Here is a 60,948-nt window from a genome sequence, read left to right as displayed (position 1 = left end):
AATCATATCTAGTGCTTCTGCGTAAGAATATCTTTGCATTTAGAAAACTAGTGCCATATCTTGAATGAATACACACACATCATGGAATGGGAGGATAAATAGTGTGTGTGTGTGTGTGTGTGTGTTTGTGTGTGTGTGTGTATTTTCGTAGATTTTCACAGGTGTAGGTATGCTGGTCTTGTTGTATTCAGGTCTTTTCCCGTGTAAGATTGAGATTGTCTTGGCAACATTTCAGTGAGGTCTCACTCGCCATCTTCAGGCTGGGTTTTGGGCTTGAAGTGTAATCGGAGCCTATTTATCCTCCCATTCCATGATTCATGTTCATATAATATGTGTAGAATAATTTGGTAGAGAGGATCATGATAGAATAAAAAAATGGGAATTTAGTCTCTAAAGCAGTGGGTCTCAACCTTCCAAATGCTGCGACCCTTTAATAAAGTTCCTCATGTTGTGGTGACCCCGAACCATAAAATTATTTTATGTTTTCCATATTTTTTCACAAATATGTGTTTTCCAATGGTTTTAGGCAACCCCTGTGAAAGGGCCGTTCGACCCACAAAGTGGTCCCGACCCACAGGTTGAGAACCACTGATCTAGAGGATCATGGAGATGAATGAACAGCTGTAAAGTTGTTCTTGAATTTGAAAGCCCAAAGGAGCCCCACCCTGGTTTTTTCCCTGAATTTTCACAGATACTCCACATTAATTTCCGAGATTTTTGGCAACCAGAGAGAGAACAACTCCCAACTAACAGCAATAATTAAAACTAATGTAGTAAGAACAGCAACTGTGTGGCTGTCTGACATATTGGGTTCTTGTCAAGGAAACAAATAGAACAGAATATAATTCCAAGTTGTATGAAATGCCTTAAAAAGTTATTCAAAAAGCAAAAAGAACCAAAAAAAAATTCAATTCTCTTTCGATCTGGTGCCTGAATTGGATTTTGTTTGTATCCGACCCACATTTGATATTGCAATCACTTTGCAATCCCATATTTCTCCAGCATTACAACTGTAGCTTGAGGAAAAAGAAGTGCTTTGATTTCTGCTAATTGTGCAGTCACGGAAACCCTCAGGAAAGCCTTATACAGTCCTTGACAATGAACCTCTCTATAAATATGTTCCAAGTTTATTTATAACTCAATTGGTTTTTGTTTTTTCTCATTCACATCATTTTCTGACACTGAAGTGGGACATTTCGATTTATCCCCAAATGATTATATTGTACTACACGGTTTAGGACTTATTCCATTGTAGTGAACAACACATGTTTGTTTCTGTTGAACTGCTTTTCCAACATTTATTGTGATTGAAAAAATACCTCCCTCAGCCCTCCATCCCTTACCAGTTCTCCAGGTAAGTAAACTGTACATGTTCACTTTTGAAACAAAAAGAAATAAGTAACAGACAGAAGCACAGACTTAGAAAAGACAAACACAAAACATTATTCAAACTGGCAGTGGAATTTTCCTTTTATTGTTAACACCCCAAGGGTGCCATCCTCAAGCAAGGCAACAAACTAAGAGACGGGCAAAACGCACCGTTCACAAACAACAAACAATATACAATATGGCTCCCATATCCCGCCCTCCCGCTCCCTATCCCACTACCAGCGCACCCACACAATCTGCTTTGGGACCCAAAACTTGGAAACCAAAAACTATCATTCCTGACAAAAATCTTTCATCAGGTTGCTTATGCGCTACAATGCAATTTTAAAAAAAAAATCTGGAGAGTTGAAAAAAGAAACCAATCCGCCCAAAACAATACAAAAGAAAAAAGCGAATTGACTCCCTTCCATTGGGAGACGCTGGTGGCAGGAAAACGATCTTGCCAACCCTCTCCCTTATCTTGGAGATTAAGTTGCATATGAAGGAATGCCATGGTTATAGAGGAAATTTGGTACAAGGGAAAGGTGGTATTAAGAAACCTTGAAAGGGAAAATTTGTTATACTTGTCTATTAAGACAAGATATATGAAACTGCAGATCCAGCTGAGAAATGCTCTATTCATTTATTCACTGCAAAGGGGATTTCAATTTTATGATTGACGCTTCAGAATTTTTGATAGCCCTTTTGACTATTACTATGGTGAAGATTTAAGAATTTAATGTTAGAAGAGAACTAGGAAAAGAGCAAGCAGGATATTGTTTTAACTTCTATATCAGACTGTCCAAAAAGAGAAGATTGTGATACTTTGATTTTTCCAAAGAAATCAAGCCTATGAGCGTGTTTCCATCTTCTTGGAAAGGGAATACCAATAAAAATGAGAACTTTGGGAGGTCCTGAATATTTACACGCTGCAGTCATTACCCACATGGATACTCTTATGGTCAACTCCACAAAGAGGCTCATTTCTTTTATGCTGTCATCTGGACCCACTTCACTGGTTGAGATCTTTATAGTGCCTCAAGACTAATGGAAATGAAAGCAGTGAGGAGTGAAGGATATGTAAATCAAATAAACGTAGGGGTACAATATAGATCTATTGATAATTGTATTCATATCCTGCCTGCTCCAATCACCAGACTCATGGTTTTAATCCTGGCCTAGCCCTTTCAAAATGGGGGTGGTGGTGGTCTTATTTTAATACCATGGCAATCAATAGCAATGGTAATGGCAGTTCTTAGCCTCCAGGTCTAACTTTTAAGTACCATTGTGTTACACATTCTACCCTCAAAGTCGCTTTCTCATTCATTACAAATACATACATACATACACCCACACACAATATATGTGACAAATCCCCCAAACATGAGGTAAATAAATTCAAATTGGTATCAGGGGACTCCCCCGTACAGAAAGTTCAAAGAACCCACCATGAACTGTGGGGACAAAGACAGGAAGTGTCTTTCCCTCACCGCCCCCCTGATCTCTGTTGAGTATAACCCCCAACAGAAACAGATCAGACGTAGAACAACCTCCCCAATGATGCAATTCACAAACAAAACTGGGACACACAGCTCAGCATTGATCTGGGAAGTCAGTTGATGCGATCTGACCCAGAGGGCTAGTTGGCACGTTCAACCGAAGCCCAGCTTGATCCAGCACACCCAGCTACAAGAGCAAAAACCGGGCTTGGCTTTGGGAGACAGGCATGGCCCAGGAGATTTATTGCCCCTATTTCACATTCAGTTCAAATACTAGCTGCAATTAATTCATTCTGCTCTCATCCACTCTGAAGTGGGCCGCAGAGATTTGGCATGCATTGACCCAGTTTGGAATGCATTCAAGAGAACAAATTTCCAATCTACTTTGCGAAGGAGCAATAAGCAGGCCTCCTGCTCAACTACCTTCGGTGGGAACTATAGATGCAGCCTCTCAACAAAGGAAGCTGGCAGGGAGTGAAGTACCAGACCGGCAGACAGCGTATATCATGACTCACACAGAGCCCATGACACAAAAGCAGCAGGGACATGACAACATGGAACCAGGCACCTAGCTGGGTAAGAAAGAAGGAAAAAACAACAACGAGAGGGCTGGTTTCAATGTTCTACACCTCTGAAACAAAGCCATATTTTTGACTTGCACATGATTCTGCCATTCCAAGCTGCCTGTTGCCCACAGCCATCGTTTATGGTTCATGGACAGAAGATGTGACTGCATCCAAGAGAGGGCCGAACCCTGTTTTTTGAGATACAAAGCTAAAGTAGCTATGGGTACTGAGGTTAATATAACCTCAGGCTTCAACAAGAAACTCCTCCTCATGCTGAAGAGGAACACACAAACCTTCTCAGGTTTGTTTGCTTTTTATACGTCAGGTGCTGTGGGCCACATATGAGAGCTGGCTGTGAGTTCTTCATTTAAGCAAGCCCACTGCTGCATAGCCACAGCTGAGCCTTTTAAGAGGCCTACGGTAGGAGGATGAAGGACAGAGCAGGCACAATGGAAGAGGGAGGAGCTTGATCCATGCACACGCTGCTATACTTGTCACTCCTCCCTTGGACAAAGTCCTTCCCCTTTCCTCTCACACTTTCAGTCCTTCTCCTGCATCACACTCTCCTCTGTAATTCCCTGAGCTGTTAGCTCAGTAAGTACATTGTCTAGATAGTTAGGATCAGGGTAGCCGTGGCCCGTCAGATTGGACCCAAATTCCGTCTTGTGGTGAATCTCATTCCAGATGACCGTATCAGATTCTCCAGTGGTGCTTGAAGTGCCGATGGCAAAGATCAGCCTTCGATCCCAGGCCACCAACAGTAATTTCAGCACCTGCCAGAGGAAATGGATGAATATCAGAAGAGTTGGGTATTTAAATGAGAAAGGGGCTTACATCACCCAAGCAAAATCACTCACAAATTTTTGTTCTACTGATGTTCTTGCAAACATTTGGATTCTGGTGCAAATTTACCCAATGGATATGGATAAATTCTACAAGCACATCTGTACAACTGAAATAACATTATAAGCATTAATAGAGGCTCCAAAGCTACCGTTGTGTAAGTTGCTCAGAAGAAACTCTCTAATGTCAATCAATGAGACACTTCTGCCCTAGACCATTGTTTTTGGTAACTAGACTTGTCACAAAGACACATTTTTTAAAATTATTTATTATAGTATTAAGATGCCTCCTACCTTTCTGCCTCTTTCACTGTCTGGGAGGTAGCAGTGTCGAGGGAAACCCCGGGCAGTGAAACTCTTCCCAGGACTTGGATGCTCTGGTCCCTAAAAAGAACAGGAAATAATTATTTTTTCTAGGTAAACGACTGTCAACATCCAACAGAGACAACCATCATACAAATTAACTAAAGTCTCTTTTTTGATGTGTCTAAAGAAAATTCAGATTCAGCAAAATGGCATTATCTCATTGAGACTGTAAGGGCTGAGAATTAAGTTGGCTTTGGCCTACATGGACTGGAGACTTCTAGGCAATGCTTTGGCCAGCCTGGGAAGCCAAAATGATCTTGAAAGAAGCTGGTGGCTAAAGATTTCTATATTGTTTCCCAGAAAACTAAAAGATATGAGCATGAGGTCACCAGGAGTAGTTTGAAAGAGGCTTCACATTTTACAGAAGGTTTACAGGAGCAGATTTTTAAAAAAAAAAACAGTTAAAATCTAAATTCCAGATTGCCCACTATGGTCTTAGTTGCAACTGCAATCCTCTTAAGACCCTTGCCTAGGAATCTCACCTGTATTCCTGGTGGAATGTTGTAGATTATTCGGATAGTTTTATAGTCAAGGTGTCCTGGCAGTGAATGGGGGATGAGGTGATATTCCATTTTTCCAGGCGGCTGGGTGCCAGTCTTCACCCCATAAATGGTTTTGCAGGTCGGACACTGCAAGCTCCCATCCTAATAGCAAAGAACATAAATAATGACACCAGCACAAAATTTAAAAAAAAACCCATTAAGATGATATTATGTAATTATACCAACACTATAAAATAACTTAAGTGGTAAAAGAGTAATAGAAAGATAAGATCTCACTGTCCAGAATGCTTCGTAACTTCACATATCCTCAAATTTAACTTAAAAAAAACCCTAGAAGTAGATTAAGGAAGATTGAAGACAAGGCCTCTTCCATCTCTATTTGCACATTTAGCCCCTCCAGGCATTTTATTCAAACTACTGTATTTTTCAGAGTATAAGACGCACCAAAGTTTTGAAGAGGCAAATTTTTAAAAAAGTTTTTGTACTCTGCAAACCTCCCAAAAACGGCCTGTTTTTCATGAAAATGGGCTCGTTTTTTTTCTTCCAAAAAGGGCATGAATAGCCCTTAGGAAGTTTGTAGAGAGCTCCGGGGGGGGGGAGGGTCAAAAACGAGCAAAAAATGGCCCATTTTTCGCAAAAACAGGCCCGTTTTTTGTCAACAAAAGGGGTATGGATAGCCTTTAGGCTTATAGAGTGCTCCTGGAGGCTGGGGGGACAAAATTGAGCAAAAAATGGCCCATTATTTGCTCATTTCTGCCCTTCCCAGCTCTCTGGAGCTCTCTGAAGCCTCCTAAAAACTATGCACAGCCATTTTGGTGAAGGGGGCGGGGTTTCAGGAGTCAAAAAATGCTGTATTCAGTGTATAAGATGCACCCAGATTTTCAACTTCTTTTTTGAGGGGAAAAAGATGCGTTTTATACTCCGAAAAATGTTAGATTCTTCCAACCATAGTTTGCAGTTTTAAGCATAGAGCGAAGTTATTTTTTAAAATGTAACTTGAGAACATATAGTTACTCATTATTTTAATAAGCAGTACGAGAACTGAATTTTAAAAAGGAGAGAAAAGATGTTCCTTCACTAGTTAAGTCCATCATCACAGGTCCAGCAATGTTTTGAACTCAGCTGACAATTATCAGCATTTGCCTTTGATTTGAGTAAAAATCTATTCACTACAATAGATCTCAGCAGCAAACAAGCAAAAGCCATAATTGGATGGTTTTGATGGTTTTTTTTTTTTACTTTGTTCCTCTTAAAATAAGATCACCTTTGTCACTTTTTTATGTGAACACACTGGCGCACATTAAAACATGAAATTCTGATGGCCGCTCTCAAAATACACACACACATGGAGGCCGGGCCCGGCATCGCCCACATGGATGCGCATGGCACACGCATGCGTCGTAGCCGCCACCAACGCTTCTGCAAGCCTCCGTGATACTCCAGCTGCTCAGCGGAACGTCGTGCAGGTACTGTATGCGCCATACGCTTGCGCGGAAGTGCCGAAGGCTTTAAAGAACAGGTAAGGCACTCCGCCGGGCGGGTGGGCCCTCCAGAGCACTGTACCAGAACAGTACTCGATGGTCTGGGCAGGCTCCGGCACGCCCGTACCAGGGAGTATCGCTTGCAACTCACCACTGATATAAATATAAAAATCAAAAATAACATGTATTTTTAATTTTGATCTTTTAACCAAGAATAAAATAAGCCCAACCCTATGGTTTGCAGGATACATTAAACTATAGCCAAAATAAATAAAGTTTAGTGTCATCTGTCATCTGACCTCCATGTAAATGTGCTCGAAAATGGTGGTCTGACTGAAAGCACATCTGTTAAGGTGTTTTTATTTCCTTAGTTAAGAGGTGATTTTTTTCTGTCTAAAATCATATTCCTGTACAAGCATTAGAAATGTAATTATATTTTTTAAAAATCAAGAAAGATTTGGCAATGTAGTTTAATGGGTATGTCACACACACACACACACACACACACACACACACACACACGCAGGAAACAAGCAAAAGCCAGATAACAGGGCATAAAAATGTAAGGCCTTGTAAATGGAACAATCTTTTAGTACTTTATTGTGGAGATGGAATGTAGATCAAGGGTGAAAGCAAAACTAAGGCACCAGCCCTAAGATCTAGATTGATGTGATTATTTTATTCTTACTATAGAGTTGGAAGCGGGTCCTCTCTAAAAAATATAATTAATTATTTGTGTCTGATAATGTATATTTTCTGTACAATTCATTGCAAATTTGTATTTGGTGTTTTGGTCTGGTTGGCTGGGAGCAGAGTGATCAATGTTTTGGAATATATTTTTTTTAAAAAAAACATTCAATTTCTACTGCTTTGGTTCATCTTTCCATGGATCACTTTTTTCCATGCGTGAATACAGTTAAAATGGAGGCTTTTTCATCAAATGATTGTAAGTTAAGTTAAGCTAAGAGACATCCTGCCTAAATAATGTCATATAACCAGAGCCTGAGAATCTTGTTCTCTCAAACAATGCATTAATAATTAGATTTTCAGACTGATGGGCCATCACAGAATCATAACTCAATGAGGGGAAAATCAAAATACTATTTATTAAATGGTGATCATTAGAAATCATCCATGGGATTTCTAAGCACGGGGAAATACTGCCACATGTGCTCTCAATTCAGAGAACCAATTCTTATTATACCTCTGTTGTTTTCCACGATTAAAATACAGTAAAAATCAACAATACAATTAAATATGAGCAGCACAAAGACTTTTCTTACAGCATGTGCAACATGTCCTAGAGGAAGTTAAATAAACTATGGTATGTATTTCCCCTACAGCTTATGAATATAACAAATTGGATTTGTTGAAGCTCCAACTTGTCCCTTGTGACTTCCTCCACTTCAAATGCAGAACAAAACACCACGATTGGCATGAAGTCACAGTAACCTCCAGAGGTCTTTATTTTTAAATATGAGGACTGCCAGCTATTCTTCCTTGAATAAGGTTTGTGAATTACCCACTCTTTCCCCAAAGAACAACAATACACCGCAACTCTGCCTTCCTATCCCAGGAACACACCTTATTTCCATTGTTGTACATGGCCACAAGGCAGTGAAGGTGATACATGTGACCACATTTGGACAGTTTGCCCACCAATTCTGGCTTAACGACCGGTTGCGGCCCTTTGTAGCCGGAGGGAGCAGAGAGGCGTTCCATGCAGATGGTACAGTCCTAAAGAGAAGCAGGAAATTGTTAGGAGAGAAAGCATCAGAATCCTCGGTCCTCTGCAGCAGTATTTCTCATCCTTAATAACTTGAAGATGTGTGGACTTCAACTCCCAGAGTTCTCCAGTCATAGTGCAGGCTGGAGAATTCTGGGAATTGAAGTCCTCTCATCTTCAAGCTGCCAAGGTTGAGAAACAGTGGTCTATAGGAAGATTAAGTTACACTGGGGTGAGTTTTTGCTATCTTACTGATCTCCTTGGTAATAGATACATCTAAAAGAAGTTCATCTGCCTCTGCCATCCCCAACATTAAAATGAGAGGAAGCTACATGTGGAAGTGAGGATGTTGAATTGACCATCTAAGTCAGGCTTATCTGCAGTTATTCTCCTCCTCTCAGTCTCAGCAAAATTCCTCAGGACACTTTTGCCTTCACTATAAACCAAGGGCAAAACGGGAGGGTGGGGCGGTTGTATTTTGTTAGCCAAACTTAATGGCAGTGTTGTGTGTGAACAGTTGATGGTGGGTTCATATCACATTCTAAACAAAGACTAAATTCATTGCACTTAAGTTTAGTGCTATATAAATTTAGCCACTTTGGTATTCGGGGGAAACATCCCCCAAAGAGATAAGCTACACAGCAATATATAGTTAATCAGCATAATGTACCACTAATTGTTACAGTTCAATTTTTGCCCTGAAATCTGCAACCTAAGCACATCGTTCTGCATCAACAATATTTCACTACACTTGCAGAAATAGATGCCCTATATAGAGAGAACCAGACGTACCTCATCTGGAGGATGGCGTACCTTCTGCAGGTATTTTTTCAAGACTTCCTCTGTGGTTTTACCTAAAAAAAAAATGAGAGAAGCAAACTGAGTATCTCTTTCCTGATAGCCATCAAGAAAACAGAAGATAAGGCAGGAAATGGAAAGCAGGGAGGAAGGGAGCAAAGCTTCCTAGTGCTTTGTTACAAGTTTTGAGAGAATTACAAAAGAGAGAGATAGAAAGAGAGAGAGAAGGAGGGAGGGAGGGAGCAAATGCCATTCAGCAGCATTGTGGAACTTGGTTTCCCCTCCAAGCCTTTGGTTCTATATACAGGTAGGCCTTGACTTATGATCACAATTGATCCAAAATTTCTGCTGTTAAACGTGATACTTCTTAAGTGAATTTTCACCCATTTTACGTCCTTTCTTGCCACAATTGTTTACTGGATCACTGCAGTTAAGTTAATAACATGGCCATTAAGCGGTTCTGGCTCCCACATTGACTTTATTGTCAGAAAGTGGCAAAAGGTGATAACATGACCCTGGGAAATTGCAGCAATCGCAAATATGAGCCAGTTCCCAAGCATCTGAATTTTGATCACATGACCATGGGGATGCTGCAACAGTCATAAGCATGAAAAATTATCATAAGTCACTTTTTTCAGTGCCATTGTAACTTCAAACGGTCACTAAATGAATGATTGTAAGTTGAAGACTACCTATACTGGATCAATTCAGATGTTAGTAAGTCAGTTAGTTTGTGAAACATAACCACAATCTGCCCAGACATTCAAACTATCAACTAGTATTTCTGAGTGATAAACCAGAATCAGAAGCTATGGCTAGAAGTATGTTGCACACCACTTTACTCTAACTATGATACCAGGCAATCTTCTTCTTATTTTTCCAGGTCAAAAGCACTTTGGTGTACTACACCCAGTTGGAGCTCCTTTCGTGTCCCATGTAGTTGCTCACTGAAATGGTACACCCTTTTATCTACTAGCAGTCACCTACTTTCAAACTGCTGGATTGGCAGGAGCTGGAGCATGCAATGGGAGCTCATTCCACTCTGCAGCAACAATGGATCTTGAATGCAAGCCTGCTGATTGTCAGTCCAGATCCTAACCTTGTGAGCCTCCACCTCCTATACTATGCAATGCCTTCATTAATAAGAGTTAACTGAAGCTGCATCCCTCTGTAAGCCTTAAAAACAGTGATAATTTTTTTTTGTTTTTTAATCAAGCTTCCCAATATTCTAACCCTATGATGGTGAACCTATGGCACGCGTGCCACAGGTGGCACACAGAGTCATATTAACTGGCAGGTCAGCTCTGGCGCGCATGTGCGCGCTGGCCAACTAATTTTCAGCCTTCTGGAGGGCTGGGGTAGGCCATTTCCCCCCTCTCCAGCCTCTGGAGACTTTCCTGAAGCCTGGGGAGGGTCAAAACGGCCTCCCCCGGTCCTCCAGAGGACCTCTGGAAGCCAGAAACGGATCGTTTCTGAACTTCCGGTTGGCCTGTTGGGGCTATTTTTTGCCCTCCCCAGTTCCTGGAGCCTGGGGAGGGGGAAAAACAGCCCCAGCGGGCCAACAGGAAGTTCGGAAACAATCCATTTCCGACTTCTAGAGGGCCTCCAGGCGGGCAGGGGGACGGACCGTTTTTGCCCTCCCCAGGCTTCAGGAAAGCCTCCGGAGCCTTGGGTGGCAGGGTCATGCGCGCATGCACAGGTGGACAGGGAGGATTGAATTGGTGTGGGCACACATGTGCACGCAATAATGCGTGCACGCACAATTTTGGCACGTTATAAGAAGCAGGTTCGCCATCATCATTGTAATGTATCTACAGCTCTGCTTTTTGCTATGAAGAGCCATGGTGGCAGGGTTCAGAAAGAATGTGCTTATTTTAATCTTAAATATGCTAATAATCATATCTGCACCTCTAAAAAATTAAGAAACAACAACAAGAAGAATGGAGTTTTAAATCATCACACCCACTTGCTCAGACTCCACAGTGAGTCAAAAATTGCACCCCTCCCATGTCTGGGAGAGTCAATTTGTCTCTCCTGAAATTACAATATTCTTGAATGTGCCTCCAGATGAAAGGTGGCTGCAAACCAAAGTCAGGCTCAGCAGTTTCAAGCCTGACTCCTTTACGTGACGGCCCCCGTCCTTCTAGCCTCCCTATTGCTTTCAGGAGTATAATTCTATGAAGGACTTTATAATACCCATAACCTTTGCGTTCAGCTGCACGGATGAGGGACTGAACTCTGCACTGAGGAGATAGCAAAACTTATAGAAGAATCTCTGCTCAGTGCCCTGAGGAAAATGTGCCTTTGTCTTCAATACATAAACAAACAAAGACTACCAGAAATTAATCTGACAAAAAAAATCAAACCTTATCCTGTCATAAGAACAGGAAATAACTTGCGGCAGAGCGCAGACAATGGAATCCTGTAGAACAGGGACATGTGATGCTTTCATGGTTTTGTTTTTGCTCACTTTTTGATCTTTTTTTCTGGATATGAGGGGCATCTCACAGGTGGAACTACATCACTTCATTAGTCACGACCACAATTTCTCATTTTTTTACATTCTCCTCCAGCATCTGTGAGGAATTCTAACCTAGCCAAGGTTCTTGCAAGAGTGAACAACTTAAAAGTCACAAGAGTTGCCTCAAACCTCCCTCTGTGGCCTTCAAAGCACTCTCCAACCACAGCAGCTGAAAACTGGTCTGCTATTTGAGGCAAAAATAATGTTCAGGGAGTGAAGCAGAAGCAAAAAATAGTCTTAGCAGTTAAAAACCAAAGAAAAACCCCCAAATCTGGGAAAAGAACCAGAAAAATGTGGTTTCAACTATATGTGCCACGTCTCTCCACTTGCTTTATCTCAGTCTAACCCTTCCCCATCCTAACCTCTTCTCCTGCAAAGTATTACATGGACACCGGCTACTGAAAGTTGCCTCTCCCCCCATAGCTTTACAATATTAAAGGACAGTACTACTGTACAACATTATCCCTCTAAAAGGTCAGACATTGTATCATTGACTTCATTGTTTTGCTAACAAATGTCATATATGATCAAAGATGGAACTTGAGGCTGCCTAATATCTACACATTCCCCACCCCCAATCACCCTTATCCCTGATGTATGCAATTCTCTAGATACTTGATGAGACAACTATACTCTCTATGTGCTCCCTTTGAGAAAGGTAGAAGGAAAGCAAAGACAAAATGACCAGCAGCAAGGTGGCGAGAATCAATTACAGCAGTGATGGGTACAGTGTTGGAAGATCTGAAGGGCCAAGCTGGAGACAGATCATCCTGAAGAAGGCCTAGCTATGTGGTTGCTCAGGGCGGATAAGGAAAATGCTCCATCAACTGACAGCAGATTACAGTGCACAAATTAAGTGTTAGCTCTTCATCATGAAAGGTACATGGTGAATGTATCTGCCCTTGTGAACAAGGCTGGTGGACGAACTCATGCGCTCACTCTAATGACAGTGATTCTGTGTTCTTTATAGAGACACAAGGGACAACAGGCTTCTAACACCTCTTTTACTCCATTGTCACCTGGAAGTAAGGCTTATTATTTGCCAAGCAGATGTGATGCACTGTGGGGAAAGGTCAATTTAAAAAGGAAAAGCCGCATACCGGAGAGACTATGCAATACATCGTGCTCACTACAGCTGGCTGGGAAAGCATGAGACAGTGGCGGAGGTGTGCAAATCATCTGCTGTGTTAGTTAATGCAGAAGAGCGCTTTTGGAAGAACACTGGTTGGATATCTGCCACTGTCCAACCATCATCGGATACAGAAACGCAGGTGGATGGGATCGCAAAATGGAAGCAGGGAGGGGGAGGCGCAGGAGAACAAAACACATTGGAACAATGCCTGGGTGATAGTTACAAGAAACGAGGAGAGAAGAGAAGGACGAAAGGTTTGTAGACGGAATCCTGCAAAGACAGGAATATACTGTCATCCTCCAGAAGTAGCCAGCCAAAAATAATAGAGAATCAGAACACCTGATCTCCCTCTGCCAAAAGGCATAAGCAGCCAGGGACACAGTCAGGTAGAAAAGGAAGATGCAGGTGTTTACCCAGCAAGCTTAACCTGTTTTTTTTTTTTTTGGTTTGTTTCCAAGGTACAGCTGGCGCCTCAAACTACTGTATCTTTCAGTTTCTAACTTCAGTCAGCACAAAATCTGGTTTGTTACGATGTCTGAATAAGTTACAGTGCACATTCTTTCTCTTTATGGGTTTGTATATTTTGTCACCCACACCTTCCAGTTATGCCATTCTAATGAGGTGAAGCAATAGGAAGAAGCAGAGCAGCTCTCGTTCTTACCTTTCTTGGTCTGCTTTTTGGTAGTCTTACGGCAGGTATTGGAGATGCCGGGGATGGATTTAATGTCACTCTTGCTGACTGGAGGGGGGTGCAGAACCAGCTTTGGAGGTCGAGTCAGACAGACAGGGAGCCCTGCAGCGCTCATAAGTATCCCTGTGATTCCTGACAGGAGAAAGAGGGTCCAAGCATTTGTAAACAGCCCTTTTCTGTGCTTTATTTCTGTCTTACACGTATGGGCTAGAACAGTGTTTCTCAACCTTGGCAACTTGAAGATGTCCGGACTTCAACTCCCAGAATTCCCCAGCCAGCGAATGCTGGCTGGGGAATTCTGGGAGTTGAAGTCCAGACATCTTCAAGTTGCCAAGGTTGAGAAACACTGGGCTAGAATCTTGTTTCATCTGCAAGATTATTCTACCCATTTATAGCAGGGTGGCTCTTTGCCAGTTGCCATTTTTTATAATGCTTTGAAAGGAAACCAAAAAATGAAAAAATCTCATTACAATGTCATATCCTCTTCAAATGTTTGACTAAAATGCCATGTTGGTCTCAAGGTTTGGGAAGCCAACTGATTTGGAAGGCATTCACTTTGAGGTTTTTCAAATACAAACTTCTAAAACATGCATAACCACTATCAATATTTATTAACATTCATAGCAATAATATGTTTGAGCTTGAACACGTAGTTAGTTAAAATGAGCATTTTCCTTCTTTTAAAGTTGCACTCCCTCCCTGTGGCAGGTGTATACTAGTTTTCCCAAAACTTCTACCTTTTGTATGTGTTGCGCTGACCATCTCTATCCATGCCCAAGCAACATGGGAACTGAACATCCCATCTTATAGAACATCACCATCACCTTCCTTTTTCTTTTCCTCACAACTTGTATCTTCATTCATGCACCTGCTCCATATCCCTCTTCCACTTCTTGAAAGAATAGGAAAAATTGGCTCCCCTCCCCCACTTCCATCAGTTATCTTGGAAAAACCCTGCAGAAGTCAGAGTTTCAAAATATCTTCCCACTTAAGGATCCCTTAGTTAGGTCAATCAAGAGCTATTAATAATAACTCTGATTCCATAGGATTTTTTGGTCCCCTTACCTGCTAGGGCAGGATTAACTGGGCTTGAGCCATTGAGGTTTTTTACAGGAACCGTAGGGACACTATGAGAGAATAAAAACACAGGTTATTAGAGATGACTGGAAAATGAATCTGCATCTCTGTAAAAGCTGGAGCCTCTGAGAAGTAAGCATACATGAAAAGAGACCGTGAAGAGGTGTCAAAGCAAACCTTGGATTCTCTGAAGGATGGAGTTGGAACACTTATGAGAACAGAGAGGAATCCATTGTATCTTCTATATATACATGCTACATAGAGGCTGGAGAGAAGTTTCCCCCTATTCATTGATCCCTGGATGTTTTCTTTAATATTCTAAAGGTACCAGGCCTAGACAATCTAGCCTGGCAGGTTACAACTCTGCCTTTGGTTGCTAGCAACCTAAGGCACAAACATCCTCCCTTGTTGATCGAGGAGACCCAGCCTCAGAAAGGCAAGCAAGCAAATGGATCTTGAAAGAAGGGTGGGTAACAGTCAATAGCCTCTTAACAGGCAATGCACACACACCCAGAAATTTATACCAATTTGCCCATGAAGAGCTTTTTCGAAGATTTCATAGACTCATTCACTACTCTGATGCAACTCTCCAATGCCCAAATTCTGTCCATGCACTGATAATCAAATTGGCATTGATCAAATCTGTGAGCAGTGGAATTGGCTGTCATCAGACATGGACATGGCCACCAAATCTGATGGTTTTAAAGGGGAACTAAAGAAATGCATGAAAGACTCCGCTCTCAACTGCAATTCACTGTGATGGCAATCTGAACCAGACAGCATACTTCAAATCTCGGCTTCTAGAGAGTGAAAGGAAAGCTGTTGCTCTCCTAGTAATTCTTATGAGTTTCCTGAATCAAAACTGTGTTGGACTCAAAATCTTGAATATACTTTGAGAATGCCGGGAGTAGCAAATAACCACGTCGACATATACAAATGGATGCAGATGGAACTATGCATAGAATGGCCTTCAAATAGTGTTGGGGTTCTTTTGGAGATAGACATGAACAAGGTACCTTGTCCATTCAAGGTGGGGAAAAATTCTGCAGCATAAAATGGGACCACATTATGAAAATACAGGTGGTCCTTGACTTACAACAGTTCATTTAGTCACAGTTCAAAGTTATAACGGCATTGAAAAAGGTGACATGACCATTTTTCACACAATCTTTTTAGCAGCCCCATGTTCATCTGATCAAAATTCAGATGCTTGGCAACTGGTTCATATTTATGACTGTTGCTGTATCCCAGGGTCATGTGACCTTCTGACAAGGAAAGTCAATGGGGAAGCCAGATTCACTTAACATCCGTGTTACTAGCTTACCAACTGCAGTGATTCATTTAACAACTGTGGCAAGAAAGGTCATAAAATGGGGCAAAACTCACTTAACAAATGTCTCACTTAACAACAGAAATTTTAGGCTCAATTGAGGTCATAAGTCAAGGACTACCTGTAATATCATAGATCCACAAAACCTTTAGAAAAGCTTTCTTCGTCTTTGTGTCATGCAGATAAATTTCTACAATTTAATAAATCAATTTTTGGAAAAACTATTCTTAGAATGTGTCCGTATGTCATCTTTGGGGAACCTGTTTGCTCACTGCACCACGTAAACATTCCTGCAAAATCAAGCTTTACTCTCATGGAACATCCTCTGTGCACCAATAATCTGGACTAAGTCTGCCAGCATTACAAGGCCAGCAGAAGCCAACCCAATCCATAGAGGCCTGCATGACACTGGGCTGCTCCAAAGCGTCTCGAAAAAACTTGACATCAGCTTTGGAACACAAGAAAGTATCACATTCCAGACACAAGTCCCTGCTTTCAAAAGTGAACAGTCTTGAATTTACTCCTGAGACAGAAGTGCAGCAATTATCACGGCCCTCTGGAAGAGGCATAGATGGGAGATGTATGAGACAGAAAGGGCTGAGATATAGACAAAGTGGGGCACCTTTTAAACTGGACAATAGTTGCCGTAGTTACAGATTAAGGAACTAGCTGGAGACAGAGAATCCTCTAATCTGAAGAGAGAAGCATGTCCCGCCTTCCCCATTTGCCTGCCTTCCCTTCATTCAGCTCTTTAGAAACCTTGGTTGTGTCTCTCAGTTATTCACAGGGCCTTTTGTTCTGGGGAAGCATCGCCTTGGCCCCTTCCTCCCTTCCTCTCTTCCATGGGAAAGTCTTTGAGAAGGGTCATGGGCAGAGGGGGGGAGAAACCAGCAACAGACGGCCGATGGCAAAATCATACAAAAGAGAAGGAACACTAATTAGATGTCCAAGAAAGAGTGTTTTGGTCAAGGGAAGCCTAGCAGGAGGGGGATGCTGAGGATGGGGTACCTTCCAGATTGGGCAGCAGCCTGAAAAAAAAATTGTATGGGTCTTTTGATAGGAACCCACCCCTAAAGAAGAAGAATGTTTCATTTCCTCATTAACATTCAAAAGGGGCTTTAAGGCTTCACCATTTTATGGTTCAAAGGGTCTGTGGGATTTGATGAACAGAGGAAGGGGGAATGATGGGGTAGCGTCAGTCAATGTCAGTCCCAGCTTTTCCTTAGGAATTTTCTATCCTGCTGGAATTTGGGCCGAGATATATTTACAAACAGCTTGCTTCTGTTTAACCGACAAGAGTTTGTTGCTTCTTCAGGGCTTCCCAGTATCCCCTATTTTTCTGAGAACTTCTGTCTCACAACATAGAGTTTCTCAGTAAGAAAATATCAGAAGCTACTTTTCTTTCCATTCCCAAATCACCTGACATCACTCTTCAAAATTCTGCAATATCTCCATGGGCTCCTCCTCATAAACCTTGACAAAACTGAACCACACTTTATAATCTATGCAGTATGTTTCCTATCTTCAGATATTTAACTTGACTCAGAATCTGTCTGCATTTCTCCCTCCAAATTTATTGCACTGCATATTACCTGCATACTTCCATAGTGACTATAATCTATTAAATCAAGGGAGAATTGGATTGAGAAAGGCCCATCTGGAAATTCCAGGAACAGAGGTGACCTTCCCATGGTTTAAATATGGATAATGGAAAAACAATACTGGGCACGCACTGCATGCCTCCATGTGAGTAGGAAGAGGGACACCAAGATGTAGTATTAGGAGTGGTAAACAAGTACATAAAGGCAGTTTGGTGCAATGGTTAAGACACCAGCTAGGAGCAGGAGACTGTGAGTTCTAATCCTGCCTTAAGGTAACTGAGTGATCTTGGGCTAGTCGTTCTTTCTCAGCCCTAGGAAGCAGACAATGGCAAACCACTTGCAAAATTCTTGCCAAAGAAAACTGCAGGGACTAATCCAGGCTGTAGCCAGAAGAAAACACTAATTTGAAGGCCTAAGTAACAACAAAAATAAGTGCTTACCCTGAGGCAATGAGAACACGGGACTGTGCGATGGCTAGGCGCTGCAGATTGGTTCGGTTCAATGTATTAAGGCTGGCGCGTGTCACTTTGCCGTTGGCATTAGGAGGACTGGCAGAGGAATTGCTCATGGTGAGGGCAGGTGTGCTAACTGCCTGCCTTCGGCTCACTTGGGACGCAAGGGTCTTCAGAGAGCTACGCATGGTGGCTGTTCCATCTTGTGGCTTGTGAACTGATGCTGGTGTGGGGATTTTGGTGCTGCCAGAAAGAGAGACAGCTTTACGTGGCAGTGGAGGTTGAGGCTGCTGGCTAGCTGCAGCTCCAATTCCTCCATTGCTCCCAGCTGCCACTGTTGCCTTTATGCTCATGACAAGAAGGCATTGTGGACAAGTGCAAGCAGGAGCAGGAGCAGGAGGCACATTGGCTGCACCAGGGCTTGCTGGCCATGACTGAGATTTGGGCAAGGTGCCTGTGACCAGCGGGTAGACCATGTCAAGGCGGCGACGGACACGGCGCTTGCGTTGGGTCTGGCGGTTGATCTGGCCCATCGTGCTGAAGTCAATGATGTAGCAGAAGCCAATGGAAGTGAGATCAATCCAGGGGTGCTGCTTTTCATAGGCGTGTTGGATGGTAATGCCCACCTCCATGTCGTAGGGGGTCCAGGTGCCGTTGTCGTTCTCCCATTCCCATACCACACCCTTTCCTGGGGCTGAGGAGGGGTCATAATAGCTGCGACGCACCGGACGGATGGTCCCTGCAAAGGGAGAAATGGGAAAGTAATGTCAAAAAAAAAAGGCAACAAAGAAAATAACATTACATCAAGCATACTAGAAAATCATGCATAGGAAAGAAGCGCGTCAGAGTTTTAAACAACTAAGAAGGGAAAAAATGCAGCACAGAAACAAACATCATGTGCTTTCACAGACATTTATCCCCTAAAGAAGCAACTAAACCAAATCCAATGTTTAAGCTCTGTTTAATCTGCTTCTCACATGACAGCCCAAATGCTATTATTTCCAAGTTTACAAGTTCATCATAGATGTGGAGTTATGCCGAAGATCCATGCATAAACAGAGAAGGGAACAACAGAATTTCCTGGCAAATGAGTTTTGAGGACAAATATCAACAAAACTGAACTAGTTTACTGACTCAATTTCCTTTCCATACACTCTTTGGCTATGCAAAGGGACTTGCCTTTTTTCTCCTCCCTTCCTTTGACCGCCATGACCTGGCTGAACATAAGACCACATAACTATGATTGAACGTTTGAAATTGTGTTGCTACCGTAACACTGAAAATGCACACTGCCTGTATACAAGTTAGTTAAAAATAAGTTACCACTTATTATTATTTGGACCTTGCCCACAGAACATGTGGCGATAATGCTAAGATCGAGGTGTCGAAGGAAAGGGAGATTTGGCTAAAGAGCTCTCTCTCCCTAAAATCCTTCCCAGAGGAAGGAGGGAATGTTGCAGGATCCAATCCGAGTCAGTCACCAGGACCAGAGGTTTAGTCTTCTGAGCTTTCAGACTTGTGCTGGAGCCCATCCTCAGGGAACGTCTCTCTCACCAGAATGTAAGGGAATGTCTCTATTGGGGTCATGGAACCCAGATTAAGGCATGTTGTCTCCACACTTTTACTTCCCCATATATGTGTCATACACGGGTCTCCCTGAGTGGTAATAGCTCCCTCTCCTCTCTGCACCACATTTTAAAGAGGAACTGAACACATGGTTTTCATCTTCCTGTCACATTATTTGCTATTTTGATGGCCCTTGCCCCTGTGACCCCCTGCCTCTCAATTCTCCTGTCTTCTTTATCTGTTCTCAATGACCATTCATGGTAAAGAGAACTCTGGACCCTTTGAAAATTAAAAGAGTGTGATCCATGTTCAATTCTCAGTGTTTCAGTCAATCTTCAAAGGAATAAGCTGACACCCCACCCCACCCTTTAGGACAGTGATGGCGAACCTATGACACGCGTGTCAGTGCTGACACGCGTAGCCATTTGGGGTGACACGCACAGGATTTCATGCGATTCATCCTCGGCTCCTGCACGGCCGCCGAGGATGAAAGAATCTGTGCTGGAGGAACGGGGGGGCGGGATGTATGATCTCCCCCGCCCACACTCACTTACTGTATCGCCGCCGCCCCTTTCTGAGCGCAGGGGCTGCTGGTAAGGCGTGCGTGCCGTGCGCACACACGTCATCAGCGCGGCGAGGGAGGACTCGCAGGAGAGGAGCGCGGGAACAGTGCGCGCCTCTCTCCAGTCAGGCCGGCACAGAGAGTCTACTCCTGGGACTGTCGGTTACGACCGCACCACAGCAGGGAACAGCGGAGTGCCAACGGGAACTGTGAGCGCCATTAGCAGCAACTATTGGGGTGCCATGGACTTGTAATTGCCCACAATAACTGAGATAAGTGAGGGGGAGGTTGTGTTAGCTTGTTAGGCTAGTTAACCCCTAATTGGGTATCTATAATTTATATATCTATAAAGTTACTAAGCAGGTATGTTAAATAATTTGTTTTTGGTTTATTAAATACAATTATATATTGCAATTATACGTTTTTGTAGTTTAAACTATAAATTGCGCAAAATTATGTTTTTGTCGAAGTGACACACAACGCGAGTTATGCTCGATTTTTTGCCGATTTTTGACACACCACGCCAAAAAGGTTGCCCATCACTGCTTTAGGAGCTGCTGAATTAACAGCAAAGCGTTGGAGGAGGAGAAAAAAATAAATAAACATTGACAGAAAAATAAGGAAATTTATCTCCTGTTCCACCTATGAACCTTTTGCTAAATGCAGTTTATTCCTCCTGGATAAAAATCACCTAGTGTGTCAAGTAAATAACCATTATTGGATAAAAATCATTATACTATTAATGCAAAATACTCGGAATCCCAGCATCAACTCTGGGCGGTCATGTTTATATAACCAGGGCCCCATCAGATGATCAGAGCCAGGGATAATATAGAAATCACACCCAGTGGCAAATATTTATACAAGCCATAGGGGGATAACCTCTGCACTGAAGTTCCAGGGCTGGAATTAACCCTTGGTCTCCCAAAACTCTTTTGCCAGTAGCAAAGACTGGCAGAAAATTGGTTGCTTGCAGAAAATGTGTGCCCTTGATGTCTTCCAGACAACTGTAATGTTTTTTCTAGTTTATTTCAAAATATCCAGCTTGCCATTCCTCTCCCCTCAAAGTTGTTTCAGAAGAGTAGAAAACTGCAATAGATTAATTACCATAAATAGTAGCAATGAAATCCCCGGCTATTATAGTAACAGATATATCTCAGGAGGTTGCAAATTCATTTTATATTTCAATAATTATACCCTGTAGTCCCCAGATAAGACAGAGGCAGCCTTCTGAAAATGCTGACCTATTTCATCCAGAAAACTAGTTAGTGAGAATTCTAGTATTTTATCTACGCATGTAGAGTCAGTTAATGGGTTTAAAGATAATCTGATTTGTTGCATTCCGAAACCATAATCCACAGCCTTTATATGTGAAAGGTGGACTATCCCAAGGAAGTGAAAGCAGCTGCTAAGAAAAACACAATCTTGCTCCACAGCCCTGTTTTTTTCCATGAATATTTTGGAACAAGATTCAGATTAAGGGAGAAATGACAACATAGGCAGACATTTGCAGGAGAGAATTAGAAAGAAGGAAAAAATACTTAACCCTAAATCTTAACCATTATTATGAAATATGTTTTTATATATTATATGTATATACAGGTAGTCCTCATTTAGCAACTGTCTCATTTAAAGGCCATGTGGAGTTCCGAAGGTGATGAAATGTGTTAGTTGAAAAAGGTGCTACTAGGTTCTCCTAATATGGCTGCACTGTGGACTTTCCTCCTATATCCTTCAATGGCTATTCTATACAAATTGACATGATTTTATCTGGCAACTTCGATACAATACAAACTTGAATACTGGCATTACGGACTATTCTCTGCTGTATCTAACCACATGGTATTATAATATCTGAAGACACAAGTTCCTTCTGAAATTAAGCATGTCTCCTGGGCAGAATTCCAACAGGGAAGAGAGGTAAAATATAAAACAATATATGCATACACATATACATTAAAAACCTCCCCAAGTTGGACTACGAATTCCCCAAGAGTTCAGCTTGGGGAGAACAGAAACTAGAGGGGACATGATTTATGAGAGAATCAGCAAGTGATGAATTGGGTAATCAGTCTTTCATCTCATCCATAAATTCATCTTCCAAATTGTGCTTCTCTATATAATTGAAACAAACACAGGTTAGGAACACACATTTGCTGGAATAACAGTTCATTCTTTCCACATTTACCCTGAGAAACAAAAGCTGGCTCCCTGCTCTCATCATGGGACTGGAAATATTTTGACAGCCCCGTGTTTGATTGGCAGCTGTTTTGCTGTCTCATCTTCTCAATCCCGATCCAAGGAATAAAAGCTAATCAAACAGTGATATAGCTAACAGCTGCCAAGATATTGCTTATTTTGACAACCCTTTAACCCAGGATAGTCTATTTGGGGTAACTCTGCCAAAATAACAAACATGAGAGGGTCTCGCTGCTAACAACAAGAGGGAAAGAAAGATTAACAAAATTCCTTCTCCAGATAGTTTTACCTTCATGAGGTGCTAAGAAATGCCACAGAAAAGGCATTTCTTCAATGTCTTCAATAAGCAATAAGCAGGGCAGGGGAAGATTTAAGATCAACGTAAGCCCTCAATTATATACAATTATTGCAACTGATAACCTTTGTTGTAACAGTGCTTCTTTTGCCTCAGTTCACTCAGTTTCAATGTTTTAAGATCTCTTAAAAAAAAAAAAAACAGGCAGAAGGGAGAATTCTAATGGTCTCATGTTTATACCGTATAATGACTTACTTTATAAAAAATATAATCCGACTTATTTCTAAGAGATCAGGTCTCAGGGGAAGGTCTTTAAACCTGTAGTTAAAAAGATGGCTTATCTACATGACAAAGCAAGGGGACTATGGAGCTCCACCAACATAAGTGATGCATCCTGGTGGCAATGTTAAGACATTAATTAAATGATAAGTCTTGCTTCACCAACTGCCCATCACGCTAGATACTTTCTTTCTCACCCAGCTCTTTTTCCAGCACCAAAGTCAAACTGGAAAGGATGGCCTGGATATGGGAAATTGAGAAGGTGTGTGTGTGTGTGTGTGTGTGTGTGTGTGTGTGTGTGTGTGTGTGATGTTCCACTGTGCAATTACAAAAACTGTTTTGTATTTGACACCAGCCCCTCCTTCAACATTAATTTAATAACCTCCTGCACGCTACTTCTCATCCCACTGAACACAGAAATGGGTACCTCACATTCTCTTCCTGCAAGGTTCAACAGAAGCTAATCCTGGCTATTTGACCACCACCCCTCAACATCCCAAACTATTCTTCAATATTTTGAAGACTATTTATGTGGAAGTACAATGATGTGTACTCAGAATTTCTCAAGAAAATTCTCTTATTCGGGCAAACAAAATTAAATGTAAAATTTCCAGACAATATGTACTTGCATGGGTAAAGGACAGTAAGAGACAAAATGGAAATGTAATTTCAGTGGTGTGATAAGGTGAAGGCAGTTTATGAATCTTGGCTGGTCTTCATAATTTAAGTGGTAGTTAAAACTGTGGTACTGACCAAGGACACAGGCGATTGTGCAGAAGTCTCATTAACTTTGATACAAGACATATGTAACTGACAGCTGTAGATAACTGAGATTATTTGAAGAATGCAAACTATTGGCATCTTTTAGATGTATATTCAATTCCATTAACTTTGTTTATAACTGCAGTTCCAGAAAAATAAATATTCAGATCAGGGCATTCTCTGCAAAAGAAATATTCTAAACAGAGAATGCCCATTTACTGAAACACATTTTTACTAGAAAATATGATAGGCAATTCTTGCTTATATGGTTAGAATGAACAGGAAGTTGGCAAATTCCCCAGAAGAGAGTTATTCAGAGAAGAGCACTAGGAAATAATTGGCTTGTGTACATTATGACCTATATTTACCAATGTCTTAACTAGAACCAAGAAGAGGGGGAAATAAAACAATTAAAAAGGTCAAAATCTCTGCTGTAAAACATTTAACGATGACTACTTAGTATCGAAAAATGTTACGCCTAAATTATATTTTTCTCCTTCTTGTTAAAATAGTATTGATTTTCACTGCAAAAAGATTCACACACATACCCACAAATATTCCATGAAGACTGATCCACAGGCTTCATGCTCCAGGCTAGCAACTACCCTGATGAGCTGGATAGCAAGGACATTATTGCAACAACACACTGACTTCTTCTTTCTTGTTCCTGCAGAACCTGTTCCTGCAAAACCAACACCCAGTACTCCTTATGTAAAAGACTTTGTACATCCATAGCTTCAAGTACACACACAACCAAAGATGATGACTGATGAAGGTGTGGAGTAGGGCAGTGAAGGACCATGCTAACCAATAGATGTGCCTGCTTCATTAGATTTAGAAACGCAATGTCATATACTTGTAATCTCTGCAATGAAGGAAGGAATTGATGCTCTAAATATCCCTAGTGGACTAGCAATAGAGAAAAAATGATCCAACCTGTAAAAAAATCATCATGTACTGGGCAATCTAGAAAACTTACTTAAGCGATTCTTGCTATAGGTGGGAAATTGTTACAGAGATGTGCCTTAAAGCTACAAATCCACCTATATTCTAATATTAGTAAGTACTGTAAGCAGTATGTGAGTGGAAAACACTGTGCCTAGCAAATTGTACTCTAAATTGGATGCAATTTAACCAGCGACAAAAGCCATCTTAGTTTACCCTGATTATTTTGCAGCTTTGTGCATTCATGTACATTTTCTCTGAGCTAATATGAGTGCGTATCTCTAGGCAGGGTGATTTAGACAGCTGTTCATGACTTCAGCTTATTAAATTACTCAGATCCAAACCTTTGGTGAGACATGAATGCCTCTTGACTTCTCAAGCAGTGAGTATCTAGCTGTCTAAAGGTTGGTGAGAAGGGGGGCTGACATCCCTAGTCTTAAATTACCTGTCTTCCACGATGATATTAATATGAGGCTAAAAAGGGTACAGAACAAATTTCACAGCAAAACACATTTAAAACCTATTCTTAAAATGAGAAGAATTTGATTAAAATGTCAAAGCAATATCAACATTTACCCTCCCCAAACTTAGCCGGAAGCAACACAAATACTGAATGATTTTTAGAGGTGTAACTCCAAATAAAAGTAGATCTGTTGATCTGTGTTAATTGGAGTCCCATTTTGTTAAAAACAGAAAGATAGGTTTCAGAAATTACATCTGTGCTACAGATTAAGGGAATCCCTCTAACTACATAGTACTAGGAACAATTGCCTGTTGCAGATAACTAAAGAGTATGAATTAGAGTGATCAAACAATAGGGAAAGGGTAAACCTGGAAAATTAATTTTGTTTTTTTAGATCTGAATTACATGAAATGCTTTATATCATAGCCATGTGCAAAACACAGTTCAAAAGAACTCTTGTGATTAGTCCTTATTCCATGGAAAAAAAATCTTGAAAAATATATTGCTAAGAAGGCTGAAATACAAAGTAATATATGGATTTATTGGATTAAATTTTGTACAATTCAACATATCTTCATAACCACACTTGAGAGGTGAATTGGGTTGAGGAGAATGACTGGCCCCAAATCACCCAACCACCGTCTGTGTCCAAAGATCAACAGAACTCCAGGGTTACCATTTCTGTCTAGCTCCTTAACTATTACTGAAAATTGGCTCTCAATGTAGACAACCAGTTTTCTACTAATTAACACTTGGATATTTCTAACTCTACCCCAATTCTAATCTCTGGGAGGGGGAGGGAATCCCTTCTTTCATTAGGTTTAACTAAATAAAATCCTGTCAAAAATGGCATTACAATGGAAAAAACCTACTGCAAGCCAAGCCGCTACACAGACCCCATAATTGATTATAATCCATCACGAGGATGAAACCAGCAGATTTGGGGGTGGAAGAAAATGGCGTAGGAATCTCTGCATCTCCCCCATCCCGCTTCATCCATCAGTTGTGGGAAAATCCTCCCTCCCTGCCTAACTCTGAGACAGGCCATCAGCCATTCAAGAAGGAAAAAGAAAAGGGACAATAGCTATTGAGACCCTGCCAGGGTCATGGCCTCTTTACCATCAGAACTCCTTAATGACCCCAAACAACAACATTCATAGCAACTGGGGAAAGAGGAGAGGGAAGTCGCCCAGAACAATAGTTCATTCAACAAGGCAACTTGGGTGTAAGGAGTCTTCAACCCATCTTCCCCAAGGTGGCCTCACAGCATTCTAGCTTTAAAAGGCCCCGGGAGATCCTTTCTGTTAACGTTTGCTAATATCCTTAGGAACTGGACTTCTGCATTCATCCTGATTAGGATCTAGCCTATGCTATATTCACATATATACTCCACTTTTAATGGGTGTTTAATGCTGTTTCATGCCTGTTATGACTGAAAGGGTTAAGGGGAAAAACTTCAATTAAGGGTACATTTCTCACCAAATTTAGTTTAGGCAAATGTCATCAGACATTTGTTTATCAAGTTTATCAAGGCAAGAAACAATGCTTCATAGAAGGGAGTGGGGTGAAAGAGAAGGGAGAAGATTGTCTCTGCATGCTGTCTCTGCATGCTGTATTCATATGAGACAGTAATATGTGGAAGTTTTGTTTTTTCACTCAGTATCTATCCTGTAAGCACAAATTACAGGAAATCATGCATGATTCTAGACCTTGTCAGCATATGAAGTTGATAAGACAGATCTAAAAGCATTGATTTGGATAGTTGACTAAGAGACCACAACTATTTTGGAGTAATACATTAGCTTTGTCTATCTCTAAACAAAATCATGGTTCTCTTAAAACCTGATTTTGTTCATTTTTTGACTGCTTTCTTTAATGTCTCTCATTTCTCTACCAGCATCCTGTTTTTCAAAAGTACGTCCATTTTTATGCCTCATTTTTTTTTTAATATGCGTGTTTACAGGGATGTATAAATGCACAATTTAGGGTGCACTCTTTTTTGTTACTGATGTTTTGGACTGATTTTTAAAGCGGCAAGCAGCATTGAAAAATTTGGAAAAGCAGAGGTAATCAGCATGCAAGCGTGCTTCAGTCTGTGTATGACATGAAATAGATAAATTCTCATTTAACATGAATCAGTTTTCCCCTTCTCCTTTGAATATTTCAGTATTTTCTCAAAAGAGCAAAAATGGAGGAAATAAGACTGGGTCCATAAAGCTAAGTTACAGCTCTGAACAGAATTAGATCTAATGGGATTGGTTACAGCTTCTGTGTGGCAGTTTATTCTTTTATGAGAAGCTACCAGTAATGTAGAGATATTGTATATGAAGAAGAAGAAGGGGAAAAAAGAGCAGCATTATGTCACAGCTGGATCGGAAAGTATGCACAGAAGATTGTTTCTAGTAGTCTCCACTTGATACCTACTGATATAAAAGCCAATTCTTATTGAAAGAAATAAACAATAAACAACTGAAAGGCCTTTATAGAATATATATGCACCACAAGACCCACATGTGCAAATGGATTATTTTAATGGTTTTGTCCAGTCTCTTATTGCCTCCTTTATCATGGCCATTCAATTACCATATTTTTGTATCTGTGGGCGGAATTCAGTTTTTTGTTTTTAATTCCAGATCTCGAAGGCAAGCAAAGATATTAGAGGGAACTAGATATATTCTTTACTGCAGAGTATTAAATATTAATCAAATCTTGTAGCTTGAAATTTTAAATAAACCAGCTTTACATTCTATATCAATCCCCCCAAAAAATCCATCATGATCTTATTTGACAGTCTAAAACCACTGAACTATAATGCATTAATGAGTATTATACTGAAGCACATACATTTTAATTGAAAGTCCAATTCAATTTTGAAACTAGATGTCTTAGACCGATCAATCTCAGACTAAATGCATAAGCTTAGTATGAGAATGAAACAAATGAACCTCTTTAGTGCTGACTTAAATTCTGAAGAGGAAGGGTGAGGAAATATACTTGTCATATACAGTATGTAAGAAACTGTTCGGATTCAGTATGCATGTATGACACATCCAGTCTATCCAGTAGGGTTGGAGCCATTAAAATGCAAGCATCCATAGAGAAAAATTGGCTTGAGTTAACTGTGCATCCATCAACATGGCTTACAAGGCTCAGAAAGTTGCACAATCAAGTGGGTCTGTGCAGGAATGTTCACAAAAAATAACATGTGATATAATAGTCCACTGGCCTCTTAGATCTGTCTCTGCAAGAAGAAGAAGAAGAAGAAGAAGAAGAAGAAGAAGAAGAAGAAGAAGAAGAAGAAGAAGAAGAAGAAGAAGAAGAAGAAGAAGAAGAAGAAGAAGAATTATTTCACCACTGTTGTGAGTACAAACTGTAGAGCATTTTGAGAAAGCTTTGGGGCAGTAGATAAAACTCTAGATCCAATAGATGAACATTCTTTCCTCTTTCATTTTTCCAGACAAATGAATGGCCCTCCTAACTCTGGGGACCCCTAAGCTTGATGGCAACATGTTGGTGTTGGTATTCTTTCAGCCTTTCATTTAGCAAGAGCAAAGCAAACATTAATCTCTGCCTGTCTCAGGGATGACAAAGGGTTTAATAGACAGAGCTGCAGCCAGTCCCACTTTCTTTCTTGACCCAGTGGCTCTATTGCCAAGATGGGACGACATAAGACTTCAAAATAAGTTTGATTTGGTCTCGGCAAATTCAGCTGAGAAGATAGAAGGACAGGCAGACCCATTGCTGATCACTGTGGCAACCACTGGATAAGAACAGAATATATATAGACAAAGCTTTTATTCGGGGAATGGGTTTAAGAAAGGGGTCGGCAGCAAGTAGACCTATAATACCTCCACACAGACAAGGATTCAATGTGCATGCTAATTATTCTTTCAGTGGGAGGAAAGCTCCTCTGCCCAGTGCAATCTTTATAGAGTCCCCCCCCCCCCCCCAAGGGAGGAATAATCCTGCAACAGCCTTCCTATCATGAAGTGAGCCCAATTGGGCAATGAAATATTTGGAATGCTAGCTGGTGTATGCAACATACATCTATTCAAAAAAGCAGCCATCCACAACCAAAGTCTGGACAAAGGATGAACCACATGTTAGCAATTGCTGTCTATCAAATTCTCTCTTCAACAGAGGAGCAAAAGAAGAGCAGGATAGTGTCACAAAACTTATTTCTGCTAAGAAAACAGGAATGAGATTTATATGCCTTTTCTACCGAATCCCACCCCAAGCCACTCCCCTGAAACCTATCTAATATGATCCAATTAAACAAATCAGCAGAAGCACTACCAAAAAACCCCAAATTTTTCAAATGCACAGAGTAACCACAAGACTTGGATGGCTTCAAGCATCAATATTTTTTAGAAGTTAGGTAATTCTTTTTTTAAAAAAAGCCTTACCTACAGTAACTTCATATTAAGGTCGCCACATATCAGAAAAACTAACAGGGAATTTCTACCTCAGTCACACATATCATATGTATTGATAGTCAGAACAAAATAATATGTATCAGGAAAAAAATGGCTACCTGTAAACATCTTACTCTGTAGGTATACGCAGTAATACTAATGAAGTTTTTGCACAAGGCCTTCAGAATTTTTCATACAAAGTTTCTTATTATTTTTTTCTAACTGTTTTTTTTTTAAAGTAGACCAATATCATATCCACTAGTATGGGGAATGCAAACTGATGCAGGGGTGAAATTCCGCAGGTTCTGGTAGCGGAAATTTTGAGTGTTTGGAGAACCTGCAAATACCACTTCTGGCTGGCCCCAGGCCCAGAGTGGGGTGGGAATGGATATTTTGCAGTATCCTTCCCCTGCCACACCCACCAAGCCACACCCACAGAACTGAGAGTAAAAACTTTTGAATTTCACCACTGGACTGATGTGTAATGTCCTTAAATTTACACTACAGGTAGTCCTCAACTTACAACAGTTTGTTTAGTGACTATTCAAAGTTACAACGGCACTGAAAAGTGACATGATGGTTTTTCACACATGACCATTGCAGCATCCCCATAGTCATATGACCAAAATTCAGACATTTGGCAACTGGTTCACAGTTATGATGCTTGCAGTGTCCTGGGATTATGTGATCCCATTTTGTGACCTTCTGATAAGCAAAGTAAATGGGGAAGCCAGATTCACTTACTACCTTGTTACTAACTTAACAACTGCAGTGACTCACTCAACAATGGTGGCAAGAAAGGTTGTAAAATGGAGCAAAAGTCACTGAACAAATGTGTCTATTAGCCACATAAAATTTGGGTTCACTGATGGTCATAGGTTGATGACTACCTATATAAGAACTTCAAAATTAATTTACATTAACATTTCTACAACTGATACCATCAAGGAGCACTAAAGACACGGAAGAAAATTAAGACAGAAAACCTGCCAATATTTTAAAAGAAATAAATGGCTTGTTTGAAGCAAAATGTGCTAAATGCTTCCCTTAAAATGGCACAGAAGATAGCAATCCTCTTCTCTTTGTGAAGGAATTTTGTCTGAACACTTTAGATGGCCTTCGGTGGGCAGAAACGGATGAGTCTAAAACTATTCCATTTCTGCTGAGTTTTGAATCAGTAATAGTCACCCATTTTCTTAATCAACCAAACAACAAACCCTTCATCAACCACATTATACCACTGAAATACCAGAGTCAGAATCTAAGTGGGGAATGTGTAAGCATTTATATTCCAGACAGCAATGGCGCCACAAAACTTACCAAACACACCAACAGCTGCTAAGTCTATTGGATATGTATAATGCTTTAACTCAAGGGTGGCAACCAGAGCCTACGTAAGTTCTCTCCATGTTCATTTCTACAGCCTCTCGAACCCCCACCCACCAGGGTGGTACTACTGAAATTCAACAGTAAAATTATTTGTGGTAGCCTGATTTTTCACTTTTTTCAAAACATGATCAAGGACTGACACTGGTGTGCAAAATTTCACCCATGTCCACTCAAGTGCCTTCATTGTGAAACTGCCTATGACTCAGAAACTGAACAATTACTTTCCAAAGTTCAGCTCCTGACTGCCCAAAAGATCACATGTTTATGCTTTAACTGCATACCAAACATGACTTTTGTGTAAAAACAACTAAAATGTGTCATTACACAGGTGGTGGTGCAAGCTGCTCCCAAAATTTGGAGTAGCAAGGGAATCATGGAAAAATAAAAGCCTTCTGGATAGTAGAAGGGGTGGAACTGAAGGAACAAAGACCCAGTTCATGGGAATGCAGTGCACCTCCTCAAGTCCACTATGTTCAGGCAGAGACATCTGTCCCTGAGTGACAGCAGGATTTGTGGCACATAAATGGGGATTAAACCCTTCTGGACCATGCCCTGCCTTTCAATAGATTGGTTCTGCAAGATCAGAGCCTTAGTTGTGTTCAAAAAGACTGTGAAAAGCATTTCCTTTTAGAGTATGTTTTCTCCTCAAGGCTGATATCTGTTGTTTAAACCAACTAATCAATGTTGGGTGGAGTTATATTGCCCTTTGTGTTGGTTTTATTGAAGCTGTAGTAGAGAATTATAAGAAATTAAAAATATATCTGTAGTTAGGCCATCTGCTTAATTAAAATATCCAAATACTATGATTTTTTTGAGCAAAGCCACTAATAAATAGTTCATTTGGTTCTTCTACAATCGCCTTCTTTAACCTCAATATTGATCATTCATATCTAATGTATTTAAATATTTTTCGGTTGTAGTAAGTGTATAATAAAATTGTCTTACTGCAATACTTTTATAATAAAATAATATTATTTTATTAATATTTCCATGTTCTTTTTGCCGGTCTCTTTTGTTCTATTTTTTGGAAGACAAAACCTTTTTATTCTGTTAGCACCCTAGCTTTTACTATTCAATATCTTTTTTGACACTACAAAAGACCTGAAAGATCAGTGAGTGTTTCTTTTCCAAAATCAAGAAGATTTTGTAAGTCTTCTATAGAGATGCTTACACCCAATTCCATGAATCAACTCTAAAACCAGAATCTCTTTCTACATCTTTTGTACCAAATCATGGTGTTGTGGTAGATAATTATTAGTTAGAGGGAAAACAGCTTATATTTGACTCCAATGGACCAGGACTTAATTTTGCAAGGCATTAGCTCCTCAGCCCAAAATGCAACAGCAGTCAAAGGTAAAATAGGTCTCCAACAATATTTCACATTTGGATGCAAACTGAACAGAAAAGCAGGATATTTAGTGCTCCTGCTTCAGGATTGCAGGTAGCTGGCCTAGAACATCTTTGCCTACCCAGCATGGATGCTATCTGCAGGTTGCTTTTAGTTCTTTGATTTAATCCTTTGGTAATATTCTATAATCTTAGTTAAAGGCATTGGTCCTACCTCTTCTGCACTACAGATGGATGCAAGGAATTTATTCAAGGCTGTGTTATTTTACTGTATTTCTTTAATGCACCATTAACTTTAACTCATCTAGAGATCCATTTGTTTCATTAGTTGCTTAAAAGACTTCTGTGGCTCACCCTAATTGTTCCTTGCTCCTTGAACCTATTTAGTTTTGCATTCCCCACTTCACTGCCTCCAACTAAATTTGCCAAGACATGAGCTTAGACTTTTGAAAGGCAGAGAGGAGGTTGTTAGTCTCTCACAATGTGGCTGTGCACAAGAGCTGCACTTATAGAGATGATAATGAATCACTTTGAGAATTTATATTAATTCACCTCTGGTTGCAACATTCCAGGCATGGAGTGTATTGGACTGGGAGGTATGTGATTAACAGGAATATATGCTAAGCACCAATTTTGGAACAGTCTATCAAGCTACCAGGACATGAGCAGGACGTGTAGTGAAAAAACCTGAAAGAGGGGTAAAAGGAACCATTTATAACATTGAAAAGCCCTCTCTCAATGGAGGGGGAGGGATAAGACATCATCTTTTTCCTGTCTACAACCCGGTCCTTTCAGCAGTTCCAAGAAGATTCCACACACACACACCCCGTATGCACTCACCCACATGTGATCCTGTGGGTACAGACCAGTAGTAGGATTCAAATAATTGAACAACCGATTCTCAGCCCTGATGACCAGCTGGGTAGGCGGGGCTCAGCAGTCATGTGACTCGGTGGGTGTGGCCAACTCAACATCACTCATGTTGATGGGTGCTTCACCTTAGCTATTACAATGCAATAAGGGTTAACTTGAGAGGCAGTTTCTGTAAGCAGGGCAATAAAGATGAGGCTAGAAACAACACCAGAATGTTTCCTTCCTGCCTTCCTTACAGGATTAGCCCTGTAAAGTGGAAAAAAATAAAATGAGATTTTTTCTGACAACCGGTTCTCCAAATGGCTTAGCCTTAGAAAGTTAACAACCGGTTCTCCCGAATAGGTGCGAACCTGCTGAATCTCATCACTGGTACAAACAACCCCCCAAGAGGCTCAATGGCTGTCAGAAAGAGTGCTAATGACCAGATGACTGCAAAGAAAAATGATCCTTCCATTCCCTTCCATACTGTCAGAACCAATCCTTCCATCAGCCCACCATCCTGCCAGAATCAATGAAGCTTCTTAGGTGAGAAGTGAAACACCTTCCTCAAGAAAAAACAGCTGCCTTTTGAAAAAGCACCTTTGAGACAACTATGACCTGGATGACTGAGAATCTCCACAGGTATCTCACACCCTACTTTCTTTGACTGTGTGAAGCTGTCACATACAGCTGTAACTGAACTGGAATTGATCCATAGAGGAAAGGCCTCCCAACCTCTCTTTACAACGGTTGAAGATTCAATCTGTAGCCTGGTTCTTATATCCCAGTGCCAAAAATCTCAGTCAGCATATCTGGGCAACTGCTAGAGATTGTTCCTACTCATAGTCTAATTATATGAGGTAGAGAAGAAATATATGGAGAAATATACCATCTTCACAAAAGGAAATCTGGTTTCTTTGGCAAAAGGACTGGCCACTAGGAAGAATACATCTCACAACAGACAATTACAGTGAAATGAATGTGAGCGAATGGAATGGAGGAGAGCTAACTCCCTTCCATGGCAGTATAATAAGTAGTATAAGACAGGAAAAAAAATAGAATCTTGTCCTAATAATTAAAGGGCGGGAGAGACTATCATGCAGCCAGTCAGTTTTCTGTATTCAACTAATCAGTGATGCCAGGACTGATCACAAATGTTCATAGCAGTTGTAAAAAGTTATCTGGACAGAACCTGATTTCATAGCTTACTTGTGTCTAGCTGTGGACATAGCACAAATCTTGCTCATCCCACAAGTACAGACAAAAATGCCTCTCCCATCTATTTTTCCACCAGCTGTAGTTAACAGTCATACTGTTGTGTTTCATGGAGGTTATGATGATTGTAATAGCATTTGATCCAGAATCAGTGTCTCCCCTTTACTGTTGCCAAAATGTAAGGTGCGAATAAATAATGGAATGAAGCAAGCCCTGGTCAATACGGGCTTAGGTTGCATTCAATCTGACAGTCTTTAAAGCTGTCTTCTGCAGTCCAGGGCTTCCAGTTCCCAGCCAGCCTGAATATGAATAAATCCATACACACACACACTCACACACACACTGTTATATGGAAACAAAATCTGCTCTGGTGACATGTAAAAGAATCATTTACTGCAACAGGGACTGGTCAAATGGTGCACTTCAGCTTAACAGGCCAGATTAAGGGATGCTGTGTTCAGACTGAGAAACTATTGTTTATATTTTATTTATTCCTTTTACTACTATCTCAGAAAGCACTAATTAATATTCCCAGCTTTTGCACCTAAATGTGCATCGAAAAGTATCTTTGGTGCACTTTGACTCCCCAAAATCTTAGGCTCCACGAAAAATTCCTTTCCCATTTTCCCTTTCATCGGCTTTGTCTGCCTCTATCAGGTTTCTGCCTCCTCCCTTGAAGCCGTCCTGCTTGCACGCTAAGCTTTCATGCAGCTCTTTCTCTTCCATCCGCTCGCCCAGGGCCAGCCTATTCTACATGCAGCCGGCTGCACCACATACTGTAGCAGAAGGCTTCTTCTAATGCACAGGGATGGTGTGATTCACCTGCCATCTCCTCCCAGCTCCTCTCCTGATCCAATAGCTACTTCCCTTCTTCACATGCTTACTAACAGGAGCAAACGGGATTCCCAGGCTAAAGAGGCTGATGGTTTTCCCAGGGTGTTTCCTACTTGTCAGCAAAGACAGCTGCACACCTACGCCTGGTTCCTCTACCCGTGAGACTGCAACTGCTTCACTGACAGGATCTCAGGATCACATTGCCAAGAGGCATTCAGGTCTTGGCAAACCGCTTAGTCCAGATACTAAAAGACGGGGAGGAAAGGGGGGGGGAAGCACCGCCCACACCTCCATCACTCTCCAGACCTTCACTTGCAGCTCCTGACATGGTTTTCGCAATATCACACAAATAGTTGTTACTGGTTTTTTAGCCTGGTATTTTGTTTTGGTTTTCCCAGCTGACAGCCCGTTTTTCTTCTACTCGATGGTTTCCATGCAGAATCCTCGACATCGGGACATGGATCTAGTTATGAATCAACAATAATTCTAGGGGGAAAACCCTACCTATAACTCAAACTAACCCACAGAAACAAGTCCCCTCCCCCCCTAGTTTCTACAAAGTTTCTACAAAGGGAGAAGTAAGATTCAATGATACGCCTTCAGGATAGTACCATCTGGATCTGTTGTTCTTCTAGAAGAAGCTTTTAATAGTCTTTATTGTTAGTCTCTCTAGTAAACTATTTGTTGCTTCTGCCTTTCAGCCAAATGATTACAGTTTCAGCAGTACGTGCATGTAAATTTTACTCCAGATCAGCTAATAAATTAAAAATGAAATCACAAACCTTTTCATTCACATTTATGCAACATTCCTCCAAATGTGACCAGGAGTCACTATTCAAACTGCAAGTTTGACTGGCTGCTTCAATTTTTACAAAATCACACCACATTACATAAGGCTTCATGTTATTTATCAAGTTGGGTTTTTTTCAAGCTCCCCTCCTGGCATATGTAGTATACACACAGCTGTATTTTGTCTCAAGGCACAAGACACATACACACTCAGCCCAATTCTATCCAGATTTATTCAGCAGTAAGTTCCAAAAACGCCAGCCACTCTTCTTTCCACACTAACCTTTCACATATTTGTGTGTTTTGCTCTTTGCAAGTGAAGTATATGAATATATGGCTGCTCACACACCTTTACAAGGTATTAGAGAACACCAGCATCTCCACTGCAGAACAAGGTTTTCTTAACTTATACAGGCTACAGGGTTTGCCCAACTGGAAAGGCAAATTGGCAGAAAACTATTTGTCTTTTCCTCCCAACGAAGCCCATCTAATTAAGCTCCCTCTCTGTTTTTGGCAATGGCAATAGAATTTGGAAGCTTGTAGTACAGTATATCGGCTGCACCTTATTCCACCTCCAAATCCTTTTCTAGAATTGGCAAATTCCAATATGCCCATAAATCTCCCTCTGTCCTGTCCCATCTGGTTTCCCTCGCTGCCTAACAAGAGTAATCCCAAATGCCAACCTTTAATATAATGGGGGCTGTGCAATCGCAATAAAACTTAATCCCAGCGGATTTCTTATACGTCTCGTTTAAAGCACACACACACACACACAAATTTCCAAATGAAAATACGCCCCTCCTTTGGTCGCCGATCAGAAGGGACACGACAAGGGAGATGGCTCCGGATCGGAAAGGACAACATCGCAGCAAGGGGGTCGGGGGTGGCGCCGGAAAGATGCGGGATCAAACTCACCCGTGTCTTGGCGGAACTGGTGCATGGACTGGAGGTCGATGATATACGGCGACAGCCTATTGTCCACCTGGCCCAGAACGACGCTGCCCCCAACTCTCGGCCCGGATCGGATCACCGCCTCGATGTGGTGGCTCACGGCCGGACTGTAGGGTCTCCATCGACCGTGCTCGTTCAGCCATTCCCAAACCACCACGGCGGAAGCCAGCAGCATGATTTCTTCGCCTTCGCTCTTTAGCGGTCTCTTCCCGGAGAGGCTCCGAATCCCAGGCACCTCCAGCAGCCTCTTCGTCCGATCAACGTCCGATAGATCTCATCTGCCCCCTTTAAACTCTGCAACGTCACGCCTACGGGCTGGCTGGCTGGCTGCTCGCTCGCTCCTTGGACCAGTTCCAAATTTTCTTCTTTTGAATTGTTTCTTTCTCTCACCCGCTTTTGTGCGGCTAGTATTTTGGAGCTTGTGGAGTTAAAAGAAAGAGATACTCAAGTCTTTTGGGCACTGTTTCATGGAAAGAAAGCTTAAAATCTTTGCAGAGCTTTCCTCTTTCCAAGCAAAATCAGTAGTCTGGCTTCATCGCCTGGGAAATGCGTTGCATTTAAAAAAAATTACCAAGAAAACCCTTCCAGTCAGCAAGCTGGAAAAGCAGGTTCCATCATCTGCTCCGTAAAGTGTCTCGGAAGGGAAATGTGCCTATTGGTACGACAGAAGGTGACTCAGTTACACCAGTTGCATCTTCTCCTTACTCTGCTTCTCCCTTCCCTGCCTTTGCGCGACGGGGTCTTTTGGACAAACCCTGCCAGGAATTTCATGCTCCGATTTCTTGGGTTCGGTCTCCCCCCACCCCACCCGCTTCCCTGGGTAGCAGATGCAGCAATCGCTCCGGCCGGCTCCACCTCCCTGTTGCTTTTATGCCGCCTTCTTTCTATACACCGACCCTGCATGAGTGGGGCTTTCTCGGCACAGCAGGGGAAATGCAAATCTCCACCCCGCGCATTGCCCCTTGCCCTCAGCCCACAAACAATAACCCATTGCACGCAGCCCCAAGCGCCAGGCTCCTGCCTCTTGTAACGTCGCCCGCCGCCGCTACAACTTCCCTGCCTTTGCAAGGATTGTGGGAAGAGGAGCCGCAGCAGGAGCTGCCCCATGAACGCGACGTCTTTGCGCTCCTTCCTTTCGCTCCGCCCACCATTACCTCATGCTCGGCCCTCCGCCCCTAAACCCTCCCCCTCTGCTCAGCATCACGAGCGCCCTCTGCTGACTCAGATAAAGCCAACAGCAAGTGAGGGCGGGACTGGACCAACACATCCCGAGGCGGGGGTGCCCGATCGATTGGCACCCTGCGGGGTGAGACGTGGAGAAGGCGAGGCAAGCGCAGGGCACGATCGCTGGCCAAAGGCCCGCTTCTCTATGGGATCAGCCCGGCCATTGCTTTTCACGCGTGCTGCTTGATGTAGCGCAGCCTTCTTCTACCAGCGCTGGCAGAAGCGACAAATTGGGCGCTGATGGTGGGGCATTGGAGATAAGACATTGGCTATGAGAGTCGCCCCATCACAACTGGGGCCAAATTTGGTGGCGGGGATCAATTATTTCTAGCGCCCGCCATGGCCTTATGAAAGGCATAAGTGTTTGGAGGTTTTTTTAACGCAGTAGTGCAGTTCTGCATTTTTCTTCTCCATTGTGCTGCTTCGAAAAATGCAGTTTATACAAACTTTTTGTAAACTGGTACTGCTTTGGCCCTGCATCCATCAAAGATGCTAATAGTCCCAGCAGACTTATTATTTATTTATTTATTTATTTATTTATTTATTTATTTATTTATTTATTTATTTATCAAACCTAAATGAGATAACAGGTATAGATATAAACATGGACATGAACACAGGAAATGAGTACAAATAAATGGGGACAGTAGGACAGGGACGACACGGTGCACACCCCCTTTACGGACCTCTTAGGAATGGGGTGAGGTCCACAGTAGACAGTTTAAGGTTGAAACTGTGAGGATTTGTGGATGTAACAACAGAGTCAGGTAGAGCATTCCAGGCATTGACCACACTATTGTTGAAGTCGTATTTTCTGCAATCGAGTTTGTATCCGTTTACCTTGAGTTTGTATCTATTGTTTGCCCATGTATTGTGGATGAATGTGAAGCAGTTGTTGACACCTAAGGTGTGCTTAGGTCAGACCGTAGGCAGCATAGTTCAAGGTTGTCCAAGCCCAAAATTTCACGTCTGGTGGCATAAGGTATTCTGTTGTGAGGAGTGGAGTACTCATGAAATATGTCTGGCCCTGTTGAATTGTATTAATGTATTAGAACAAGTTAGAATTATTTTAAACAGCTACTGTACTTTCAGGTTCTTAATTATTATACAGAGTCAGCTACTTGTTGAAACTGGATTTTGGCATTTTTGTCTTGAATCTATGATATGAGGCAACCATGTGAAATGAGAAGTAATACATTATAGAAAAGGAGTAGAAAACTGTTTTCTCATCATAGCCATAATCTTGTGTCTTTAAAAAATGATTAATATTGTAAATACTATCCTATTTTTAAACACATTTTTGAAAGTTGAAAAATAATCCGGTTTCAAAGCAATACTCCAATGCCAAGTATTCAGAGCCAAAGCACATGGTTTATAGTTCTTGACATCAGTGAAGTTTGCATTTACAGAAACTGTAATAGCAATAGTTTCAATGCATGAAATACTAGTTCTTATGTAAGGGGATAGCTTACATAAGTTTAATTTATTAAACTTAAAATCATAAGACTAGAAAGGATCTTGGAGGTCCTCTAGCCCAACCTCCAGCCCAAGGTAGAAGTCCTTATTTCATCCTAGACAAATGGTTGTCTGATGTTTTCTTGAAAATCACCAGCAATGGATCTCCCACCACTCTGGAAGGCAAACTGTTCCATCGATTAACTGTTATCATTGTCAGGAAGTTTTTCCTTGGTTCCAGGTTGGATCTCTCTCTGACTAATTTCTACCTGTTGCTTCTTGTTCTGCTATCAGGTACTTTGGATAAGAAATTGACCCATCCCCTCTTCCCTGTGACAGCCCTTCAAATTTTTGGAAGATGGGTATCATGTCACCCTTAAGCCTTCTCTTCGCATACATAGTTCCCTTAGCCATTCATTGTACAATTTAGCCTCTGATAAGACCCCTTATCAGCTTTGTATGGAGCCCACCTTACAGTGACTCAGAGATAGGGTGACTATATCCCTGACTCCACAATGTCCACATCAGTAACTGCCAAAGATATTTTTCTGAAACCTAAAGGGGCACCTTTGATGTGGATCAATAATCAGTGCATTGATCAGTCTCTCTGTTGTGCAAGACACTCTTCCCTATCTTGCTGTATAGTGATAGTGTTGGAAGGCAAAGGTTTCTGGTCTGTTCCCAGCCGGGAGTCACCACTGACGCTAAAAGAAAGTTTTCTGAAGACAGCTGCCTGGAAGTTATGAATTTTTATTGAAGAAAGAAAGAACGGGAAGGATGAGACACAGCTCTGTCGTTCCCAGGTCTGCAGCACCCCATATACAGTTTGGTTTCCCCTTTTATACAGTTTTTCTTGCTTCAGGATATTGTGCAAATTCAGATTTTATAAAGTTCTTTTATTCCAGATGATTGTTCTGATCTTGATTCTCTTGTCTTCGGATTTCGTCCGTCCGGTGTCTTGTCCTTGGGCTAATCCTATCATAAGATACGAGGAGGGTGTTTTCCTGTTTGGGGGCTTATACCAAGGTGTCTTCTCTATGTAAATAGTCATGATGTTTGTGTTATTTTGGGATTGGATTTTGTGTTTGTGTTATTCTGACTGGTCATTGCTAGACTTGGGGTTTTTCCCCAACTTCCTAATCTTATTATCTCATGTTTCTTTTGTGACTGAGTGTAACCTTTTCCTGGCTACGTGTGTGGCTTTCTCTGGCTATGGCTCCTGGCTGCGTGTTTATTAATTTTTTTCTGTACATGCCTTCTGGGTTATTTCTGCCACCTTACTACAATAGATTCCAATTTTCCACAGGTAAAACTGCAAAAATCTATTGCTCATTCACTTGTATTGCTGTTGCTGATTAAAAAGACAAAAAATACTCAAATGACACCTATATATGGTTGATAGATTATAGAAAGATCTTTTGACTGTGTCAACCATATCAAGCAGTACAATGTGCTTAGGAGAATGGGAACTCTAGAGCATCTCTTTGCCCTCATGCCAAACTTACAGATTGGGAAGCCACAGCACATGATGAAATCAGCAAAGGGATTAGACAAGGCTGTATGCTTTCTCCTTATTCATTCAGCCCATGCTAAATATACATTTATGGAAACTGGATTAGAGCAAGATGAATGTGGTTTTAAATTGGAGGAAGAAACATTAATAACCTGAACTCTGCTGATGAGACTACTTTGATAGTTGAAAATGCAAATGATCTGCTAGCTTTAGTAATAAAAGTCAAGGAACACAGTGAAAAAAAAATAGGACTAAGATTAAATATGTAGTAGATAAAACTAAGGGTAACAAGTGCAAGCAGCCAGGGACTCAGACTTCCCAAGCAATGAGAGTTTCTACTTGAGGCGCAAATGACCAGGCTGAAACTATCACACTACATTATATAAAAGGATAGTTATCTGGAGGGAGGTGAAAAGAAAGAGCAGGAAAAGTTGACTAGGAACAAGGTAGCCGGGCTCAATTACAGTTGCAACAGGTGCACTGTTGGAAGACCTGAAGGACCAGGTTGGACACTGATCATCCTGGATAAAATCTATATGGTCATTGAGAGTTGACGCCAAGTTGATGGCACATAATCAGTCAATCAGTAGAAGTTAAACTCACTCTGCATACCAAAGAAGCAATAATTAGTATCATCCAAATGCTACAAAGGGCCTTCTCAGAATAGAACCTATAAGAGCATCTATGAACATAGGGACAAAATGAGAAAATCATCACCAATGAATGAATATAAATGCATATTTAGAAATTATTATTGATATATATGTTTGCCACAGTTCTTTACAACAAGAATTGTGAGCAGTATTGTATGTTATTCAACTGGCTGGTCTGAATGATTGGGCTACTTCAAGACCCCTGAGCAGTGCTCCTTCTGTTCCTTTCTTTTTCAAATCAGAATTGGACTCTCAGAATCTTTCAGTCAAGCACCAGTTGGCAACTCCTAGGTCACAAGTTGCATCTACAGTAACCTCAGCCCTCATGCCACTGAGATTTAGAAGCAAAATAGCGATTTTAGTAGCATTGTTTTAAGTCTTCTTTTTAAAAAAAATAGAGTTGAAAATACCTATTAAGTCCCATATTTAAAGCCATCCTGGGTTTAAAAAAAAAATCATCTCCCCAAATCCTTTGTTTTTTTAAAAAACATTCTCTTCCAAAATGGATAAAGGAGCCCAAAGGTCATCTGTTCTCATTCATGAGATGTTGCCATGTTCAGTGGCCATCCTTACGGTAACCCATGGAAGCAGAAAAAAGACTACCCACCCCCCAAAAAATTAATTGCCCATTCCTGTGCAAAGGATGAGTGATGTAGTTAGTTTCATGATTGCTCCTGTGGGAAGTTATCATCCAGCCCTCTCCCAGAAAAATGAAATATCCTAGAAAATATTGAAAAGGCAGAACATTTCTCTGGATGTGAAAAGGAAGAAATGTGTTTTATTAAAGAGAGAATAGTTCCCTGTAGCTTCCTGCCCCCACCCACTTTGTCAATGGGCCATTAAGAAGGCCAAGCCAGTCCCTTTACATAATAAAGACTTCTCCCTTTCTGCTCCAGCGGGATGGGATTAAGGCATGATAATATTGGTCCTTTATCCAACTCACCACATTGGCATCTGAGAACTCAACCAAACCTGGATTCAAAACACAGCCTAGAGAGTTGCCCCTACATGGCCCCATGGAAGTCTGACAACCAATCAGAATACAAGCTCAAGATCAAAGGCCAGAGAGGGCATAAAACCAGGGACTTTCAGCATCTCAGCCCTTCTTTCTCTCCCTTCTCTTCTCCACCAATATTGAAGCACGTGATCACCTTTTCTGTTCAGCGCTCAAGCATGTGGTCCTATCCACCATTAAACCATCTTTCCAAGCAGCCTCCATGTCTCCAGTGTCTTTTTTCCCCACTTGGAGCCAAATCCAGAAGGACATTTCTTCCAACACTCCAATTTCCTTGGTTCCAGAGATTGTGCAGCTCTGACCATTGCATGTTGATCAGCCCATAATGGTTTGATAAATAGAGCCTTTGACTGCAGATCAACAGCCTCAAACCCTGCAGCTGTATCATTAATCCAAAACATCACTTAGGGGTGATTTTCCTGTGGTGTATTTTATATGAAGGCTATGGCAATATATTTTGAAGTGTCTGGGCTTAAAATGCTTATCCTTGATTCATTACAGCTACCAAAATTGCATTCTCATCATCAGATATTCCCCCAAGCCACATGTAAAAAAACTAGGACGTAAAAATAGGGCTGCAGGCTGGGGAGTTTGATTTCATTAAACAACTATGTTTATGATATATCCAGATGATATAGATCTTAGACGCACATTCAGTGAGCCTCTTGCATCACTCAGCTAATATTAGATATATTGCAGTAGAAATGATACTGTTGGAGGACCTGTTTTGCCTGTGTCTTCACTGCTCTCACTATGGCCTCTTTGGTTTTTTCTGGAAGTACTTAACCTAATTGGAAAGGGATGGTCAGCATTATTTTCTGTTCTGTTTTGCTTAAAGCATGGAAGGAATATTGTTGTTTGACTGTAACATGCAGTTTTTATAAAGACCGGGTTTGGTGAGAAATTTATGTCCTGGGATTTTATTATACAAGGGAGAAGAAGCCTTCTTTAGGGTCTCTCAGCAGCTAGTGGAGAGAAGGGGGGTATTGGTTTTTCAAAAGCCATATGTTGCCCCTGGGTGGAAAAATGTACCCAGTGAAGCATGACTTACTGTTGTTAAATATACAGATGTTCCTGTGATAGAATATACTACTGCATCTTTATTGTATGGTTTACAGTAGGAGTTGAGAATCTTTAGACAGGGCCACAAACATCTCTCACCACCAGAGCTTTCCCCGACTCTTACTGAAAATTGGGACCATTGGTTTTGTTTTTTAACGTTAGATTTTTTTTTACCCTGCCTTATTATTTTTATAAATAACAGAAGGTGGCGAACATACTTAATGCAGATAATCCTCGACTTACAACCATTCATTAGGCAACCGTCCAAAGTTACAGTAGCACTGAAAAAATGACTTGCAATCATTCCTTGAATTAATGACCTTCACAGCATCTTCACAATCACATGATCAAAATCCAGGCACTTGGCAATCTGAGTGTATTTATGACAACTGCAGCATCCTGGCGTGGTTGCCATTTGCAGTCCTCCCAGCCAGCTTCCAATAAGCAAAGTCAATGGGGGGAAACTAGATTTGCTTAATGGCCACCTGATTCAATTAACAATTTAAAAATCATGGCAAAAAGGCTGTAAAATTCAGTGTGACATTTAACAACCACCTTGCTTAGCAACGGAAAACCTGGTCCCCTATTATGGTTGTATGTCGGGGACTACTGTACTCCTTCCTCCTCCTATTTTCCCCATAAGATCAACCAGTGAGGTGAGTTGGGGTGAGAGAGAGTGACTGGCCCACAGTCACCCATCTGGCTTTCATGACTAAGGCAAGACTAAAACAGTCTGCTGGTTTCTAGCCTGGTGTCTTAACCAGATAACCACATTAATTCCTACCATTCTGCAGCATCAACCCATTAAAACTGTGGCAGAAGCCCTAAAGTACAGTAATCTTAATATAGGCATTTTTAAAAGTCACAGAATTCCTTTTTATATTATCTCTTCGTGAATCCCAACCCAGATTATAAAAAGAAAAAAAAAACTTTGGCCCTGGCAATATCTATAACAGATGTTTTCTCTAACATACATACACGATATAACCACATGCAATTGTCATCAATGGCAATGATTGCAAGTTCCCAAGAAATGAGAATGAACTTCCCAGCTCCTAGAAACGTACCTCCTTGCTTGGCCTGGTCTAATCTTCCTCCACTTGGAATTGTGAGAGATATAGTCCTGACCTATCATATCCGGAAACACCAATTTGGGTGAGGTAGGCCTACAGTCTACAAGTGTGGAAAACGATTTGAGTTATGGAATCTGGTATTGTAAATCACAGGTTTAATATACCGTATTTTTCTGAGTATAAGACGCAGCTTTTCCCCTCAAAAAAGGGGTGAAAATCTGGGTGCATCTTATACACTGAATACAGCATTTTTGGCCTTCCGAAACCCCATCCCCTTTGCAAAAATGGCCGTGCATATCTTTTAGGAGGTTTCCAGATGCTCCTGGGGGCTGGAGAGGGTAAAAATGAGCAAAAAATGGGCTGCTTTTTGCTCGTTTTTGCTCCCCACCCCCACCCCTGGAGCACTATATAAGCCTCCTGGAGGCTATGCATGCCTTTTTGGGGGCAAAAAAGGGGCCCATTTTTGTGAAAAACAGTCCGTTTTTGTGAGGTCTGCAGAGTGCAAAAACTTTTTTTTTATTTGCCTCTTCAAAATCTTGGTGCGTTTTATATTCCGAAAAATATGGGTATAAAAAAATCACGTACAAAAGAAACTTCATCCTTGAAGAGGCTCTTCAAAATCTCTGCTATATAAAGATGCTATTATCATTTCTTACTGCTCATGATGTATGAGTTAGATGGAATCTCAGTAGGAAACTGCAGTGGCCTATTTCAAAACTGGACTTGACAGTGGTAACTGAGAGGATTTGTACAGGCTGGATATAATTGCATGTTGGGGTCTTCAAAACACAGCCATAATGATACATGCCATCAATAAAAAACAAATCTTGCAATTTGCTTTCATGAAGAGAAGTAAGAAGGGCATCTTTAGAGATGGAGACATGAAAAAAGAAAGATGCCCATGAGTCAAGATAGACTCCTGGGGAAATTGGCAGAAGCATGGTAGAGTTGTTGTTAATTCAAGTAATAACTGGCTCCTGAAATGCTTAAGGCCTACAAACAAAGCAAAGAACTGCTACTAATGTAAGAGGACGAATACCACAAGCTGCTGCTAAGGCTTGATGCTTAAATGTGTGGTTTTTAGAAAAAAAACCTTGCACATAATCAGTAATTTCAGAAAGTAGTAGGGTGTTTTAGTATGACAGTTTACATAACATTTTTTAATGCAGACATTTTCAGAAACATAATAAAAAGGAACAGGATTGGTTACTTGCCATATTAGCTGTGAAGCAGCGAGCCCAAAGGGTTCACTGTGTTTGAAAGTTTTGCTGAGCATATTTACTTCCACTTATGTGATTCTGTCAACTTTTCCCCCCAGATAAGATAAGAAACATTGGTTTGACGATAGAACGTAGGTACCAGGCTCTAAACAGTAATGTGACATGTACAAGCAGGTTAGAGGAAGTGCGCTTTAAAAAGGGAAAAAAATCTAAGAATGTATTGATCCTAAGGAGGATTGAGCAATGCTGCATTTTTGAAAATATATAATATGTGCAACCCCTGAAATACAGTTTATAGAGCTTACTGGCAAGGCATGGAGTAAACTCAGAAGCCTTTTGGGGCTATAAAACTAATTTTACTAAAGATGCTTACTGATGTTTGCCTATCTCAACACGAGACAATGGCATTTTGTCTCCCCTCCCCACACACCCAAAATGAGATTTTTTTAGCACAGGGGGTCCCAATCTTGGCAATTTTAAGACACGTAGATTTCAACTTCCGAAATTCTCCAGGAAGCATGGGTGGGGGAGTTGAAGTCCACACCTCTTAAAGTTTCCTAATTGGGAAGCCCTGCTCTAGCATCAGGGAGATGGTCTTCTAATTCAGCTTCCAGTCAACAAAGAAATCAAGGGATATAGAAGCATGGGTAAGGGCGAAGGAAGCAGGGTTCTTTGTTCCGCAAGGCAAACGTTTCAAAAGCCCATGTTAAAAAAAAAAAGCTTAGCACCAAGCCTTCTCAGGCTGCAACAGGGGGGTAGGGGTCAGAAACCGTCTTCTTCCTTTCCACCATTAGTTGGGGAGGGGCTCTTCTCCCCATTTAGAATACAGGCAAACATAGGCATGTTTGAACTTACCTGCCCCTCAGAAGACTCCCAGCCACCCACTCCTTGGCTGCCTGAAAGCCTTATCTTTCCAGGTCTATCAGATCTGGGCAGTACAAATCCAGCCCACCATGAGATTGTATCAAGAAGGGATAAAAGAGCGGGCCAAGAGATTGAGTGGCCCTGATCTGGCAGATTTATTCTCTCCTGAAGCAAGGAAAAAGAAGAGGAAGGAAGCAACCAGCAGGCGACAATCAACAGAAACATCACCATGGATCACTTCCGGAACCTGCTTGGGGAGGGGGGCTCTCCTTTCATCCATGCTACTCTTTCACTGTGGTTCTTGTTGCGAACCTGCAATTCTCAACGTGGCAGCAGAGTTAGAGAAAATGGTTGTTGCTCTCTAGAGGTCACCAAGATTTTTCCAGTCCAAACCATATAGCCCAAGCCATGTTTGGTCAAGGTGCAGGCAACAAAGGAGAACCTTGCTGAGGCCCCATGTGGTTGTAGATCCTAAGGCAGATGCTTCCCCAGCCTTTATAGTAGCGAATCCTTCTCATTTATTAGCAATATGTTACATTTCTCATTTTCAGGGGAGAGACGCCAAGCTATCCTAATGTACTTCCCAGCAATTTTGAGGCTGAAACTGCTTTACAATAGTCACTCTGATAAATGATTTAGCTAGGAGAAAGATGAGAGGAATGCTCCTGCATCGATTCCCGAGCTCTGTCGGTACCATTTGTCGATGATATTCTGCTCCTTGCCAGATTGACTTAATGGGTGGAGGGAGGCTTATTGGGATGATTCACTGGCTGGCAGATCCCAGAAAGGAAAAGAGCAGCACCGTTTCTCATTTTTAAGGTATGAATTCCATGGGGTTCTGCAGATTTACTTTGTGCTTAAATTGCTATTAGCAGTGCTATAGTTAAGAGCTAATTAGCTTGTTAGCTAATCAACTTAAGATTCTTTTCAGACTAACCAGAGATGTTTATTCACCCGTGGAACGATATTCAAATAGAAATCTTATTTCCATCCTTCATACATCTCTTACAATATTAGAGATTTTAAACATTTTCTTTTCACAGAAAAAAAAATTTAATATTAGTGTGACAGTATAAACGTATGCAGAAGTTCTCTGTCTGTGCAAATCATCTTGGATCTACTCCCAATGAGCATTTTGAAATTCCAAGAGGGCCCGAAGCAATTTCAATTGGAGATTCTAGTTTAGGGTGAGAGTGATTCCTCTTGATTTGATCTGATTCAAGAATGAAGATTCATTTTGAAAGAACCATCTGCCGACTTTAACGGGGGTGTATATACTTCTCGGTGGCAATAATTTGGACAATCACAGGAAAGAGAGTTTTCTGTACCTTTTGGCTTTCTGAGGTGATAGGATTGATGGAGAAATATAAATGGTATGTGAAGCTGCTTCAGTTTTTGGCAAGATGTAAGTGGACCTGCAAGGGTAGGTCCAAAAGTGAAGAAAGCAACTATGATTATGCAATAAGAGTCCTGCCCTATCCTGAAGGGTGATGATTGCAAGTTCACGATTATCAGTTTGACTTCCTTGAACACTACACTTCTATGGATCACCTGTAGTTTTGGATGAAGGTAACAGGGAGGGTAAACCCTTTAAGCAGGGGTCCCCAAACCATGGGCCATAGCCCACAACCCGTTTGTGGCCTATTTGGAACTGGGCCATGTGACTGGCGGGCTGTCGCGCACAGGCATAGCTGGACTTACACAAGCGCCAAGCTGCCGAGCTTGCACATGCGCATGCAGCTCAACTTGCACAAGTTGAGCCAAGTGCACATCTGTATGCGAGCCAGCTTGCTGCTTGTGCAGCCCGGTTCCCCTCCCCTCCAAACCAAGCCACCAAGCTGCAAAGGTTGGGGACCACTGCTTTAAAGGACATTAATCATGCCAATTTCAGGCAGTTAGCCTCACACATTTAACACATTTTTTATTTCCATGTACTTCTTTTTAGAGCAGGGAACAGGGGTGAGAAAATGGTAAAAACACCAGTAAACAAATTCTTTAACATGTAAGAAAAAGCCAGTGTTTGATCCAGGATAATATCCTAGTCTATCTTTAAAATGTGACTTGTCAATTTTTTCAAAATAACCTAATATTTTTACTTCTTTTTCTGTGGTGCCACAGGTTTGGGCTTCACTGCCTTTAATTTCCAGGTTTTCTGGGGTGCGAAGTACAAAATGGGACACAGGATGAGACACAGAGTAGGAGGCTGACTTAGAACAACAAAGGGCATTCCATTTGTACAAAACAGAGGGGAAAGTTTGTTCCTGGCCAGCACTACCCCTGAGAAAGGGGAGGTCATAAAAATCAAAATGGCAACAGAACTGTGCAATTGAAGCAGTGGTGGGTTCCGGATGCCGTCGCAACCGGTACGCTGGGACAAGGCCGGGCATCCACCTCAGGCATGTGCACTGTGCACACGTGAACATTCCACTGCCCTGTGATGCCCCAGCTGCTCAGCGGAGGTCGTGCAGGAGCTGTACACTGTGTGCGTGTGCACAATTGGCCCAGTTGCCTTAAAAACAGGTAAGGAACGCGGGCAGGCTGGTGGTCCCACCAAAATACCGTTCCGGTATGGTGGCCGCTGCTCCCAGCAGCCACCAGTACGCCCATACCGGGCCGTACTTCCTGAAACCCACCACTGAATTGAAGCCCCACCACTTTTTATGTGCACTGTGTATGGGATGTACACAAAAAAGAATGGGGTTTTGAGTTCTCATTTGGGGCTGCTAACTTCACTTTTATGACCCCGCTTTCAGTATAAGTGTCCATTCCTAAACACACTGATGTGCCAAAAGGTTTGTCTTTTCATACTTGTATCATGATATCGCATTGAAGGTATGTAAGAGGTGGCTTTGTTATTTCCCCCTACCACATACCACAAATATTGATGCACCCTTTACAAAGGAATAAGATTTATCCTGTGAAAAACACTTCCCTATCCTAATTTGAGCAAATTTGGAGATGAGGACCATTGGGTCCTGTCTACTTAAAACAGGGGTGGGAACTATGGCCCTTTTAGGACTTCAACTCCCAGAATTCCTGAGCCAGCCATGCTCGGTCATAAAGTGGCCATAGCTCCCCTAACTTAAAAGAAAGCAAAGAATATTCATAACTTAGGGCCATTCAGTTCTCGCCTTGCTGACTACTGAGCACTTTTTCTGTAGTTCTGCCAAAGAAAATGCTTGCCTCCCACTCTGTACCATTTTCAAAATTCACTCCCCCAATGAATTGGTCCGCCTCTCTCCATTCATAAAATTGAGTGGGAGATGGTTTGAAATCCTCACATGCTGGCTGGGGAACTCTGGGAGTTGAAGTGTACAAGTGTTCCATTTGCCACATTTAAAGACCCCTGCTCTACAGGGGTGTGAATGCTTCGTTGCTTTTTGCCAGTGACGTGCGGTGAGGTTTATGGCTGGTGAGGCACTGATGTTGTAGCATAAGTGTAGGCATGCATAGGTATGCTGGAACACGTATACAACAGCAGTAATCATTTACTATAAGGTCAGTAATACAAACTGCTGACTCTGAAGCATTAAGTAGGGCAGAGGTCACAACTTGTTAACTCTCAGCACTAAGTAGGGCAGAGGTTACCGCATGCTGACTCTGTAGTATTAAGTAGGGGTCAAAAGTTTGCATGCTAGTAAAAGATTTATTTGCTGACTATGGGCATTCTCTAGGTTCAGAGGTCTACATGGTAGTAAATGAGTTACCATATACCATAGACTTGTACAACCACGATTGGTCCACATAGACCTTGCAACTCCACCCTTTCTTTGTGTATGCTCAATAAAAGAGGCCTCCGGACTCTGTTCCGGGTCGTCTCATCCCAAAGGGAACTCGTGTCCGTGTCTTCCTTCATCATTGGCCTCATGGGCGACCCGCGGAGAAATCGCACACTGACACAGGGGTTTCAAAATTTTTTAGACTTGTGGACTTCAACTCCCAGAATTCCACAGCCAGGCATGCTCAATTCCTATTTAAAGCGACAGAATTTGTTTTTCTCCTATGCGAAAAAGTTTTCCTTCATTCTTTTTCTTCTCCCTCCCTCTCCTTCCTCCCTCTCTCCCTCCCTCCCCCCTCTCAAACTGACACACACACAGAGAGAAGTTGGATCCCTCTCTCACTCACTCAATCTCAAACAAACACAAACACAGAAGTTGGATTGGATATATTTTCAAATGGCTTGAAAGCAGCTCCTCTGCCATACCCCCCCATTCCCCTGCTGCCTTGTTGTCATATAACTCCTTGTGTAGGTGTGGCGGTCACCCATGGCCCAGTGCATAACAGGGCTTGCGCAGCCACGCTGAACCACACAGGAAAAAACAAACTCCTAAAAGACATAACATCCTGATAGTTCACTCTAGATGTGCTTTACCCAACAATGCCCAGGATTTGACCATATATAGACAGAACTTCCCTGAGCAGTAGATTAGCAATTGTAGTTTGACAGGCTGTCTTAAATCACATGCTGATTGCTCCTCCTGCCTTTGTCCTATCTCAATAAAAGGGGCTCCCAGACCCCAATCTGGGTCGCCTCATCCCGAGAAAGCTCGTGTCCGTGTCTTTTCTCAACATTGGCCTCATGGGCAAACCACGGGTACTTCACACTGCCTTCCAATCTGAGCCTTGACCCCTTCCAGTCTGGCTTCAGGCCCGGTTACAGCACAGAAACCGCTTTGGTCGCATTGACCGATGATCTCTGGAGAGCCAGAGATGGAGGCCATGCGTCCATCCTGGTTCTCCTTGACCTCTCAGCGGCTTTCGATACCATCGACCATGGTATCCTTCTGCGACGACTGCGGGAGGTGGGGGTGGGCGGCACTGTTCTGCAGTGGTTCTCCTCCTACCTCTCGGACAGGTCGCAGTCGGTGTTGGTGGGGGGGCAGAGATCGTCCCCGAGGCCCCTAACTTATGGGGTGCCGCAGGGCTCGGTCTTATCCCCCCTACTATTCAACATATACATGAAACCGCTGGGCGAGATCATTCGGAGGCACGGGATAAAATACCATCAATACGCGGACGATACACAGTTGTATCTGTCCGCCCCGTGCCAACTCAATGAAGCGGTGGACGTGATGAACCGGGGCCTTGAGGCTGTTAAAGACTGGATGAGAGCTAACAAACTGGTACTCAACCCGGAAAAGACCGAGTGGCTGTTGTGTTTTCCTCCCAACATTTTGGCTAATGTCCCATCAATCAGGCTGGGGGGGCAAAATTTATACCCCTCAGACAGGGTCCGCAACTTGGGAGTCCTCCTGGACCCACAGCTGAGTTTTGACCATCACTTGTCAGCTGTGACCAGGGGGGCATTTGCCCAGGTTCGCCTGGTGCGCCAGTTGTGGCCTACCTGAACCGGGAGGCCCTCACAACAGTCACTCGAGCCCTTGTGATCTCTAGGCTGGAATACTGCAATGTGCTCTACATGGGGCTGCCCTTGAAGAGCATCCGGCGACTTCAGCTAGTCCAGAATGCGGCCGCGCGAGTGATCGTGGGCGCACCGCGGTTCGCCCACATAACACCGATCCTCCGTGAGCTGCGCTGGCTACCTGTTGATCTCCGGGTGCACTTCAAGGTCCTACTTACCATCCATAAAGCGCTCCATGGTAGTGGATCAGGCTATTTGAGAGACCGCCTTCTGCCAATTACCTCCCTGCGTCCCATCAGATCGCACAGGGTAGGCCTCCTCCGAATTCCATCCGCCAGTCAGTGCCGACTGGCGACTACGTGGAGGAGAGCCTTCTCAGTTGCAGCTCCGATGCTATGGAACAATCTCCCCGTGGAGATCCGTACCCTCACCACCGTCCAGGCCTTCCGCACGGCCCTCAAGATCTGGCTATCCCGTCAGGCCTGGGGATAGGACTTTACTCTCTCCCCGCCCGAATGCTGAGTGAATGTTGTGCTTTTATTGTTAATTATTTTTTACTCACATTTTCTTTTATGTCTTGTCTTGCACTCCCCTCCCTCATTATTGTAAGCCGCCCTGAGTCCCCTCAGGGAAAAGGGCGGCCTATAAGTGTTCAATAAAACTGAAAAAAAAACTGAAACTGAAACCTTTGATTGCAGGTGGAGCCACATTGCCTTTTCAAATTTGTAATCTGTGAAGCTGGGCTTATATACTTTTATCCAGGGGTGTGTGTGTGTGTGTGTGTGTGTGTGTGTGTGTGTGTGTGTAAAGGCAACGTAGCTCTGCATGCAATCAAACTACACTTGGGGAGGGATCTACACTTGAGGATGAAGTTTGAATTCCTCCCCCTCCCTCCAACCCACAAACGTACCTTTTCCAGCTGTTTCAGAGAGGATTTGCTAATGATCACAGCCCTTTGTTTTCCAAAAATGTATAAAAGCTATGCTAATTTGGATTTTGGCACCTTTTGATTTGTGATGTAGTCCCAAGATCACTCCTCTTTGCACTGTATGCAATAAACAAATTGCAATTTCCCACCTTGCGTGATAATTGGCCACTTCCCACCATGGGAAAAACAAGTCCGGCATTTGACATTTAACTAATTAGATGGCTCCTGGAGTCCTTCGGGAGTGGGCGGCATACAAGACAAATAAATAAATAAATAAATAAATAAAATAAATATACATTTACCAAGTATAATCTTCCAACTCTAGCTAGCCATATAAAGTGGCTTATTTAAAGCTACCATGCAGTATTTGAGCAAAAACTGAGAACACTTGGAGTCACTAGATCTAGAGTGAGCTTCTCTTATCTCCCTGCTACAAACACCCAAAGCTGCTCAGTTTTGGTAAGGCTGACTTGAAAACAAAATTGTGACAGCTTCACTTGGCTGGCCTTTGGACAAAAGAGCATAGTAATGATACTGAGCCCAATTGCCAGATGACCTCACCCAGTAGAGTTTCATATAGATGTTGAAAAAATGGCAGCGACAATATGGCAGTGATGACAAACCTTTTTCTTATGGCATGCTACAATTGTGTACGCACACGCTATCACACACACATGTGTCCACACCAATTCAATCCTCCCCACCTACTGTTCATACGTGTATGACCCCCACCCCTTGCATGTGCACATGATCCCTCCCCAGGCTCCGGAGGCTTTCCTGAAGCCTGGGGAGGGTGAAAACAGCCTCCCCTGGCTGCCTGGAAGCCATTTGGAAGCCTGAAATTGATCATTTCCGAACTTTCGGTTGGCCCATTGGGGCCATTTTTCATCCTTCCCAAGCTTCAAAAAAGCCTCCGGAGCCTGGGGAGGGTGAAAAACAGACCCAGTGGGCCAACTGGAAGTTTGTTCCCGTTGGGCCTGTTTTTTGCCCTCCCCAGCCTCCGGAGGCTTTCCTGAATCCTGGGGAGGGCAAAAATGACCTCCCTTGGCCCTCTGGAAAGCTGAAAACCTAATGGCTGGCATGCCAGCAAATGTGGCTCCACGTGCCACCTGTGGCACGCACGCCATAGGTTCGCCGTCACAGCAATAGGGCAAAATAGCAACACTGCATGCAGGAGGGGCCTAGGGACTGATCTCTCCCGAAACCGACACCAATAGAGTAGAAACATGAAACCATGTCCCCCAATCTCCAACCCCTGGAAGTGATATCAAAAACTGCAGAGAAGCGCAGGAAGTGCTGCGGCGAGAACAGCTGGGGAAATAGCGAGCTCTGCAGAGCTACACGAAAACCCAACCGGCAAACTGCCATCAAGAGGTCCTTTGCAGGACCTTTGCATTTATCGCCAGAACTCGTGTGTAGCAAAACAACGACAGCTTCCGAGGGACATAATTATATATTTCACCACAAGAGAATCCAGAAATGCGATAATACAGAAGTTCTACAATAACAGGCTGCGAATCAATGGACAGGACTTGATTGTTTTTAAAGAAATACCATCTCAAATATTAAGAGCAAGGAGAGACTACACTTTCTTAACTGAAAAACTCAGAGATTCTCAGATACAATATAAATGGGAAGTGCCATCTGGTATCACAGTCACATTTGAGAACCAAAAATATCGTCTCAATTCTGTTTGCGAAGCCCGAGATTTTTACTACAAAACTCTGAAGGCGGGACTTCCTGATTCACCCGGACTTGGAGAAAGACAAGGAGAAGGAGAAGATAAGCAGCGGGACACGTGGCTACAAGGCGGAGGGTGTTGCTTTCCCCTTCCGGAGGGGCAGAAGAGTAAAGAATAAAGATCCAGCTATGCCTTTAAAATACTTCTTAAATTTTTAATTTGAATAAAATTTCAGGACTCCTGTCTGGTATAAAATGACAAAGCTGTATACCGATGAAGAGATATTGAGACTGAAAGAAGCGGTGCTGAATTTGGACATATATTGTATGGGACTTATATAAGACTTGTTTGAATCTTAATTTAAACTGCGCATGATCTATTCTTTGGGGCGAGGAGAGCGGAGATCATAGTTTTCTTGGATTGTGGTTTGGGATGAATGGAGTCGGGTGGCGTGGGGTAGATGGAAGGGTAGTGAAAGTTCAATTAGATTACCTTGATCCAGAATGTAAGCTGATTTTTGTATAAATTGTTATTTGAATACAAGGTTAAGAAAGATTATCTGGAGAGTCTACACGAGGGTGGAGTAAATATGAGAGGAGCAATGGATGAGGATAAAATATATATGCGGACACGGGTAAAGGCAGGATGGGAGGTATAGAATTTATATGCGGAAGCAGGTAAAGACATTGTTTAAGATTTTAAAAATATTGAGAAGCTGAGGTTAATGTTAGAGAGTATATTGACTTCTCTTTCTTGGGGGGGGGGTGTTTCCCCCCTTTTTTTTCTTTTTATTATTCTTTTCTTTTTTGTTCTTTATTTTTTTTTATTTTTTATTATTTTGTAACTTCTAATCTATTTGGTTTCAATATACTCCAGACTTTGCTTGATAAAGAACGATGCCGGGAATGGGACCTGGGAAGTCGGAAGGGGGTCAGGGAGGGGGGTTCAGGGGGTGGGTGGGGGGGAGGGTGGAAATATAGACTCAATTTTCAGAACAATGAATGCACTTGGATACTGTTGCTTTTTTCTTCTTCTTCTTTCTTTTCCTTTTATTTTCCTTTTGTTTTAGTACAAAACAAATAGACCAATGAATACTAGAAATACACCGAAGCGAGGTGTAGAGGGAAAGAAGAGGGGGGAATTAAGAGGGAGTGAGAAGGGAATGTAAGGAGGGTGAGATGGTGGGAAGGGGAGAAAGGAATGGCTGAGGGGGAGGGGAAGTAGAAGAGGGGATTGTTGGAAGGGAGAAATGAAAGTTGGAGGGGTAGAAGGAAGGGTGTATGTAGGATAGAAGTGTTATGAGTTGTTTATTGCTTCTTTTTTTTTTAACTGCACAGTATTTAAGTGATTGTATAAAGGAAAATGAAAATGTAATAAAAGAATCTTTGATAAAAAAAAAGAGGTCCTTTGCAGAGAAGGAGGAGCCACATCGCGATGTTACAACATGCAGTCTCGATACTCTGAGACTGCCGTTGACACTTTTGCCACTGGAGGGTCCGTTGAGTCCTAAACCATCCCGTAGAGACGGTGATCAGGAAGACAAAGCCTTGTTGGTCTCAGGGATATCGCAAAATCCCTGATAGACCCAAGGGAAGTGCTTCAAGCCGGCCGTGAACAGGCAGCCCCGAGGCTGATGAAATTGGGATGCTCCGGAAGGAGGGAAGTGAAAAGAGAAAGTGAGTCCATCTGGTGAGGTATTTTTTTCTATTTTGCTAAAGACTGCCCAAAGAAATGTTTATTTAAAGCCAAATTAGATCCTTAAACAAAAAAACTGAGTGGCGAAAATAATCCTATTTTTTGTGGATTTAAGGAATAGAAATGAATTGGTTTTCATATGTGCAAATACAATCTAGATATGACAAAGACTGCAAAATTGAAGATTTTTATGATAAAAAGACTGCGTTAGATATAATTTTGACAGGTACTGATGAAAAAGTAATTAAAAAACTATATGGACATTTACTAGAGGTTAAACTTAAAGAAGAACAAGTTAAAGAACCTGATAGCTTGGGGAAAAATTTTTGGACATGGAATTGAACTAGAGAAATGGGAGAAATTGTGGTCTCAAAATTATAAAATGACGTCAACAGCTTATAAAGGAATTTGTATGTTTTACAGGTGGCATCTACCCCCAACGAGAATAGTAAGAATGTCCAATAATAAATTGGAAAAATGTTGGAAATGTCATCAGATACCGGGATTATATTACCACATGTGGTGGACTTGTATAGAAGCTAAAAGGTATTGGACTAAAATCCACATGTGGTTTGAGAAAATGACACAGAAACGCAGACTTTAAACCAGACTTTTTTATTGGGTATCATACCAGATACATACAATAAAGACTTGAAATATTTTATTGTAAATATCTTAACAGCAGCTACAATTGTATTTGCAAAAAAATGGAAAAATGAGAAAATACCAACGCAGGAGGAAGTTATTCGAAAAACAATGGAATGTTCTGAAATGAGTAAATTGACATTTGAAATTAGAGAACAAGATGATGAACAATTTTATAAGATCTGGGACGTGTCCTATCAATGGATACAACTATCATAATCTTGAACTGTAATAATAGAATGTGATAGGAGATACCATAAGGACATATTACTATTATATAGATTATTTACACTGCCCACTTTCCAGATTCCAAACTGTCACTGCTTATTTCTGTTTTTTTTCCTGAAGGTCTTAAGCAGCCTTACTGGTAACTTTGGGTCTTTTCCTAATTGCATCTAATTATGGCACCATGTCCTGGCATCATCATCTTCTTTTTTCTTGAAATAGCCTTTTTCTCAGTCTCTGTCCTTTACTCACAAGTAGGGTAAGGTTGAAGTCATCCTTAGCTGGATTTCTTCCCTTATTCAAACACCATCAAACTGCAGCTTCAACACTGTAAAATCTAAGACTGTTACCTTGAAGAGAAGGCAAGGAACTGACTGTGACTGAAAGCAAAGGCAAGAAGTAAAATAAGATGGCAATTCAATTTTCTCCCAATTCACGGATGGGTGGATAATGCCCTGACTCAGCAGTGAGGAACATACCTTTCTAGTATCTTTTATAATCACCAAACCATTGTTCTGCCAAAACAACAGGGAAAAGGACAGCCTTTACATCACCACATTGACTGGATGATACTAGAAAATGTTGTAAGCCACTAACTGTGATCTCATTTTAGTTCCAATCTTCTTCTCTCCCAAATAATACAAGACAGTGTTTGCATAACAGAAGTACAAATAGACAACTACAAAAGAATGTATGCTACCGTGAGTTCTAAAAATGCAATGGACACTAAACTTTGAGGCATTGGTTGAAAGATTTAACCAATGGCAGCAACGTTCAGCCTGTATATTTGAAAATAAATGTACTGTATCTGCCACAAACTGTTATAAATCCAAAGAAAGCAGAACCTTTGCAGATAACTTTTCCTCAAGCGATTTCATTTTTTGCAGAAGTGGCCTGAACTTTAACAATATAATATTAATGACAATCCATTTCCTCCCCTGCCTCACTTACAAATGCATCCACGTGTGAGCTATCTTCCCTTGCATCAGGAGCAATTATAGCATCATGCCAAGATTTAGATGTGGATTTAATTTTTAAAATAATTGAGTCAATTGAATAGCCCCATTCAATTATGCTGCAGTCTTTGTCTTTCATTTCATAAGCAAGTCCAGCAGCATGCAAAGCAACAAGCTGCCCATGTTTGTTAAACACTGGTGAACCCGATGACCCCTCGAAAAAACAGGTATCATAAGTGACAATGTCAGGATTACTTGTATCTATCTCAAGATATTCTGGATTATACCTATGGATGCATTTCTCTGGCCTGTAACCACACACACAGATGCAATCTTCAACTTTCTGCAAATGATCCCCAATTGCCTTGTCACGTTCAGGTATACTGACAACAAGGCAAACATCCATAGACTTGACTCCTACTTTTGGGTGACCTATGATAAAAATGGGACCATCTGGTGGTGGTGGGGAATTTAAATGCAACAGTCCTGGTGGAGGATGACTATTACTTCCATTTTCTTCCAATTTCAGTACAGCAAAATCAAGATCCTCATCTGCTATTTCAAACCAGTTCTCCAATGAGAACCATATTTCCATACGATGAGGTTCTTCATAAGAGAAAGTTACACGGGCCAACTGCTTAATTCTATTTCCCCAGTCCTTTGCTTCAATTCCTTCTCCAACTATCATCCTTATTACATGGTGACACGTTAATATATATCTACCACGGAGAACGAAGCAAGTTCCAACCCCTCGAAAGAATCCTGAGATTTTTCTCCCTATATATCCAACTGAATCCATATTTTTAGCAAGAATCCTAACCAACTTGCATGAAAGAGAGTCATTCATCTCCTTGCCAAAGTTTCTTTTATAAACTTCAAGATTCTTTTTACCTCTCAAAAATTTGGCAATGTTTTCTCTTTCTTCCTTCAGCTTAGGATACAAGTGTAGGACCCGCAATTCAGAGTCCTCCTGCTGTTGTCTTTTAGAACTACTGAGCTGTCTCTGCTCACAATCCGGCTCTAGCTTTTGTCGTTTAGAAGTACTGAGCTGTCTCTGCTCACAATCCAGCTCTCTCTGTTGTCTTTTAGAAGTATTGAGCTGTCCCTCCTCCAAGTCCGGCCGTGGCTTTGGCTTTTCAAGAGTACTTAAACTGTCTCTCCCCCAAATCTGAATCATTCTGTTTCTTGTTTAGATCACCACTATATCTGGTCTCTTTCTTAGACTCCACCCCAATCTCATAATGAACCTGGTCTGATAAGCTCTCAACTGGAAAATCAATATTTTTGCTTATTGCACCATCATCCAGCGTCCAATTCTCTTCTTTCAGGAATGGCAGAAAGCGGCCATCTTTGCACAGGGCATCTTTTATGGATTCTCCTATAGGGGCACAGATACAAAGTATGCAATATTCTCTAAGTAGGTGGAAGTTTTTGATTAACCTACGTTTCTGTGCTCTAAGGCTTTTCATTCTAGAAACACTTTTATGGACATAGAACACTATACATTCTCCTTTTACATCATCATAATCGCGGTACCATACGTCATTAGTTGCCTTGTAGGACTTCAATTCAAATTGTGAGCGATCAGGTACATACTTTAAAGGCATTCCCATATTGACACAGACATTCAAAGACTCTTCTCTATTAAGTGGAATTCTACCCCCTTATTTCTCTCCATCCGGTCACAAATATATGTACTAGACTTGAGGGCACTCAGCAGACTGTCGGTAAGTCTGCCTCTCACTTCATGTTTCCTCCCATCTCCACTTAATGTCACCAGGAATGTTCGTTTTTCTTCTCTTGCATCCTTGCAACTTGTTGGATTTTTTTCAAAAAACTCATATTCATTGTCAACTTCTTCTTTGATCTAATAAAAGGGAACAATTGAATATGCATTTGGTTATTTTGTTTTTCATTAAAACAACAGTAAAAAGGCCATGTAGTGTCTAGCACTTTAACTTAACAGTAACAGAGTTGGATGTGAAACAAAATTTTGTATGGGATTTGGGTTTCTTCCTGTGGAGCAGGTGAAAGCCAAATTAGGAGGGCGCCCTTAGCCAGCAGCAACACAATTAGATGTTCTATATCAGGGGTGTCAAACTCATGTCGTCATGGCAGCATCAGGCAACATATCAGGACTTTTTTCCTCTTTGCTAAACCAGACATGGACATGGCCAGCATGTGATGCATCCAGCCCATGAGACGGGAGTTTGACAGCCCTGTTCTTTACCGAATTTGGATAGAATGCTAGATCAGTGGCTACTTGTGGGATGGACCAGCATTTTCAAACTGTATTCTACAGAGAACTTGAGGAGCAGCCCTCAAAGACTAAGGACAAAAAACAATAGACTCAAACTCAGCCAACTTTCTATTACTAGAGTATGATTGGACCCAAGGTCTAGAGGCTGTTCAGCTACAGCCATGGCTGTGGCTGTTTAGCCCCCTCCCACTACCCAGGTTGGTGAAGTTTTCATTGTCCGTCTTGGCTAGGGTAATACTTCCCCATTTGATACTGGAATAGCAATGGAACTTAGACTTATATACCGCTTTCCAGTGTTTTC

At 41.8% G+C, this 60,948-nt stretch overlaps 2 protein-coding genes across 2 annotated transcripts in view; both read right to left on the bottom strand.

Moving 5' to 3' along the window:
• Positions 1-579: 579 nt before the first annotated feature.
• DTX4 (deltex E3 ubiquitin ligase 4) lies at positions 580-37,909 on the bottom strand. Its single transcript, XM_032223651.1, has 9 exons — positions 36,781-37,909; positions 17,942-18,692; positions 14,559-14,620; positions 13,464-13,625; positions 9,144-9,205; positions 8,210-8,362; positions 5,124-5,285; positions 4,570-4,659; positions 580-4,206 (listed from the first exon to the last, which is right to left on the bottom strand). The coding sequence occupies exons 1-9, from the start codon at positions 36,989-36,991 to the stop codon at positions 3,973-3,975; spliced, it is 1,887 nt and encodes a 628-aa protein (XP_032079542.1). The 5' UTR covers positions 36,992-37,909; the 3' UTR covers positions 580-3,972.
• Positions 37,910-58,243: 20,334 nt separating this feature from the next.
• LOC116516010 (protein FAM111A-like) overlaps positions 58,244-60,948 on the bottom strand; it is a 19,418-nt gene continuing 16,713 nt past the window's right edge. Inside the window, 3 exon segments of the mRNA XM_032228358.1 lie at positions 58,244-59,537; positions 59,539-60,032; positions 60,035-60,254. Coding sequence (XP_032084249.1) covers positions 58,347-59,537; positions 59,539-60,032; positions 60,035-60,254 — 1,905 coding nt within the window. The 3' untranslated portion in view covers positions 58,244-58,346.

Source organism: Thamnophis elegans, chromosome 1 (genome assembly GCF_009769535.1).
Source record: "Thamnophis elegans isolate rThaEle1 chromosome 1, rThaEle1.pri, whole genome shotgun sequence".
NCBI classification, from domain to species: Eukaryota; Metazoa; Chordata; class Lepidosauria; order Squamata; family Colubridae; genus Thamnophis; species Thamnophis elegans.
This window is presented reverse-complemented; position numbering and strand designations above follow the sequence as displayed.

Excerpts from the sequence above, each read along its gene's own strand:
- DTX4 (XM_032223651.1), bottom strand. The coding sequence starts at position 36,991 with ATGCTGCTGGCTTCCGCCGTGGTGGTTTGGGAATGGCTGAACGAGCAC. Across the intron at positions 14,621-17,941 it reads CGTGTTCTCATTGCCTCAGG|TGTCCCTACGGTTCCTGTAA; the intron begins GTAAGCACTTAT and ends ATTCTCTCATAG. Across the intron at positions 4,660-5,123 it reads ACATTCCACCAGGAATACAG|GGACCAGAGCATCCAAGTCC; the intron begins GTGAGATTCCTA and ends TGTTCTTTTTAG.